General features: G+C 41.1%; 1 protein-coding gene across 2 annotated transcripts; it reads right to left on the bottom strand.

Moving 5' to 3' along the window:
- Window positions 1–14,499: 14,499 nt before the first annotated feature.
- neurl1b (neuralized E3 ubiquitin protein ligase 1B) lies at window positions 14,500–57,708 on the bottom strand. Of its 2 annotated transcripts, XM_061927743.2 has the most exons (6): window positions 57,448–57,708; window positions 41,140–41,381; window positions 40,734–41,067; window positions 27,122–27,862; window positions 18,624–18,743; window positions 14,500–15,349 (listed from the first exon to the last, which is right to left on the bottom strand). In XM_061927743.2, the coding sequence occupies exons 1-6, from the start codon at window positions 57,548–57,550 to the stop codon at window positions 15,111–15,113; spliced, it is 1,779 nt and encodes a 592-aa protein (XP_061783727.2). In that variant the 5' UTR covers window positions 57,551–57,708; the 3' UTR covers window positions 14,500–15,110. The 2 variants fall into 2 exon arrangements, with proteins under 2 accessions (XP_061783727.2, XP_072768360.1); XM_072912259.1 differs by lacking the exons at window positions 40,734–41,067; window positions 41,140–41,381; window positions 57,448–57,708 and adding an exon at window positions 30,742–30,983.
- Window positions 57,709–72,089: the final 14,381 nt, after the last annotated feature.

A 72,089-nucleotide genomic window follows, 5' to 3' on the forward strand; every position in this document is an offset into this window, starting at 1 on the left:
ACGATTCATTTTCATAAAGTTTCGTTCTCGCAACTTCGGTAAACAGCCGCCATCTTTTTTCCCGGTAGAGCAGGAAGCGCTTCTTCTTCTACGCAAGCAACCGCCAAGGTAAGCACCCGCCCCCATAGAACAGGAAGCGCTTCTTCTTGTACTGTAAGCAACCACCCGCCCCCGGAAGAAGAAGAAGCGCGCGGTGCATGCTGGGATATGTGACGTTTCATTTCCATTTGTGTGTTTATGTAAAGACCCCAAAATGGCTCCTATTAAGTGTGTTGTCTGTCTAATTATAAATAATGCAGACGAGGCGTGTTAACTGAGTTCTCAACGTTTACTCACAGCGTGCTCATAACCACATTCTAACTGCCAGCATACAACGCTTCTCAGGGCTACCGCGCATGCTCGTAACTATCGTTGCATGCTGGGTAGTGTAGTTGTTATATTTGCTAGCTCATAACATCACATTAAGAGACACGCTTACGCGCTTAATTCAATACTCGCCGTCATTCCGGGTGGATTGACAAAAGACCTCCAGCCGCTAGATATTGGTGTCAACAGGGCATTCGAAGCTAGACTGCTAACTGCGTGGGAACAATGGATGACAGAAGGCGAACACACATTCACTAAGACAGGGAGGCAGCGCCAGACGACGCCAACATCTGCCAGTGGATCGTAAATGCCTGGGCAGATATTTCGGTCACAACTGTGGTCCGAGCTTTCCGGAAGGCAGGATTCACAGAACTGCTGGATAACAGTGACACTGACTCCGATGACTTCGACGAGACGGAACCGGCCATTTTGGATCTCACATTTGCCCAACTTTTCACTTCGGACACCGAAGACGAAGGATTTACGAATGAAGAATAACTTCAGAAAGTGAGCGCTATGTTTATTTTGTGTGTTGTGACATTAACGTTCGAGCAACATTATGTTGCTATTGCTCTGCACTATTTTGAATTTTACTATGTTTGTGATTGCACATTTGCGTACATTTTGGGACAGAGTTGTTAGAACGCTGGTTTTCAATATATTATTAAAGTTTGACTGACCTATCTGACTGTTTTTTTGACATTCCCTTTAGCGCAGCGTAGGCGCGGCTTATAGTCCGGGGCGGCTTATTGGTGGACAAAGTTATGAAATATGCCATTCATTGAAGGTGCGGCTAATAATCCGGTGCGCCTTATAGTGCGGAAAATACGGTACTCTAAAAATGTTGGTCTTACTTAAAAATGTACGCATTTAGTTGTATTCACTGTTAAAAAATATTATATGACTTTCACGGAAATACATTTTAAAATATTTGGCTTTCATGGCTCTCTCAGCCAAAAAGGTTCCCGACCCCTGGTGTAGAATTTGGCTCACAGTCCATTTGGGACTGTGCATATCTACCTGAACCTCATGAGCAGTGTTGGGTTAGTTACTGAAAAACAGTAACTAGTTACAGTTACTAGTTACTTTATTTCAAAAGTAACTCAGTCACTAACTCAGTTACTTATCCTCCTTCAGAACCGCACTAAAAGAACACCTCCAGGCAACTACAACCCTAAACTAACACCCTCCCTTCCACATAATACCTCTTCGGATTGTAAATAATCAAATGTAGACACTTTTTCTTATACTTTCTGATCTCTCTCTCTGTGTCCACTACTTGCTGTACATATCCTACCAAGTCAGACCTACACTGTTTCAATGTCCATTTCTCTGATTATATTATTGTTGATGACTGAAGTGTTGATACCAACCAAACCTAACCCCCCCTCCATATCCCACACCCCGGATTGTAAATAATGTAAATAATTTAATGTATATACCCTGATGATTATCTTGTGTGATGACTGTATTATGATGTTAGTATATATATCTGATAGTATATATCTGTATCATGAATCAATTTAAGTGGACCCCGACTTAAACAAGTTAAAAAACTTATTTGGGTGTTACCATTTAGTGGTCAATTGTACGGAATCTACTAATAAAAGTTTCAATCAATCAATCAATCAACAACATAGCTGTAAAGCTGGCTTCACCTAAGGAAGGCACACGTGACATACACAGAGCCTAACCAGGCAGATTTGAATTGTTGTTTTGGGCAGTAGACGGGATCTTTGATCCAAGACACAACTTACATTGAACTAAAATGTTCTTTTCATTGTACTCGACAAAAGAAAATAAGTGAGAATATCTCTTACTTGCCAACCCTCCCGAATTTCAGTGCCTCTCCCCTGGGACAACCATTCTCCAAATTTCTCTCGATTTCCAGCTGGACTTAAGGCACACCTCCTCCAGGTCCGTGCGGATCTGAGTGAGGACAGCCTGTCGTCACGTCCGCTTGGCCAACCAAAAAGTAACCACAGAATACTATACCGTATAGTCGTATAGTGTTCTGTGGTTACTTTTTTGTTGGCCAACGGTTTACGTTGTATTGCACACCCCCCTCCCCTCCCCACACTCAGACACACACACACACACACACACACACACACACACACACACACACACACACACACACACTGAGAGCGCAGAGGAAGAATCAGAAGCACGTCTCTGCTTCGCTGGAATAAAACACACTCAGATCTTCTGTTTCTAGCCGATACTACATAAAAAATAACGTAAAATAACGCAGTAACGCATCATGTAGTAACGGTAACTGAGTTACTGAATTTAAAAAATAACGCGTTAGATTACTAGTTACCGCCGAAACTAACGGCGTTACAGTGTAACGCGTTAGTCCCAACACTGCTCATGAGTAAAACCTATTGTCTTCCTGTTCCTAATAATAGCTGACACAGACCTCATTTTGAGATCATTTGCATTTTTATTTGCTCAATTTGCATCTTTTTAGCTGCTCGTGACAAAAGAGAAAACAACTCCGAAAACTTAAATTGTATCTTTATGTTTTCATAAAATTAACGGTATATGTGCAAAATTAGTCTCTCATGTATTAGAATCCTTTCAGTGCTGCAAAAAGTGTTTATTCTGAACTGTGGGATATTAAATGTTTTCAAAGTATAATAAATATTCAGATTTTTTTATTAATACTTCTTAACTCAACTTTTTAATTTTTTCACCTTTTGTGTCATTTTCAGATTCAAAACAGTCCGTGTCTATTTCCTATTCTGAAACGGGAATCAAAAAACAAAATGAGGGCCGTTTTTAGATTTTTATTATATGTGGCAGATTTTAAAACAAACAAAAAAGGGTTGATTTTCATTAAAAATATTGCCATAAAATTGGATTTTGTGCCGTTTTCCTTTTATGAATTTTTTCCCCCCAGATTAACACAAAAATCGAATATATGTTCATCCAAAATGCAAAAATGCGTGGTTATTTATTACAAATTGAACCGGAATCAGTTTTTTTAGCTTTAGTTTTTACCACAACGGTAACATCTTTGTTCAGCAGGAGTCCTATTGTCCTTTTAAAAAAAATGTCATTAAATAGTCAGAAATGAAAATAGAAAAAATGGCCCGAAATTTGTTTTTTGATTTGCATTTAAGAATTGGAAATAGACCTAAAACAAATCACAGAAGTGTTTTTATTAAATGTATTTAACGTTTAGACATGTACTCCTACATGATCTCCTAAAATGTTAATATGATGCACAATGTTTTGATTTTAGGGGTTCAAATTTAAGCCAGTTAAAGGCTTAGGGAGTTTTTGCATTTATTATTTTGATTATGACGTGAACCAGAAGTTTGCAATATCAACGTTTTTGACTGTTTGAAAAACAACAAAAATGAAATTTTAAAATTAGGGCTTTTATTAGTTGTGATCATAATCAAAATGATAAAATAATAGTCATTATTTTTGATAGTTCTCTGTGTGTAGTGACCATAGAACAGGGGTGCCCAAAGCTTTTGCCTCCAAAGGCCAAAGTGGATGAGATCCGCCCGGAGTTCCTTAAGGCTCTGGATGTTGTGGGGCTGTCCTGGTTGACAAGACTCTGCAACATCGCGTGGACTTCGGGGGCGGTACCTCTGGATTGGCAGACCGGTGTGGTGGTTCCTCTCTTTAAGAAGGGGAACCGGAGGGTGTGTTCCAACTATCGTGGGATCACACTCCTCAGCCTTCCTGGTAAGGTCTATTCAGGTGTACTGGAGAGGAGGCTACGCCGGATAGTCAAACCTCGGATTCAGGAGGAACAGTGTGGTTTTCGTCCTGGTCGTGGAACTGTGGACCAGCTCTATACGCAGTTCGCTCCCTGTATAATCAGTGTCAGAGCTTGGTCCGCATTGCCGGCAGTAAGTCGGACACGTTTCCAGTGAGGGTTGGACTCCGCCAAGGCTGCCCTTTGTCACCGATTCTGTTCATAACCTTTATGGACAGAATTTCTAGGCGCAGTCAGGGCGTTGAGGGTATCTGGTTTGGTGGCTGCAGGATTAGGTCTCTGCTATTTGCAGATGATGTGGTCCTGATGGCTTCCTCCGGCCAAGATCTTCAGCTCTCACTGAATCGGTTCGCAGCCGAGTGTGAAGCGACTGGGATGGGAATCAGCACCTCCAAGTCCGAGTCCATGGTTCTCTCCCGGAAAAGGGTGGAGTGCCATCTCCGGGTTGGGGAGGAGATCTTGCCCCAAGTGGAGGAGTTCAAGTACCTCGGAGTCTTGTTCACGAGTGGGGGAAGAGTGGATCGTGAGATCGACAGGCGGATCGGTGCGGCGTCTTCAGTAATGCGGACGCTGTATCGATCCGTTGTGGTGAAGAAGGAGCTGAGCCGGAAGGCAAAGCTCTCGATTTACCGGTCGATCTACGTTCCCATCCTCACCTATGGTCATGAGCTTTGGGTCATGACCGAAAGGACAAGATCACGGGTACAAGCGGCCGAAATGAGTTTCCTCCGCCGAGTGGCGGGTCTCTCCCTTAGAGATAGGGTGAGAAGCTCTGTCATTCGGGGGGAGCTCAAAGTAAAGCCGCTGCTCCTCCACATCGAGAGGAGCCAGATGAGGTGGTTCGGGCATCTGGTCAGGATGCCACCCGAACGCCTCCCTAGGAAGGTGTTTCGGGCACGTCCGACCGGTAGGAGGCCACGGGGAAGACCCAGGACACGCTGGGAAGACTATGTCTCCCGGCTGGCCTGGGAACGCCTCGGGATCCCCCGGGAGGAGCTGGACGACGTGGCTGGGGAGAGGGAAGTCTGGGCTTCCCTGCTTAAGCTGCTGCCCCCGCGACCCGACCTCGGATAAGCGGAAGAAGATAGATGGATGGGCCAAAGTGAAATTGTGCCAACGGATCGCGGTCCAAACATCGTGATTTTAAGCATACATCAGCACCATAAATTGGGAGTTTTGTGCACCTCTGCTATAGAATCTAAGACTTTTTCCTTTAGAAATACTGAAAAGAGATTAAATTGTTCTAAATCTTTATTGAAATGTACCTGTATTATTTTGTTTTGATTTAATTGCACATTTTTTAATTTTGGTTATTGTTTTTAATACAGTGTTTCTTAACAATAGGGCCGGGATGCGAGCACCTCCTATTTGGCTTGCCCAAAAAAATATGTTTCTCAACTGTGGTCCGTATGAGCCGCAGCTGTACTCAGTTGTAATGCACTTTCCCACCACTTGTGGCAGTAATGACAACAGAAGAAGTCATAGAGGAGTTTCTTAAAGGCCTACTGAAATGCGATTTTCTTATTCAAACGGGGATAGCAGGTCCATTCTATGTGTCATACTTGATCATTTCGCGATATTGCCATATTTTTGCTGAAAGGATTTAGTAGAGAACATCGACGATAAAGTTCGCAATTTTTGGTCGCTGATAAAAAAGCCTTGCCTGTACCGGAAGTAGCAGACGATATGCGCGTGACGTCACAGGTTGTGGAGCTCCTCACATCTGCACATTGTTTACAATCATGGCCACCAGCAGCGAGAGCGATTCGGACCGAGAAAGCGACGATTTCCCCATTAATTTGAGCGAGGATGAAAGATTTGTGGATGAGGAAAGTGAGAGTGAAGGACTAGAGGGCAGTGGGAGCGATTCAGATAGGGAACATGCTGTGAGAGGCGGGTGGGACCTGATATTCAGCTGGGAATGACTAAAACAGTAAATAAACACAAGACATATATATACTCTATTAGCCACAACACAACCAGGCTTATATTTAATATGCCACAAAGTAATCCCGCATAACAAACACCTCCCCCCTCCCGTCCATATAACCCGCCAATACAACTCAAACACCTGCACAACACACTCAATCCCACAGCCCAAAGTACCGTTCACCTCCCCAAAGTTCATACAGCACATATATTTCCCCAAAGTCCCCAAAGTTACGTACGTGACATGCACATAGCGGCACGCACGTACGGGCAAGCGATCAAATGTTTGGAAGCCGCAGCTGCATGCGTACTCACGGTACCGCGTCTGCGCATCCAACTCAAAGTCCTCCTGGTAAGAGTCTCTGTTGTCCCAGTTCTCCACAGGCCAATGGTAAAGCTTGACTGTCATCTTCCGGGAATGTAAACAATGAAACACCGGCTGTGTTATCCGGCACAACAGTCAGGGGTTGCATTCTACGGAGGGGGTGCGTTATCCGGCACAACACCTGCCGCAATACACCGCTTCCCACCTACAGCTTTCTTCTTTGCTGTCTCCATTGTTCATTGAACAAATTGCAAAAGATTCACCAACACAGATGTCCAGAATACTGTGGAATTTTGCGATGAAAACAGACGACTTAATAGCTGGCCACCGTGCTGTCCCAAAATGTCCTCTACAATCCGTGACGTCACCCGCAGACGTCATCATACCGAGACGTTTTCAGCAGGATATTTCGCGCGGAATTTAAAATTGCACTTTAGTAAGCTAACCCGGCCGTATTGGCATGTGTTGCAATGTTAAGATTTCATCATTAATATATAAACTATCAGACTGCGTGGTCGGTAGTAGTGGGTTTCAGTAGGACTTTCAGTGCAAAAATTATGACGAAACTGGTGAAGCTATATTTCCATTTGCACTTTATTCTTATTGACAATTTAGTTAAGAAACATATTCATTGTTAATTTAGTTTATTTATTTATTTATGTCCAGTTATTTATGAGTCCTTTTTTTTTTTTTTATCAGAATCAGAATCAGAAATACTTTAATAATCCCAGAGGGGAAATTATGCAGTATATTTGGTTAGTGCTTATTTTTCTAATAAACCTGACCTAAACCTACGTTTGTAAATCATATTATTTGTGATTAACACATGGTTTCATTTGAAAAGGTTGCAAACTGTAAGTAGTAGAGATGCGCGGTTTGCGGGCACAACCGCGGAGTCCGCGGATTATCCGCGGATTATCCGCGGATCGGGCGGATGAAATTTAAAAAAATTAGATTTTATTCGCGGGTCGGGTCGGGTCGGGTCGGGTCGGGTCGGGCGGTTGAAAAAAATTAGATTTTAAATAGATTCAGGCGGGTGGCAGTTAAACCAATTGGGAAATATATATACATAGTTAAATGTTGTTACCCACATACGAAAAACGAGCAGGCACTGCTGCATATGCCACAACAGAAGAAAAAAAAAAAAAGAGATGGACACTTTTACGGAGCGGAGAAGGCCCCCGACGCCTCGCCGGGGTCCGGGACGGAGGCCCCTTCCCCCGAGAGGGCCCCACCGGGAGCCGTAGATGAGGCGATCCGCGAGAAGGGCCCGACGCACGTCCAGGGTCACCACCGCGCCCACCGCACCGACACCCCGCCTCGTCCGCCTTCGCCGCGGCCGGCGTCACGCGCAGCAGGTAAGCAGCTTACCTGCCCGCCACCCCCGTGGCCGGGGGCTCGTAACAGGGGTCACTCCGCGCGCTCCGCCCGCGCAGCTTACCTGCCCGCCACCCCTGTTGCCGGGGGCGCGTAAAAGGGGTCACTCCGCGCGCAGTGCGCTCACGAAAGGGGTGGGGCTCACCCTGGTTGATATAGACAGCAGCTAGGACGGTGGCCATGGAAGTTGGAACCCGCTAAGGAGTGTGTAACAACCCACCTGCCGAATCAACTAGCCCTGAAAATGGATGGCGCTGGAGCGTCGGGCCCATATACCTGGCCGTCGCCGGCAGCGAGACGCGCTTGGAGGTGCGCTCAGCGCGGCTCCCATATGATTGCGCACTGGTGTGCGTCTGGGCCGTGACAGCGTGGCACGCGAATGTCTGTGATGCATTGGATCAGTCTCCTTTCTTTAACAGGCAAAAGCTTTATAACCTCACTAATGCCTTGCATCGTCTATATTAGATATATAACAACGGGCGGGTGCGGGTGGATGGCGGGCGGATGCGGTTCTGATCAAATGTTACATCGGGTGGATGGCGGATGGTTGACGACTTTCTGATGCGGTTGCGGATGAAATAATTGCCTATCCGCGCATCTCTAGTAAGTAGGTTAGATATAATTATTGAATCTGATTAAAATCAAGAGAAAGATTACTCATGTGTGTGGGCCCCAAGCCCCTCTGTAGTGGAAAGGTTGGGCCCCGAGGCCAAAAAGGTTAAGAACCCTTGGTTTAAAGCAGGGGTCGGCAACCCGCGGCTCCGGAGCCGCATGCGGCTCTTTGACCACTCTGATGCGGCTCAGCTGCATTCTTGCCAACCCTTCCGATTTTTCCGGGAGACTTCCGGATTTCACTGCCTCTCCCAGGGCAAACATTCTCCGATTTTTCACCCGGACAACAAAATTGAGGGCGTGCCGTGACGGCACTGCATTTTGCGCCCTCTACAACCTGTCGTCGCGTCCGCTTTTTCACCTAAGAAACAGCGTGCCGGCCCAGTCACATTTTGTCTGCTCACACACTAAGTGACAGCAAGGCATGCTTGTTCAACAGCCATACAGATCACACTGACGGTGGCCGTATAAACGACTAGAACACTCTTACTAATATGCGCCACACTGTGAACCCACACCAAACAAGAATGACAAACACATTTCGGGAGAACATCCACAACATAAACACAACAGAACAAATACCCAGAATCCCATGCATCCCTAACTCTTCCGGGCTACATTACACACGGCGTGGCGAAGTTGGGAGAGTGGCCGTGCCAGCAATCTGAGGGTTACTGGTTCAATCCCCACCTTCTACCATCCTAGTCACGTCCGTTGTGTCCTTGAGCAAGACACTTCACCCTTGCTCCTGATGGGCCTGGTTAGCGCCTTGCATGGCAGCTCCTGCCATCAGTGTGTGTGTGTGTGTGTGTGAATGGGTGAATGTGGAAATAGTGTCAAAGCGCTTTGAGTTCCTTAAAAAAAAAAGGTAGAAAAGCGATATACAAGTACAACCCATTTACCATTTACCATTTACCCTGCTACCACCAAACCCCGCCCACCTCAATCTACGCACGGGGGGTGGGGGGGTGTTGTTGATGTGTGGGGGGGCAGGGTTGAGGTGGCGGGCTTTGGTGTTAGCGGGGGTGTATAAAGTAGCCCGGAAGAGTTAGGGATGCATGGGATTCTGGGTATTTGATCTGTTGTGTCACGGTGCGGATGTTCTCCCGAAATGTGTTTGTCATTCTTGTTTGGTGTGGGTTCACAGTGTGGCGCATATTAGTAAGAGTGTTAAAGTTGTTTATATCGCCACCCTCAGTGTGATCTGTATGGCTGTTAACCAAGTATGCGTTGCATTCACTTATGTGTGTCTGCAGAAGCCTCATATAACACGTAACTGGGCTGGCAAGCTGTTTGTTCAAGCCGTAGAGGGCGCTAAAGGTAGTGACATCACGGCACGCCCTTATTATTGTTGTTTGGGTGAAATTTTTTTTTTTTTTTTTTTTTTTTAATTATTTATTATCAGCATACATTCGAGAGAATAGTTTCCCTGAAATTCGGGAGTCTACCGGAAAAATCGGGAGGGTTGGCAAGTGTGACGCTGTGAAGTGCCCTTCATATAAAACTTGCGTGCCGCACTAACATTACATTTCCATATTAAGGTGCGGGCCGCGTGTCTGAGACCCCTGGTTTATACATAGCACAAAGCAAAAAAAAACTTTGTCCATCCATCCATCCATCCATTTTCTTCCGCTTATCCGAGGTCGGGTCGCGGGGGCAGCAGCCTAAGCAGGGAAGCCCAGACTTCCCTCTCCCCAGCCACTTCATCCAGCTCCTCCCGGGGGACCCCGAGGCGTTCCCAGGCCAGCCGGGAGACATAGTCTTCCCAACGTGTCCTGGGTCTTCCCCGCGGCCTCCTACCGGTCGGACGTCCCCTAAACACCTCCCTAGGGAGGCGTTCGGGTGGCATCCTGACCAGATGCCCGAACCACCTCATCTGGCTCCTCTCGATGTGGAGGAGCAGCGGCTTTACTTTGAGCTCCTCCCGGATGGCAGAGCTTCTCACCCTATCTCTAAGGGAGAGCCCCGCCACCCGGCGGAGGAAACTCATTTCGGCCGCTTGTACCCGTGATCTTGTCCTTTCGGTCATAACCCAAAGCTCATGACCATAGGTGAGGATGGGAACGTAGATCGACCGGTAAATTGAGAGCTTTGCCTTCCGGCTCAGCTCCTTCTTCACCACAACGGATCGATACAGCGTCCGCATTACTGAAGACGCCGCACCGATCCGCCTGTCGATCTCACGATCCACTCTTCCCTCACTCGTGAACAAGACTCCGAGGTACTTGAACTCCTCCACTTGGGGCAGGGTCTCCTCCCCAACCCGGAGATGGCACTCCACCCTTTTCCGGGCGAGAACCATGGACTCGGACTTGGAGGTGCTGATTCTCATCCCAGTCGCTTCACACTCAGCTGCGAACCGATCCAGTGAGAGCTGGAGATCCTGGCCAGATGAAGCCACCAGGACCACATCATCTGCAAAAAGCAGAGACCTAATCCTGCAGCCACCAAACCGGATCCCCTCAACGCCTTGACTGCGCCTAGAAATTCTGTCCATAAAAGTTATGAACAGAATCGGTGACAAAGGGCAGCCTTGGCGGAGTCCAACCCTCACTGGAAACGTGTCCGACTTACTGCCGGCAATGCGGACCAAGCTCTGGCACTGATCATACAGGGAGCGGACTGCCACAATCAGACAGTCCGATACCCCGTACTCTCTGAGCACTCCCCACAGGACTTCCCGAGGGACACGGTCGAATGCCTTCTCCAAGTCCACAAAACACATGTAGACTGGTTGGGCAAACTCCCATGCACCCTCAAGGACCCTGCGGAGAGTATAGAGCTGGTCCACAGTTCCACGACCAGGACGAAAACCACACTGTTCCTCCTGAATCCGAGGTTCGACTATCCGGCGTAGCCTCCTCTCCAGTACACCTGAATAGACCTTACCGGGAAGGCTGAGGAGTGTGATCCCACGATAGTTAGAACACACCCTCCGGTTCCCCTTCTTAAAGAGAGGAACCACCACCCCGGTCTGCCAATCCAGAGGTACCGCCCCCGATGTCCACGCGATGCTGCAGAGTCTTGTCAACCAAGACAGCCCCACAGCATCCAGAGCCTTAAGGAACTCCGGGCGGATCTCATCCACCCCCGGGGCCTTGCCACCGAGGAGCTTTTTAACTACCTCGGCAACCTCAGCCCCGGAAATAGGAGAACCCACCACAGACTCCCCAGGCACTGCTTCCTCATAGGAAAAAAAAAAACTTTGTATGTAGTGTTATTTCATTTTAAATTTCAAAAGAGTTTTGTGGCTCCCATTGTTTTCTTTAATTTCTGGAAACGGGTCAAAATGGCTCTTTGACTGGTAAAGGTTGCCGACCCCTGGTTTAAAGTATATTATTATCTCTTTAAACCTCTGAGAAGACTTGCTTGTTTTTAATTGCATCTGAGACAATGGCCAAAAGGGGGCGATAGACTCACATTTATGGATTATGGCTTGTGGAGGGGTGACATTTGGGGTCAAAAACAATAAGATGGGAAGAAACAACTGCTTTAATATAAATTGAATTAATATAAAATACGTAAATAATACACTACAAAAAAAACACATTTAATCACACATACAATAGACTGATTGCTTTCATAAAAAGTATGTTTAAAAACAAATAAAAATAATGAACAATTGACACTTTTAATAGAAAATACAGTCGTATACCTGAAATGACTTGCACTCATTCCATTTAACGCACTTTTATTTTTCTCTTCATGTGCAAAACCGGCATACTTGCCAACCCTCCCGAATTTTCCGGGAGACTCCCGAAATTCAGCCTCTCCCGAAAACCTCCCGGGACAAATATTTTCCCGAAAATCTCCCGATTTTCAGCCGGACCTGAGTGAGGACAGCCTTTTTTTTATGACAGGAGGACAACAGGGTGACAAGAACTAAATCATCCAGACTAGAGATGAATTCTATTATGTTTATCTTACCTAAAAATAAATATATTTATAAATTAAAAAAAAAAAAACGAAATATATTTTTACTATATTTTGCTAAAAACATCAAAATTAATTGTATTTTTATTTGTATTTTTTCTGACTCCTTATTACATCCAGCCATAGAATTATACATTAAAATAAACATATTGGAAATAATTAATTTTAAATGATCATAATAATTCATTTAAAATGACCATATTTAATTACTAAAAATAATTGCTTGTTTATCAACAACTTTAGCATTTTATTCATGACATTTTGAAGCTCTCAGAAGCCAAGTTATGGTTAAGATTTATTTATGCAAGTTTGAAGTATCAATTATCTAAACACAGTTTTGTTTGCATATTTTCAGGATATTTATATATATATATATATATATATATATATATATATATATATATATATATATATATATATATATATATATATATATATATACGTGTGTGTGTATGTATGTTTTTGTATATATATATGTATATGTATGTATATATATACAGGTAAAAGCCAGTAAATTAGAATATTTTGAAAAACTTGATTTATTTCAGTAATTGCATTCAAAAGGTGTAACTTGTACATTATATTTATTCATTGCACACAGACTGATGCATTCAAATGTTTATTTCATTTAATTTTGATGATTTGAAGTGGCAACAAATGAAAATCCAAAATTCCGTGTCACAAAATTAGAATATTACTTAAGGCTAATACAAAAAAGGGATTTTTAGAAATGTTGGCCAACTGAAAAGTATGAAAATGAAAAATATGAGCATGTACAATACTCAATACTTGGTTGGAGCTCCTTTTGCCTCAATTACTGCGTTAATGCGGCGTGGCATGGAGTCGATGAGTTTCTGGCACTGCTCAGGTGTTATGAGAGCCCAGGTTGCTCTGATAGTGGCCTTCAACTCTTCTGCGTTTTTGGGTCTGGCATTCTGCATCTTCCTTTTCACAATACCCCACAGATTTTCTATGGGGCTAAGGTCAGGGGAGTTGGCGGGCCAATTTAGAACAGAAATACCATGGTCCGTAAACCAGGCACGGGTAGATTTTGCGCTGTGTGCAGGCGCCAAGTCCTGTTGGAACTTGAAATCTCCATCTCCATAGAGCAGGTCAGCAGCAGGAAGCATGAAGTGCTCTAAAACTTGCTGGTAGACGGCTGCGTTGACCCTGGATCTCAGGAAACAGAGTGGACCGACATCATCTGGACTGCTGCTGAGTGGTCCAAAGTCATGTTTTCTGACTAAAGCAAATTTTGCATTTCCTTTGGAAATCGAGGTCCCAGAGTCTGGAGGAAGACAGGAGAGGCACAGGATCCACATTGCCTGAAGTCTAGTGTAAAGTTTCCACCATCACTGATGGTTTGGGGTGCCATGTCATCTGCTGGTGTCGGTCCACTCTGTTTCCTGAGATCCAGGGTCAACGCAGCCGTCTACCAGCAAGTTTTAGAGCACTTCATGCTTCCTGCTGCTGACCTGCTCTATGGAGATGGAGATTTCAAGTTCCAACAGGACTTGGCGCCTGCACACAGCGCAAAATCTACCCGTGCCTGGTTTACGGACCATGGTATTTCTGTTCTAAATTGGCCCGCCAACTCCCCTGACCTTAGCCCCATAGAAAATCTGTGGGGTATTGTGAAAAGGAAGATGCAGAATGCCAGACCCAAAAACGCAGAAGAGTTGAAGGCCACTATCAGAGCAACCTGGGCTCTCATAACACCTGAGCAGTGCCAGAAACTCATCGACTCCATGCCACGCCGCATTAACGCAGTAATTGAGGCAAAAGGAGCTCCAACCAAGTATTGAGTATTGTACATGCTCATATTTTTCATTTTCATACTTTTCAGTTGGCCAACATTTCTAAAAATCCCTTTTTTGTATTAGCCTTAAGTAATATTCTAATTTTGTGACACACGGAATTTTGGATTTTCATTTGTTGCCACTTCAAATCATCAAAATTAAATGAAATAAACATTTGAATGCATCAGTCTGTGTGCAATGAATAAATATAATGTACAAGTTACACCTTTTGAATGCAATTACTGAAATAAATCAAGTTTTTCAAAATATTCTAATTTACTGGCTTTTACCTGTATATATGTATGAAATACTTGACTTGGTGAATTCTAGCTGTCAATATACTCCTCCCCTCTTAACCACGCCCCCGCCCTAAACCACGCCCCCGTCCCACCCCCCGACCACGCCCCCCACGCCCCCACCTCCCGAAATCGGAGGTCTCAAGGTTGGCAAGTATGAAAACCGGAGTCTTCAACATCCTTTCCAAACCCATGTACGGTACACATACTGCTCCCACTTTCTATGGTACCTTTTTATTGCTTAATTTCCTCGTTTTTTTTCCACCACAAACCTTTGATGAAATAAAATGAAATAAAAAATATGGCAGGATTGTCAGCTAATGAATTAAACACTCGTCACAATCAAAGGCACTAGAAGTTATATTGTTTTCCTGCTCAAGCTTAACATATTTTTGCATCAATGCATTGAATTATGTTTACGTCGAACAAACATTTGGTAACATAAGCAAGGTATTGACAAGAATTTACAAAAGAACAGTGTCAGGGAACACTGTAGCAAAAATACTGTATAGAAGCTATTTACAGTATTAGGTTGAGCGCCGTTGCGGTTCTGATAGTGAAGCCGTGTCTTTATCGAGAGATTCCATCCATTTTCTACCGCTTGTCCCTTTCGGGGTCGCGGGTATCGAGGGATTATTTACCAATAAAAAAATCCTATAGGCACATTCTGTCCTTGTTTGGCGAATCTGCTTTGGGCGTCCAACCAAGCCCGAGAAAGGAGAAACAGCCATTAATCACGGCCGATACGTTTTGATGACATCCTTGATGGGCCTCCTGCATATCGGGCAACATGGGTTGATCTGCCGCTTGAGTTTCAGTCCGCAATCGTTGCACAGACACATGTGGCCGCACGTGTAAATGACAGTGTCCACTTCCTGGTCGAAGCAAATGGTGCATTCCCCGTTTTTGTCAGAAGGAGGCAACTCTGAGCTGGGAGAGACCGGAGGGCTGAGAGGGGAGCTGGGAGCAGTCACTGCATGGGAGGAGAACAAAAGATATCTTTTTGTCATTTTTTGGAAAGGGTACAGTATGAGTCAGACGTAAGTCGCTACTACAGTGAAAAAAACATGTACAAACCCCGTTTCCATATGAGTTGGGAAATTGTGTTAGATGTAAATATAAACGATTTGTAAATCATTTTCAACCCATATTCAGTTGAATATGCTACAAACACAACATATTTGATGTTCAAACTTTTTTTTGCAAATAATCCATACCTGCCAACTACTCCGGTTTTCCCGTAATTAGTACGGTTTTCATCAACCTATTCCGGGTTACGGTTGCAGTGATAAAAAATACGGTTTTTCATTAATTAAAAAAAATTTTTTTTTTTAAAGTTTTATTCACGAAATCGCGTAACAACAATGACAATCGACACTGCTTCCCGTAACTTCCTATCGAGCCATTCCGAATGCCATGCGCGAGGCTATTTATAGCACCGCTGGCAAGCACGAGGCACCAGTTGCTATTGTTTACAAACGAGCGAACGATCATGGAATCAGCCGGAGAAAAATCGCAAACGAGTCTTAAACCGAAAAGAAAACTGCAGTCATTCCGTGAAGAATATTCAAAAGCCTATCCGGGAATAATTATCCGAAAACTACGCGAATTGCACCTTGTGCAGACAAGATTTTTCGATCGGACACGGAGGAATTAGCGATGTAAAAGACCACGTTGGGACAAAAAAAACACAAGTCTAATGCCGTTGCTAGCGATACAAGTGGAAAACTTTCAACGTTTTTCGTCGCCCGAACAGATTCTTTGGATGTGATAAATGCCGAAGTTTTATTTACGGAGGCAATAATTGAGCATGGACTTCCAGTCGCACTGGCTGATCACATGGGACAGTTATTTCGGAAAATGTTTCCCGACTCGAAAATCGCCAAAAAATATGGATGTGGTCGAACCAAAACAAACATTATTCAGTGTCTTGGAACAGAATCCTCAAAAAGTATCGCCGATGTCATGAAGACGGAACCATTTAGCATGTCGACTGACAGCAGCACCGATTATGACCATGTAAAACTGTACCCCATTTGTGTTCAATATTTCGATGACGACATTGGAAAAGTATTGTCAGTACTTGACGGCGTGGCGCAGTGGAAGAATGGCCGTGCGCGACCCGAGGGTCCCTGGTTCAATCCCCACCTAGTACCAACCTCGTCATGTTCGTTGTGTCCTGAGCAAGACACTTCACCCTTGCTCCTGATGGGTGCTGGTTAGCGCCTTGCATGGCAGCTCCCTCCATCAGTGTGTGAATGTGTGTGTGAATGGGTAAATGTGGAAGTATTGTCAAAGCGCTTTGAGTACCTTGAAGGTAGAAAAGCGCTATACAAGTACAACCCATTTATCATTTATTTACTTCTGTCTTTGAGGGAATGCAATACGGCTTCCACAGGCGAAAACATTTACAAAATACTCGCGGAAGAAATAGACTCAAACGAAATTCCTTGGCAGAATTTGGTTTGCTTTGCTGCCGATAATGCTGCAGTGATGATGGGATCTAAAAAGGGTGTTGCAGCTTTCATTACGGAAATGTCTCCTTCGGTTTACATCGCCGGTAAGTACAGTTCGTAGCATAAAAAAACTCACAAAACATCAAATCTGTGACTGATAGAAAAGTGATGGTTTTAGCAACATTTTAACCTGTCTGAATGCTAATAATCATTTTGCGTCGGAACCCCGCACCAGGACTTTGTCCTGGACCTACCGGGGCCTGCGGCCCCTGGACCCTGGCTACTAGGTTTTTCTGATTTCAAAAGTTGGCAGGTATGATAATGATTAACTTTAGAATTTGATGCCAGCAACACGTGACAAAGAAGTTGGGAAAGGTGGCAATAAATACTGATAAAGTTGAGGAATGCTCATCAAACACTTATTTGGAACATCCCACAGGTGTGCAGGCTAATTGGGAACAGGTGGGTGCCACGATTGGGTATAAAAACAGCTTCCCAAAAAATGCTCAGTCTTTCACAAGAAAGGATGGGGCGAGGTACACCCCTTTGTCCACAACTGCGTGAGCAAAATAGTCAAACAGTTTAAGAACAATGTTTCTCAAAGTGCAATTGCAAGAAATTTAGGGATTTCAACATCTACGGTCCATAATATCATCAAAAGGTTCAGAGAATCTGGAGAAATCACTCCACGTAAGCGGCATGGCCAGAAACCAACATTGAATGACCGTATCAAAAACCGACATCAATCTCTAAAGGATATCACCACATGGGCTCAGGAACGCTTCAGAAAACCACTGTCACTAAATACAGTTTGTCGCTACATCTGTAAGTGCAAGTTAAAGCTCTACTACGCAAAGCGAAAGCCATTTATCAACAACATCCAGAAACGCCGCCGGCTTCTCTGGGCCCAAGATCATCTAAGATGGACTCATGAAAAGTGGAAAAGTGTTCTGTGGTCTGACGAGTCCACATTTCAAATTGTTTTTGGAAATATTCGACATCTTGTCATCCGGACCAAAGGGGAAGCGAACCATCCAGACTGTTTGCGACGCAAAGTTCAAAAGGGAGTGCATTAGTGCCCAAGGCATGGGTAACTTACACATCTGTGAAGGCACCATTAATGCTGAAAGGTACATACAGGTTTTGGAACAACATATGCTGCCATCTAAGCCGCCATGGACGCCCCTGCTTATTTCAACAAGACAATGCCAAGCCACATTCAGCACGTATTACAACAGTGTGGCTTCATAAAAAAAAGAGTGCGGGTACTTTCCTGGCCCGCCTGCAGTCCAGACCTGTCTCTCATCGAAAATGTGTGGCGCATTATGAAGCATAAAATACGACAGCGGAGACCCCGGACTGTTGAACGACTGAAGCTCTACATAAAACAAGAATGGGAAAGAATTCCACTTTCAAAGCTTCAACAATTAGTTTCCTCAGTTCCCAATCGTTTATTGAATGTTGTTAAAAGAAAAGGTGATGTAACACAGTGGTGAACATGCCCTTTCCCAACTACTTTGGCATGTTTGCAGCCATGAAATTCTAAGTTAATTATTATTTGCAAAAAAAAAAAAAAGTTTATGAGTTTGAACATCAAATATCTTGTCTTTGTAGTGCATTCAATTGAATATGGGTTGAAAAGGATTTGCAAATCATTGTATTCTGTTTATATTTACATCTAATTTCCCAACTCATATGGAAACGGGGTTTGTAACATTGCCCTTGTGGGTTCAGACATCTTCTACTCGACATAGCATTAGACAAGAACAGATGCCGATTTGTTGTTCTCACCCAGTGAGGATTCAGAAGAGGATCTGTTGACGCTGAGGGCCAGGTCGGAATCACTGTCTTCTGGACTGTTGCTCTGAGAAGTTCCCGGAGAAGTGGAGGGAGGACTGGGCTGCTGTGTTCCTGCGTCAAAAAGATAAAGAGACACTAATGAGGAGGTGCATATTTTACCCAGTCTAATTGATGCACTGCGGCCTTGAACTGTTCCCCCGTGCTCATGCTGGTTATGTCTTAACGTTTGAGGGAGGGCCTTTTATATTTTTCTTTCAGGCAAATTATGTTGGGAGTTGAGGGAATGAGATGGAAAGATAGTTCCAGACTGTGTAGTTAACAGTACTTCTGCCAAGCACCAAGTAGGAGGATGTGTTTTGGATCGCATTTTGTGGACTGCCGGATTAATTTTCAAGAGCAAAAAATACACAGAGAACTTGCTATTAAAATTTCAGTCGACTATGGGTCATTTAAGGTCTACGTCACATTTGTCAAACTCAAGGCCCGAGGTCCAGATCTGGCCCACCACGTCATTTTATGTGGGCCGTGACGTTACTCAATGTAGTGCATCACTTCATTTACGTCATTGACATTATTTGTTGTGGTCCACCACGTCATTCAATGTGGTCTCCCACAGCATTTGAAGTAGTCCACCACGTCATTCAATGTGGTCTCCCACAGCATTTGAAGTAGTCCACCACGTCATTCAATGTGGTCTCCCACAGCATTTGAAGTAGTCCACATCATTCAATGTGGTCTCCCACAGCATTTGAAGTAGTCCACATCATTCAATGTGGTCTCCCACATCATTTGAAGTAGTCCACATCATTCAATGTGGTCTCCCACATCATTTGAAGTAGTCCACATCATTCAATGTGGTCTCCCACATCATTTCAAGTAGTCCACATCATTCAATGTGGTCTCCCACATCATTTCAAGTAGTCCACATCATTCAATGTGGTCTCCCACATCATTTCAAGTAGTCCACCATATCATTCAATGTGGTCTCCCACATCATTTGAAGTAGTCCACCACGTCATTCAGTGTGGTCTCCCACATCATTTCAAGTAGTCCACCACGTCATTCAATGTGGTCTCCCACATCATTTCAAGTAGTCCACCACGTCATTCAATGTGGTCTCCCACATCATTTGAAGTAGTCCACCACGTCATTCAATGTGGTCTCCCACATCATTTCAAGTAGTCCACCACGTCATTCAATGTGGTCTCCCACATCATTTCAAGTAGTCCACCACGTCATTCAATGTGGTCTCCCACATCATTTGAAGTAGTCCACCACATCATTCAATGTGGTCTCCCACATCATTTGAAGTAGTCCACCACATCATTCAATGTGGTCTCCCACATCATTTCAAGTAGTCCACCATATCATTCAATGTGGTCTCCCACATCATTTGAAGTAGTCCACCACGTCATTCAGTGTGGTCTCCCACATCATTTGAAGTAGTCCACCACGTCATTCAATGTGGTCTCCCACATCATTTGAAGTAGTCCACCACGTCATTCAATGTGGTCTCCCACATCATTTCAAGTAGTCCACCACGTCATTCAATGTGGTCTCCCACATCATTTGAAGTAGTCCACCACGTCATTCAGTGTGGTCTCCCACATCATTTGAAGTAGTCCACCACGTCATTCAATGTGGTCTCCCACATCATTTCAAGTAGTCCACCACGTCATTCAATGTGGTCTCCCACATCATTTGAAGTAGTCCACCACGTCATTCAATGTGGTCTCCCACATCATTTGAAGTAGTCCACCACGTCATTCAATGTGGTCTCCCACATCATTTGAAGTAGTCCACCACGTCATTCAATGTGGTCTCCCACATCATTTCAAGTAGTCCACCACGTCATTCAATGTGGTCTCCCACATCATTTCAAGTAGTCCACCACGTCATTCAATGTGGTCTCCCACATCATTTGAAGTAGTCCACCACATCATTCAATGTGGTCTCCCACATCATTTCAAGTAGTCCACCATATCATTCAATGTGGTCTCCCACATCATTTCAAGTAGTCCACCACGTCATTCAGTGTGGTCTCCCACATCATTTCAAGTAGTCCACCACGTCATTCAATGTGGTCTCCCACATCATTTCAAGTAGTCCACCACGTCATTCAATGTGGTCTCCCACATCATTTGAAGTAGTCCACCACGTCATTCAATGTGGTCTCCCACATCATTTGAAGTAGTCCACCACGTCATTCAGTGTGGTCTCCCACATCATTTGAAGTAGTCCACCACGTCATTCAATGTGGTCTCCCACATCATTTCAAGTAGTCCACCACGTCATTCAATGTGGTCTCCCACATCATTTGAAGTAGTCCACCACGTCATTCAATGTGGTCTCCCACATCATTTGAAGTAGTCCACCACGTCATTCAGTGTGGTCTCCCACATCATTTCAAGTAGTCCACCACGTCATTCAATGTGGTCTCCCACATCATTTCAAGTAGTCCACCACGTCATTCAATGTGGTCTCCCACATCATTTGAAGTAGTCCACCACGTCATTCAGTGTGGTCTCCCACATCATTTGAAGTAGTCCACCACGTCATTCAATGTGGTCTCCCACATCATTTCAAGTAGTCCACCACGTCATTCAATGTGGTCTCCCACATCATTTCAAGTAGTCCACCACGTCATTCAATGTGGTCTCCCACATCATTTGAAGTAGTCCACCACGTCATTCAATGTGGTCTCCCACATCATTTCAAGTAGTCCACCACGTCATTCAATGTGGTCTCCCACATCATTTCAAGTAGTCCACCACGTCATTCAATGTGGTCTCCCACATCATTTCAAGTAGTCCACCACGTCATTCAATGTGGTCTCCCACATCATTTCAAGTAGTCCACCACGTCATTCAATGTGGTCTCCCACATCATTTCAAGTAGTCCACCACGTCATTCAATGTGGTCTCCCACATCATTTCAAGTAGTCCACCACGTCATTCAATGTGGTCTCCCACATCATTTGAAGTAGTCCAACACGTCATTCAATGTGGTCTCCCACATCATTTCAAGTACCCTATTTTTCGGACTATAAGTCGCAGTTTTTTTCATAGTTTGGCCGGGGGTGCGACTTATACTCAGGAGCGACTTATGTGTGAAATTATTAACCGTAACATATCAAATAATATTATTTAGCTCATTCACGTAAGAGACTAGTCCAGGGGTCGGCAACCCAAAATGTTGAAAGAGCCATATTGGACCAAAAATACAAAAACAAATCTGTCTGGAGCCGCAAACAAATAAAAGCCATATTACATACAGATAAGTGTGTCATGAGATATAAATTGAATTAAGAGGACTTAAAGGAAACTAAATGAGCTCAAATATAGCTACAAATGAGGCATAATGATGCAATATGTACATATAGCTAGACCAGGGGTCGGCAACCTTTACGAGTCAAAGAGCCATTTTGACCAGTTTCACAAATTATAGAAAACAATTTTTTTTTTGAAATTTTAAATGAAATAACACTGTATATACCATTTTTTTTTTTGCTTTGTGCTATGTATGCTATTTTAGCGTCCCTTCACTGGCTCCCTGTGCGTTACCGAATACATTTTAAACTCCTTTTATTTGTTTTTAAATGTCTAAACAACCTCGCGCCAACCTATCTCTCCGACCTCCTTCAGCCTTACTGCCCCACCCGATCCTTAAGATCAGCCGATCAGCTGCTGTTGACGGTCCCTGACACAAGGCTGAAGCTTAGAGGTGACAGAGCTTTCGCCGTTGCTGCTCCCAAGCTCTGGAACGACCTACCCCTGAGTGTTAGACAAGCCTCCTCTCTTCCTCTTTTTAAATCTCTCTTAAAAACATACTTTTATTCCATGGCTTTTAACACTGAGTGATATCCATCCTGCAATGGCGCCCCATAATACACCTGCTGTGATCCTGTTTTTATGTTTTTATGTTTTTATTAATTCTATTTTAATTATTTATTTTTTATCGTGATCTGTTTGTGTTGTGTTGTGTTTGCTCGGTACTCGTTTTATCTTTTAACCTGCTCATTGTACAGCACTTTGGCTACCCCTGTGGTAAATTTTAAATGTGCTCTATAAATAAAGTTGATTTGATTTGATTTGATGTATAAACCAGGGGTCTCAGACACGCTGCCCACACCTTTAAATGGATTTTTTAAGCTGGTGCGGCACGCGGGCTTTGAATGAATAGCGCTTGTCAGCGTCATGCGTGCCGTGATTGTACAGCATATAGCGCCAACTACAACCAGCGTGCCTGATCTGCCACATGTTGTATGGTGCTTCCGCTTGCTCACGTAGGTGACAGCAACGCATACTTGGTCAACAACCACACAGGTTACACTGACGGTGGCGGTATAAAAAAAACTTTAACACTCTTACTAATAATGCGCCACACTGTGAACCCACACCAAACAAGAATGACAAACACATTTCGGGAGAACATCTGCACCTTAACACAACATAAACACAACAGGACAAATACCCAGAATCCCATGCAGCCCTAACTCTTCCGGGATACATTATACAGCCCCGCTACCAAACCCCGCCCACCTCAACCGACGCACGGGGGGGGGGGGGAGCAGGCTTGGGGTGGGGGCGGGGTTTGGTGGTAGCAGGGGTGTATAATGTAGCCCGGAAGAGTCAGGCCTGCATGGGATTCTGGGTGTTTGTTCTGTTGTGTTAAGGTGCAGATGTTCTCCCGAAATGTGTTTGTCATTCTTGTTTGGTTTTGGTTCAAAGTGTGGCGCATTATTAGTAAGAGTGTTAAAGTTGTTTTATATGATCACCGTCAGTGTAACCTGTGTGGCTGTTGAACAAGTATGCCTTGCTGTCTCTTACGTGTGCAAGCAGAAGATGTATATTGTACAACAAGTGTTGGGCTGGCACGCTGTCAATACAGATTGTTGAGGGCGCCAAATGTTGTACCATCACGGCACGCCCTTAATATAGCTTTAAGGGTGAAAATCGGTGAATATTAATCCCGGGAGTTTAATGCGAGAGGCACTGAAATCCGGAAGTCTCACGGGACAATTGGGGGGTTCAGCAAACAAGCTGCTGAGCCGCATCAGAGTGATCAAAGAGCCGCACGCGGCTCCGGAGCCGCGGGTTGTCGACCCCTGAGCTAGCCTAAATGGCATGTTAGCATCGATTAGCTTGCAGTCATGCAGTGACCAAATATGTCTGATTAGCACTCCACACAAGTCAATAACATCAACAAAACTCACCTTTGTGGATTCATGCACAACGTTAAAAGTGTGGTGGACAAAATGAGACAGAAAAAGAAGTGACATAAAACACGTCCTAGAAAGTCGGAGAAAGTTATACATGTAAACAAACTGCGGTGAGTTCAAGAACCGCCAAAATTAGTAGGACAAAACGGCGCTCGCCAAATACTGGAATCAGTGAAGCAAGTTGAATATAAACAGTGTGCTTTATAACAATTAGGGAGGTTTGTGTCATGTTTGTCCTCCTACAGAAACCATATTAAAATAACACAAACAATATTTTCCCCTCAACTTTTTCCATTTTTCATACATTTTTGAAAAAGCTCCAGAGAGCCACTAGGGCGGCGCTAAAGAGCCGCGGGTTGCCGACCCCTGGACTAGACGTATAAGATTTCATGGGATTTAGCGATTATGAGTGACAGATTGTTTGGTAAACGTATAGCATGTTCTATATGTTATAGTTATTTGAATGACTCTTACCATAATATGTTACGTTAACATACCAGGCACGTTCTCAGTTGGTTATTTATGCCTCATATAACGTACACTTATTCAGCCTGTTGTTCACTATTCTTTATTTATTTTAAATTGCCTTTCAAATGTCTATTCTTGGTGTTGGGTTTTATCAAATAAATTTCCCCAAAAAATGCGACTTATACTCAGTGCGACTTATATATGTGTTTTTCCTTCTTTATTATGCATTTTCGGCCGGTGCGACTTATACTCCGGAGCGACCTATACTCCGAAAAATACAGTAGTCCACCACGTCATTCAATGTGGTCTTCCACATCATATAAAGTGGTTCCCCCATGTTATTTAATGAGGACCGCCATATCATTTAAAGTGGCTCATCATGTAATTCAATGTGGAGTCTGCCACATACCGTATTTTTCAGAGTATAAGTCGCTCCGGAGTATAAATCGCACCTGCCGAAAATGCTTAATAAAGAAGGAAAAAACATATATAAGTCACACTGGAGTATAAGTCGCATTTTTTGGGGAAATTTATTTGATAAAACCCAACACCAAGAATAGACATTTGAAAGGCAATTTAAAATAAATAAAGAATAGTGAACAACAGGCTGAATAAGTGTACGTTATATGAGGCATAAATAACCAACTGAGAACGTGCCTGGTATGTTAACGTAACATATTATGGTAAGAGTCATTCATCCATCCATCCATCCATCTTCTTCCGCTTATCCGAGGTCGGGTCGCGGGGGCAGCAGCCTAAGCAGGGAAGCCCAGACTTCCCTCTCCCCAGCCACTTCGTCCAGCTCCGCGTTCCCAGGCCAGCCGGGAGACATAGTCTTCCCAACGTGTCCTGGGTCTTCCCCGCGGCCTCCTACCGGTCGGACGTGCCCTAAACACCTCCCTAGGGAGGCGTTCAGGTGGCACCCTGACCAGATGCCCGAACCACCTCATCTGGCTCCTCTCGATGTGGAGGAGCAGCGGCTTTACTTTGAGCTCCCCCCGGATGACAGAGCTTCTCACCCTATCTCTAAGGGAGAGCCCCGCCACCCGGCGGAGGAAACTCCTTTCGGCCGCTTGTACCCGTGATCTTGTCCTTTCGGTCACAACCCAAAGCTCATGACCATAGGTGAGGATGGGAACGTAGATCGACCGGTAAATCGAGAGCTTTGCCTTCCGGCTCAGCTCCTTCTTCACCACAACGGATCGATACAGCGTCCGCATTACTGAAGACGCCGCACCGATCCGCCTGTCAATCTCACGATCCACTCTTCCCTCACTCGTGAACAAGACTCGATAACTATAATATATAGAACATGCTATACGTTTACCAAACAATCTGTCACTCCTAATCGCTAAATCCCATGAAATCTTATACGTCTAGTCTCTTACGTGAATGAGCTAAATAATATTATTTGATATTTTACGGTAATGTGTTAATAATTTCACACATAAGTCGCCCCTGAGTATAAGTCGCACCCCCGGCCAAACTATGAAAAAAACTGCGACTTATAGTCCGAAAAATACGGTAATTCAATTTGGCCTTACACATAATTTGGTCTTCAACATCATTTAATGTGGTTTTCCACCTCTTTTAAAGTGGTCCGCCTTGTTATTTAATGAGTTCCGCCACATCATTAATGTGGCCTGTCAAGTTATTTAATGTGGCCTTCTGAGGGCAGCTATAACTGCGACGTGGCTCTCGATTAAAATTGTTCGTCATCCCTGGTCTACATTGTTATCATGAAGAAATTCAACTCTATAGAACCATTTCCCGCACACTCAAAATAAAAAAATGGTACAGTCTCACATCGTAAACTTATCTAACGTATGGACAATCTTTCAAGTCGTCCGAAAACATTTTGATGGATTTTTGAGCGCCGTGTGTAATGTTCTATATTTTCAATGGAACATTTAAAATGTTTTGTGTTGTTTACTTGAGACATATTGCCATCACAGTGGCAATATACACTTATCTCTTATGTTTGACTGCCATCTACTGGTCACACTTATTATTACACCATGTACCAAATAAAATAGCTTTGAGGTGGGTAAGCGCAACCAAAGTTATTCCTTACATTAGGCGCACCGAGCTATAAGGCACACTGTCGAGTTTTGAGAAAAAATAAGGATTATACCGTAATTTCCGGACTATAAGGCGCACCCGACTATAAGCCGCACCAGCTAAATTTAGGGGAAAATACAGATTGCTCCATATATAAGCCGCACCCGACTATAAGCCGCAGGCGTTTTGATGTGTAATTACCGTAGTATATAGGGGTTCCTGCTAGATTGTCGGGACAGAGATGACTGTTTGGGAACGCAAAGCGTCCCATTTATTAACAATAAATCTTTCAATCATTCAATCAAACTTTCACATCTTTGACATGGAGAACATGATTCATTGATGTCAAGGGTACGTGCAGCAGCTCTATTTCCTTCTTTGACAGCCAGATCGATTGCCTTTAACTTAAAAGCAGCATCATATGCACTTCTCCGTTTGTTTTCCATATTGAGGGTGTTTGCATGAACACTTTCCTTCGCGCAAACTGTCGCTGACGCTCTCCTACTCTTTGTTTTGCTCTCGTTACCTGGCGCCAGATGTCTGCCTCGGTCTCGCGCATCCTCGGTAGTGCGCGCCCCTGGTTACCGTAAGCCGTAGAAAAGCCGCAGGGACCAGAACGAGGGGAAAAAGTAGCGGCTTATAGTCCGGAAATTACGGTAAGTGCACCTTATAGTCCGGAAAATACGGTACATTTTATGGCCAACAGATGACCTTTTGGTTGCTTATATGCTCAACTTACCAAGTATCCTGAGTCGGTTGAGAGCCCCATGCAGGGCGAAGAAGGCCCACAGCACCTGAGAGGAGTCCACGCACAGAAGCCTGCCTCGTCCAACTCCGTTCACGCCGTGGTGCACCTCACCACTGGGTAGCAGGCTGAAGCTGAGCACGTCTCCGGCACACAGCATGGGGAAGCCACGGTGCACCACCCAGTACTCCTTTCGGTCTAGGAGAATCTCAGGGTCGGCCGGCAGGTCACCGGCATGAAGACTCGCTGGGTCACATGATGTCAACCCAAACAAAAGTGCCCCAAAGTAAGGCAGACCCAGATGTCCAACCTCTACGTACAAAGTCTCTCCCGTGCGCAGCGGCCGATCACTGAACACAAGAGTCCGACTGCTGTCCAGAAAATGGATGCAAGCAGCCAAACGGTCTGCAGACAGTATGACGTCGGAGCCACGGATGGGGTGAAAGTGCAAGTCGCTGTCCAGCGGCGAAGGAAGGCTACGGACCACCCGGGGGAGGCTGGGTCCGGTGGAGGAAGAAGAGGATGGCGTTGTGGAGGAAGCGGTGGAAGAGCAACAAGGGATAAGCTGGGTGTAGTTATTGAGCTGGATGTTGGCCATTTTGGCAGCAGCCGCCTGGTTGTTCTCCAGCTGATTGTTACTGTAATTGGCAGAGTCGTGGCTGCTCTGGGGCAGATAGGCACTCAGGCGGGCCGCGCTCAGGCAGCTGGATCCAACGCTCTCAGCAAACGTGCTTTCTGCAATGGTTGAAAAAGCGTGTGACTTGGTTATATAGCATAAAGTCTCATCTTATGTAAACTCTCTTGGTCTTAGCCCAAATATCTGATCTACAATACATCTGTCATTGAGGCCTCTTTACATATTCTGCAGTCTACTTTTGTTTATGTTAACGCATTAGGAGCTTTAAGTGCAGTGGAACCTTCAAGGCCAAACACAATCCATTTGAATGTGTCTGGAAAAGTTGTACGATTCAGATTTCAACCAGTAAAACTCGGACTTCAAACCATATGTCATACCATGTTATTTTTTTTACCTGAAGTTATCGGGACATGGAAAATTGTCAAATAGTATTGTATCTTACCATGCAGAGGCCTTGTTAAAGGGGAACATTATCACCAGACCTATGTAAGCGTCAATATATATCTTGATGTTGCAGAAAAAAGACCATATATTTTTTTAACCGATTTCCGAACTCTAAATGGGTGAATTTTGGCCATTTAAACGCCTTTCTATTATTCGCCATTTTCTCAAACACCGAGTCAAATCGGCTCTGTTATATTCCGTTTTTTCGACTGTTTTCCGTACCTTGGAGACATCATGCCTCGTCGGTGTGTTGTCGGAGGGTGTAACAACACGAACAGGGACGGATTCAAGTTGCACCAGTGGCCCAAAGATGCGAAAGTGGCAAGAAATTGGACGTTTGTTCCGCACACTTTACCGACGAAAGCTATGCTACGACAGAGATGGCAAGAATGTGTGGATATCCTGCGACACTCAAAGCAGATGCATTTCCAACGATAAAGTCAAAGGAATCTGCCGCCAGACCCCCATTGACACTGCCGGAGTGTGTGAGCAATTCAGGGACAAAGGACCTCGGTAGCACGGCAAGCAATGGCGGCAGTTTGTTCCCGCAGACGAGCGAGCTAAACCCCCTGGATGCCTTGGCTCACACCGTCCCTTATGCCACCGAAGATCGACCCTAGCTTCCTGCTGACATCAACTCCAAAACTGGACAGATCAGCTTTCAGGAAAAGAGCGCGGATGAGGGTATGTCTACAGAATATATTAATTGATGAAAATTGGGCTGTCTGCACTCTCAAAGTGCATGTTGTTGCCAAATGTATTTCATATGCTGTAAACCTAGTTCATAGTTGTTAGTTTCCTTTAATGCCAAACAAACACATACCAATCGTTGGTTAGAAGGCGATCGCCAAATTCGTCCTCGCTTTCTCCCGTGTCGCTGGCTGTCGTGTTGTTTTTGTCGGTTTCGCTTGCTTACGGTTCAAACCGATATGGCTCAGTAGCTTCAGTTTCTTCTTCAATTTCGTTTTCGCTACCTGCCTCCACACTACAACCATCCGTTTCAATACATGCGTAATCTGTTGAATCGCTTAAGCCGCTGAAATCCGAGTCTGAATCCGAGCTAATGTCGCTATACCTTGCTGTTCTATGCGCCATGTTTGTTTGTGTTGGCATCACTATGTGACGTCACAGGAAAATGGACGGGTGTATATAACGATGGTTAAAATCAGGCACTTTGAAGCTTTTTTTAGGGATATTGCGTGATGGGTAAAATTCTGAAAAAAACTTCGAAAAATAAAATAAGTCACTGGGAACTGATTTTTAATGGTTTTAACCCTTCTGATAATGTTCCTCTTTAAATGACAGAATTGCTGATACAGATGAAACGACTACCAAGCTCAAGACAGTTTGTTTGGCAGACATGAAAACATCCAGGAAAATGAAACCTATAAAAAGCCGTTAGGTGACCCTATCAATCTGCAAACAAATTCCTTTCTACTATTTGTCTGCTAGGCGTCTCTAAAGGTTGTGTAGTTTTACTTGATTTTAGTTTCATTTTACAGAACTGACATTGTCTTTATACTTCAATGACAGTTAAGCATGCTACCATATTGCCTTGCCAGTTAAGGTTTTTGAATATGCAACCATTTGCGCTTGGGAAAAAATTCACTTCACATTACTTCCTATGAGGTGTACCCCGCCTTACGCCCGAATGCAGCTGGGATAGGCTCTAGCACCCCCCTAAAGGGACAAGCGGTAGAAAATGGATGGATGGATGGAAATTAGTTTTGGTTAAGGTTATGGTTTATTGGTTTCAGACATGTTTAACGAGTAACATTAAAGATTTGCATAATTCAACATATATGAAAATTCATTCACATCTTAACTTAAAATTACATCTCAATAAGTAGATACAAAAAATGGTCTGAAAATGTTTACCTATTTGTACACTTCATAATTAATTCTTAAAGTAATAACTTATTGGATGTGGTCAATGAATGTTATGTATTACACACAATCTATCAGTTTTTTCAGTTGAATCAACTTGTTATGAGTCTTTTATTTTCTTGTAGTGGATATGATAACATCTTCAGTCTTTGTCCAGTTCCTTGATGTCTTTAACAACATTGACTTTGGCTTCTTCCTGTCCTCCATTTAACTTGATGTACATTTTACAGCGGGCGCTCCAAGTGCCCTGAATTTTTCCCTGCTTCCTCAACTTCCGTGCTTTCTTTGCCATGTCAGCGCTTCGTTTTGTCAGACGCTCACTGATGTACACGTTTGTTCCTTTCAGTTTGTGGGATCTGAGCCGAGGATGTCGTTGTGGCTTGTGCAGCCCTTTGAGACACTCGTGATTTTTGCTACGTAAAAACACTTTGATTGATTGACTCTGCCTTAGTGGTGAACTATTATGTTGATGACAGGTGTGGTCTTATTCCTGCTAGACATTGGAATGCATGTTTCGATGTTGTTGACATCCACATTCACCCCCTTCGAATGCAGAAAGTTGACCACCTGTTGCTCTGCTGAAGCAGCAGCATTTTGTCCTCCTCTGTTATCATGAGTGTTATCAGAAGCCCAGTCATAATCATACCATTCATACAGAAATACTCTTGCACTTCCTGGATCTGACACATCATTTGAGATATAATGTCATCCTCTTCATCGTTTTTCTTCTGTAAAACGTTCACTTTTTCTTATAGCCCAACAACATTTCCTTGGATTCTCTCCATTTGTTTAAAGAAGTGTTGCAGTATTCATCCTCACTTCCTTAAAGGGGAACATTATCACCAGACCTATGTAAGCGTCAATATATACCTTGATGTTGCAGAAAAAAGACCATATATTTTTTTAACCGATTTCCGAACTCTAAATGGGTGAATTTTGGCGAATTAAACGCCTTTCTATTATTCGCTCTCGGAGCGATGACGTCACAATGTGACGTCGCATCGGGAAGCAATTCGCCATTTTCTCAAACACAGAGTCAAATCGGCTCTGTTATTTTCCGTTTTTTCGACTGTTTTCCGTACCTTGGAGACATCATGCTTCGTCGGTGTGTTGTCGGAGGGTGTAACAACACGAACAGGGACGGATTCAAGTTGCACCAGTGGCCCAAAGATGCGAAAGTGGCAAGAAATTGGACGTTTGTTCCGCACACTTTACCGACTAAAGCTATGCTACGACAGAGATGGCAAGAATGTGTGGATATCCTGCGCCACTCAAAGCAGATGCATTTCCAACGATAAAGTCAAAGAAATCTGCCGCCAGACCCCCATTGAATCTGCCGGAGTGTGTGAGCACTTCAGGGACAAAGGACCTCGGTAGCACGGCAAGCAATGGCGGCAGTTTGTTCCCCGCCGACGAGCGAGCTAAACCCCCTGGATGTCTTGGCTCACACCGTCCCTTATGCCACCGAAGATGATCAAGAGAAGAATATCGACCCTAGCTTCCCTGGCCTGCTGACATCAACTCCAAAACTGGACAGATCAGCTTTCAGGAAAAGATAGTGGATGAGGGTATGTCTACAGAATATATTAATTGATGAAAATTGGGCTGTCTGCACTCTCAAAGTGCATGTTGTTGCCAAATGTATTTCATATGCTGTAAACCTAGTTCATAGTTGTTAGTTTCCTTTAATGCCAAACAAACACATACCAATCGTTGGTTAGAAGGCGATCGCCGAATTCGTCCTCGCTTTCTCCCGTGTCGCTGGCTGTCGTGTCGTTTTCGTCGGTTTTGCTTGCATACGGTTCAAACCGATATGACTCAATAGCTTCAGTTTCTACTTCAATTTTGTTTTCGCTACCTGCCTCCACACTACAACCATCCGTCTCAATACATGCGTAATCTGTTGAATCGCTTAAGCCGCTGAAATCCGAGTCTGAATCCGAGCTAATGTCGCTATAGCTTGCTGTTCTATGCGCCATGTTTGTTTGTGTTGGCATCACTATGTGACGTCACAGGAAAATGGACGGGTGTATATAACGACGGTTAAAATCAGGCACTTTGAAGCTTTTTTTAGGGATATTGCGTGATGGGTAAAATTTTGAAAAAAACTTCGAAAAATATAATAAGCCACTGGGAACTGATTTTTAATGGTTTTAACCCTTCTGAAATTGTGATAATGTTCCCCTTTAATCCTTGTCCCGCCATCAGTGTGTGAATGTGTGTGTGAATGGGTAAATGTGGAAGTACTGTCAAAGCGCTTTGAGTACCTTGAAGGTAGAAAAGTGCTATACAAGTATAACCCATTTATCATTTATCATTTATCATTTGTGTTGTTGATCCACCCGAGCAAACACTTTCTTCAGCCTGGCTTCAATATGATCAAACTTTGCTATTACTTCTAGGTTACTACCTGATTCTTGACTCCTTTCCACATCTTCCTGCTCTTGTTGCGGTAAAAGCCTTTTTTTATGCAAATGTTGCGGTTCGAAGGCTTTGAAGCTCAGAAGTTAGCGATGGTTAGCTTGTCTTGCTAGCAATCGTCTGCAGTTGTAAGTCGTCTTATTCGAGGAGTTATGGTGTGTTCCATTTGTTATGCAAAGTCTTCCCAGTCAAAAATTTAAACTGGAACGCCTCTGGAGGTCAGATTTCCTATACTGAAAGTCAGATAGTCCTCAGCACCCCAGAGTTGGCTTCAAAGATTGCTGCGCTAAGTGTAGACAATACACTCAGAGCTGTAATGTCCGTTATTAGCAATTTTTTGTCGCAATAAATCAACCGTATACAATGTATTGTTGGACATAGTGTAAATACAAAAATACTTTACTTAGCTAGCAATAGGGTCTGTGTTTCCTCTTATATACCGTGTTTGAAGATTGGAGATGGCCCACATATTTTTCCATATGTTGTTTATACTCTAATAAGGCAAACGCAAGAATAGCTTTCGTTTATGTGGCCATCTTGATTTCTGACTTCGTAATTGGAACGCACTTAACTGTGACTTCAAACTTCCAAGGTTAATGGTAAGATTAGTTTCTCCAATTCTGGAATTTTGGTCAAGCTCTGTGGTCAGGGAAATTGCTAAAATACTCCCAAAACTTTTAATCAATGCAGAGCTCTTCTCATTCTGTCCTTCTTCAAAAGAAGTGACATAAGAACTGTTTTGGTGTTAGAAATCCTTGATGTCAACCAGCCTCCTTCAACAGATTCTTAGCCACCCTTTGTTTACTGTCCAGGCAATTGTTTAAGTCACAGTTTAACATTACCTGTCACACTAGTGTAAAATTGCATACATTACTAATGTCAAAGGTGTAATGTAAAGGCAAATATGTATCTCTAATTTCCATGCAAGGGTAAAAATATATGTTAACCGTTGTTAAACAACAAACCCCATTCGTACATTCATTCATACATACATACGCACACATATAGGTACTTACGCACATACATCGGTCACACGCTCCCACATACATAAACGAATACAGTACATACATACATACATCCACATGCACATTCACTGTACAGACATACATATACACATACTGTGCAGACACAAGCACATATGCATACATACTCTCATGCATATAATCACGTTTCATCAAACATACTGTATATTAACATTCCCCCTAGGGCAGGGGTCGGCAACCTTCAGCATACAAAGAGCCAATGGAGCCCATTTCCCCCCAAATAAAACCCACCTAGAGCCGCGAACTCTGTTAGATTCCTAAAATGACGATAACACCACTTATAGTTGCCTTACACTTGTGCTATAGGACTTATGAAAATAAACACTTATTTGATGTATTTCTGGGTATAACGAAGCAAATCATCAAATTATTTTGAACATTAGAAAAAAATACACTGTTCCTTCCCTTATTAATGAATAAAAAAAATAAAAATCAACTCATTCCAATGTTCTGAAGGCATACGACTGCGAAATATTAATTTGACGAAAAATTTAAAACAACTACCTAGTCATCAATAAAAACAGCAAATTAATAAAAATATAAATAAATAAAATGTTTCTCTTTTTTGATCCGTCCATTGCTAGGGGTTGACCGCTAAAAACAATACAATTGCATGGCAGCAAGAGATGTCGCATAAGGGCTGTGACATACATTTCCATCGACAATATATTAAAATGTGTTTTATTTTCATATGACAAGATCCCAGAACTCTCCAAAATAACAACTGTTAAATTAAAATACCGTATTTTTCGGAGTATAAGTCGCACCGGCCGAAAATGCATAATAAAGAAGGAAAAAAACATATATAAGTCGCACTGGAGTATAAGTCGCATTTTTTGGGGAAATGTATTTGATAAAAGCCAACACCAAGAATAGACATTTGAAAGGCAATTTGAAATAAATAAAGAATAGTGAACAACAGGCTGAATAAGTGTACGTTATATGAGGCATAAATAACCAACTGAGAACGTGCCTGGTATGTTAACGTAACATATTATGGTAAGAGTCATTCAAATAACTATAACATATAGAACATGCTATACGTTTACCAAACAATCTGTCACTCCTAATCGCTAAATCCCATGAAATCTTATACGTCTAGTCTCTTACGTGAATGAGCTAAATAATATTATTTCATATTTTACGGTAATGTGTTAATCATTTCACACATAAGTCGCTCCTGAGTATAAGTCGCACCCTACGCAAACTATGAAAAAAACTGCGACTTATAGTCCGAAAAATACGGTAAACTATCCATCCATCCATTTTCTACCGCTTATTCCCTTTTGGGGTCGCGGGGGGCGCTGGAGCCTATCTCAGCTACAATCGGGCGGTAGGCGGGGTACACCCTGGACAAGTCGCCACCTCATCGCAGGTACGGTAAACTAAATAAAATGAAATATAATAAATCAAGTAACCATTATTTGTTGACATTCGGTTTCAAAGCCAAAGGGAGCCACGGCGGAGGCATGAAAGAGCCGCATGCGGCTCCAGAGCCGCGGGTTGCAGACCACTGCCCTAGGTGAAACTGGGTAAAACACGTACAATGCACAAGGTTTATATAGTTTGCTTCTCTTTCTTTCCCTCCATTTATCTGCTTTCTTTTGTAATTCAGGTTTTCATTACATATATTTATTGTTGCATTTGAAACCATTGTATTGTTGATAATAAGAGGTAATTATTATTATTAGTCATTATTAATAGTGCTATTTATATTAGTATTTTCATTGCTCCATGTGTAGTGTAATAATGTTCATTGTATTTTTTGTGTTATTACTATTTACTTCACTGACTGTTTCTTTGCTAAAATGTTCATATAATATTTGTACATATCATATTTGCTGATGTTGTTGTTGCTCTGTCTTATCCCCCTTTTGTCCCCGCAATTTTTCCCCTTTGTTCTCTTTTTTTCTTCTGGTCCGGCAGCCCCAAACATTAAAGGGGAACATTATCACAATTTCAGAATTGTTAGAACTATTAAAAATCAGTTCCCAGTGGCTTATTATATTTTTCGAAGTTTTTTTCAAAATTGTACCCATCACGCAATATCCCTAAAAAAAGCTTCAAAGTGCCTGATTTTAACCACCCGTCCATTTTCCTGTGACGTCACATAGTGAAGCCAACACAAACAAACATGGCGGAAAGAACAGCAAGCTATAGCGACATTAGCTCGGATTCAGACTCGGATTTCAGCGGCTTAAGCGATTCAACAGATTACGAATGTATTGAAACGGATGGTTGTAGTGTGGAGGCAGGTAGCGAAAACGAAATTGAAGAAGAAACTGAAGCTATTGAGCCATATCGGTTTGAACCGTATGCAATCGACAGCCAGCGACACGGGAGAAAGCGAGGACGAATTCGGCGATCGCCTTCTAACCAACGATTGGTATGTGTTTGTTTGGCATTAAAGGAAACTAACAACTATGAACTAGGTTTACAGCAGATGAAATACATTTGGCAACAACATGCACTTTGAGAGTGCAGACAGCCCAATTTTCATCAATTAATATATTCTGTAGACATACCCTCATGTCAGCAGGCCAGGGAAGCTAGGGTCGATATTCTTCTCTTGATCATCTTCGGGACGGTGTGAGCCAAGACATCCAGGGGGTTTAGCTCGCTCGTCTGCGGGAACAATCTGCCGCCATTGCTTGCCGTGCTACCGAGGGCCTTTGTCCCTGAATTGCTCACACACTCCGGCAGATTCAATGGGGGTCTGGCGGCAGATTTCTTTGACTTTATCGTTGGAAATGCATCTGCTTTGAGTGTCGCAGGATATCCACACATTCTTGCCATCTCTGTCGTAGCATAGCTGTCGTCGGTAAAGTGTGCGGAACAAACGTCCAATCTCTTGCCACTTTCGCATCTTTGGGCCACTGGTGCAACTTGAATCCGTCCCTGTTCGTGTTGTTACACCCTCTGACAACACACCGACAAGGCATGATGTCTACAAGGTACGGAAAACAGTCGGAAAAACGGAAAATAACAGAGCTGATTTGACTCGGTGTTTGAGAAAATGGCGGATTGCTTCCCGATGTGACGTCATCGCTCCGAGAGCGAATATTAGAAAGGCGTTTAATTCGCCAAAATTCACCCATTTAGTGTTCGGAAATCGGTTAAAAAAATATATGGTCTTTTTTCTGCAACATCAAGGTATATATTGACGCTTACATAGGTCTGGTGATAATGTACCCCTTTAAATAAATCCATTTAATAAAGTCAAATACAAATAAGGCAACAAGAGAAGTATCCCACACTTCTCTTGTGTAAAGTAAATCTGTATAGCAGATATGGGCATCTACAGGACAGGACACAGAAAACTCCAACAAAACCCTCTTTCTTAACTTATAATACCAAGGAAGATAACTTTAAGTATTGTATTACATCACAAAGTCTAATCAAAGAATAAAAGACAGTTGATTAACACTCACATGACTTTCTTCCTTATGATCTCAACTCGCTACACTGCAGTATTATAAAAAGGTTTCATAACAACACAAGTGCTGTAAACATATCTGTCTCCCTTTAACTTATGGTCCATTCCTTTACGACTATTTCTAGTGATGGCGTAGCAGACAAGAGCACTGGCCCCTCACCAAAGCTCTTGGGATCTGCCGTCTTGACCAAACATGGTCATAGCTCCTGTCAGACTGAATATAAACACAAGTAAGGGATGGAACTACAGGGCAGGCGCTGATGGAAATAAAAGGAGACCTAGAAGAGGTCCAACAAAGCCAGGGAAAGAAATGTGTAGAAAGAGTAATTAGGAGTGAAGGGAGGACACTTTTTATGTTTGTTGTTGTTGTCTAGTCTGTGATGCTGCTACTATACATGCAACGTTGACATTGAAACTGTGGTTGGCTCAGCTGCTCTCTGACCTCTTAGGAAGCGGCTTAAATTAGCTCCATATTTATTGACACTATGTAAATAAGTTATTGAGGTGCCATGCTTAAAATGCTACAGCTGACCTCAAAGGTTTATTCTAGGGCTGCAACAACTAATCGATTAAATTGATTAAAATCGATTATAAAAATAGTTGGCGAATAATTTAGTCATCGATTCGTTGGATCTAGGCTCTGCGCATACGCAGAGGGTACGTTTTTTGGTTTTTTTTTTAAAACCTTTATAAACTGCAACATTTACAAACAGCTGAGAAACAATAATCAAAATAATAGGGGTGTAACGATACGTGTATTTGTATCGAACCGTTTCGATACGGGGGTTTCGTTTTGGTGTTTCGAGTTTCCACACGGACATATTAAGTAGCGTACTGCACGTTGTGTAAACAATACTCAAAATGCCGGACATTTGAGGCATTTATGAAACTCCGCCCTGATAGCTCCGCAAAAGAGGACATGTCGATGGCTGCTAGCAGCTAACGGGCTAGGATAGACTGACCATACGTCCTCTTTTCACCGGACAAGACCTCTTTTGCGGAGCTGTCAGGGCGGGGTTTCTTAAATGCCTCAAATGTCCGGCATTTTGAGTTAGGGTTGCGTGTATTTTCAATATACGTTCAGGGTTAAGAAGGTTAAAAACACAACAAATTGTACTTGCAGCAGCATTCGTGAGGGAGGGGCAGAGACAGAGAGAGCGAGAGAGTTGTGATAAACGTGCATGCGTCGTCAGGCTCTGCTTTTTATCCATAGATTTATCAGATTTAATTTTTTATTATCTAGAGCAGGGGTGTCAAAAGTGTGCATTTTTGTAACATTTTCCTTGTTTTATTTGGCAAGTTGAAAGAACATGGCGCCAGTATGCTGTTTTTTTTCCCAGTAAAATACTGGAAAGGATAGAAATGTAGTTTGTCTCTTGTATCCGATTATTAATCGATTAATCGAAGTAATAATCGACAGATGAATCGATTATCAAATTAATCGTTAGTTGCAGCCCTAGTTTATTCCAATAAAAAGATTCCCTTTATACAACTTAATATAACTTGTTTTATAAAGATTGTATGGTCTTTGATCTTCCTTTGAAATTTGGTGGGCTTTCGAATTGATTTTTGCCTTGAAATGAGTTTGAGTTTGAGTTTATTTCGAACATGCAATCATACAACATGATACATCACAATCTCCAGTTTCTCTTTTCAACATGTTCCGCATTATTAGTCACGATTGGTAGAAATGCAGTAAACTCGAACCAGAAGCAATCCATAAACACGCTTGATTTTATTTTACTCAATGTGGTTAAGAGAGGTATTATTCTATGTGTAAATAAAATGGATATCATTGTTGTTTGTAGCGGTTAACATCCTGAGAGATGTATTGGAGATTTTACCCCTCTCGTGTTGCATAAGATAAAATATCAGGAACTTATGATTAGTAAGCCTAATGTAAAGAAATAATTACTGGTAATATTAATTCAACATTTTGACCCCAGAAAATTATTATTAATTTATTGATAACATATCCATAAATCAATCAATCAATCAAAGTGTACTTATATCACTAGGCTTTTTGGCGATATCCGATATTTCGATATTGTCCAACTCTTTAATTACCGATACCGATATCAACCGATACCGATATATACAGTCTTGGAATTAACACATTATTATGCCTAATTTGGACAACCAGGTATGGTGAAGATAAGGTCCTTTTTAAAAAAAAAATAAATAAAATAAAATAAGATAAATACATTAAAAACATTTTCTTCAATATAAAAACAGTTACATAGAAACTAGTAATTAATGAAAATGAGTCAAATTAACTCTTAAAGGTTAGTACTATTAGTGGACCAGCAGCACGCACAATCATGTGTGCTTACGGACTGTATCCCTTGCAGACTGTATTGATATATATTGATATATAATGTAGGAACCAGAAATATTAATAACAGAAAGAAACAACCCTTTTGTGTGAATGAGTGTGAATGAGTGTAAATGGGGGAGGGAGGTTTTTTTGGGTTGGTGCACTAATTGTAAGTGTATCTTGTGTTTTTATGTTGATTTAAAAAACAAAACAAAACAAAAAAACGATACCGACAATAAAAAAAAAAACGATACCGATATTTTCCGGTATTACATTTTAAAGCATTTATCGACATCTCTATATATCACCCTTAATTCCAAATGTCTCAAAGGGCTGCACAAGCCACAATGACATCCTCGGCTCAGATCCCACATTAGGCAAGAAAAAACTCAACCCAATGGGAACAACGAGAAACCTTGGAATGGGACAAAACTGAACATCATACTTGCCAACCCTCCCGGATTTTCCGGGAGACTCCCGAAATTCAGCGCCTCTCCCGAAAACCTCCCGGGACAAATTTTCTCCCGAAAATCTCCCGAAATTCAGGCGGAGCTGGAAGCCACGCCCCCTCCAGCTCCATGCGGACCTGAGTGACGTCAGGTGCGCAACACCACGTAAATCGTTGGCCAACCAAAAAGTAACCCCAGTACGCTATAGCCAACATTCACCAGGAGATGGCAACAGACAAACATAGATCACTATTACATTCCTCCCCTTTTAGAAATGTATAGAAGTTACTCAAAATAAATAAACAACCCAACCAAAAAATGCAGCAGCTCAATTAAAAAACTGCACTTAAGCCACATTCTTTTCTTTTTTTTTAGTACTGAACTCTTAACCCTCATTTGAAAAAAATAATATGCTTATTATACAAACAGTATTTGTACACCTTTAACACAGATTTTTATACTGTCTTCAGAGATTCAGTTTTTTTGGTGGTACTCGAAACCTTTCTGGGTACCTGCGAAAGGGTGTTCAGCATGGTTAGAAAAATAGTGACAGAGAATAGAACAAGGATGGACAATGCAACCCTTAACTCAACAATGAGTAGATGAGTGTTATGTGTGTGCATATGTGTAAATAAATGAACACTGAAATTCAAGTATTTCTTTTATATATATATATATATATATATATATATATATATATATATATATATATATATATATATATGAAATACTTGACTTGGTGAATTCTAGCTGTAAATATACTCCTCCCCTCTTAGCCCCGCCCCCAACCACGCCCCCACCCCACCCCGACCACGCCCCCCACCTCCCGAAATCGGAGGTCTCAAGGTTGGCAAGTATGCTGAACATCCTTATTTTTCTCTCTGATACAACTCTTGTATTAGATCTCATTGTGTAAATTATTACTGTACAGTATCCCGACTGCCGAAGTTAGCAGACAAAAGTGATATTTACCGAGCAGTGTGACCTCCTGGGTGATGCCGTAGATATCGATGATGGCCCAGAGGGGGCAGCCGATGCTCAGCCCACAGTGGAAGAGGATTGGCTCTCCGTCATTGATACTGTAGAACACCCTTCCGTGGCGATCTGCCCAGAACGCCAGCACGTTGTCTTTCAGGGCAAGTCGCTCAGGCAGTGCCTTGGCCCAGTATCCCGGCCGTGTCACCAGATCTGGGCAGGCGTACTTGGGGATGTCTGTTGCCATCAACTCGTTGGGATCCAGACTGGTGAAACCGAAGCGTAAAGCTCCGCTCCAGCCCGTGTGCACACCACTGAGACGAAGTCGCACCTGAAATCATGACGATAGTCAAGTAACTTATTTCGACTGTTCCAAAATGGTGACTGTTAGAGGAAAACAAACCTTCTCGTAGAGATGGACGGGCCTATGGCTGAAGGTGATGCCATTGCAGAAGCTGTTTTTGCGGATGGCGCGGCGAAGCTGCCCATCCAGCCTGATATTTTTGCCCTTAGCGTTGGGGTGAAAGCGGGGCGACTCCATACCGATGCTAACGGAAGGTGCGGACCTTCTCTCGACTCCAGAGCTATTGTTGGGCAAGGTGTAGTACTGCCTGCTTGCCACATGGCGGGGTTGCAGAGTCGCATCTGTACACGGAAAGCAAACACCCAAGAAAAACATAACTTTTACATTTTCTTGCTTTAACAAACACATTTTAATGCAACATGTGTGAGTTTGAGGTTAACATAGCGATCCAAGCGATAACAGCTGATGGAACAAGGAGCAAACATATCAGCACCCAATAATAACTTGTATGCAAGCGGTCCATGGCAGTTGGTTGAGAGGGCAAAGGCCAGTTATGCAAAAGAGCCTTCAGTCTTAGACGCTTCCTTTCCCACACTGACACTACAGACCTCGGAGCTCCTCTCAACAACCTTGTTGTTTTATAGCAACCACATGACACATTTATTCAGCAGAAACCAACAACATTAAGCATCCAAGTCAACGAAATGTGCTTTTGTGTAACAAAGACTAGCAAATGAGAAATCGACATTGATCATTACAATTAATACATTGTAATGATTTCATATACATGCAACATTTGAGTGTATAATCTATATTTTTATGAATATTTACTAATATGTTATGTATAATGATTTGTGTTTAATTTGAACATGCACATTATATCACATATTCATATTATATTTAATATGAATAAATAGATTTTAATATCATTTAATTTTGTTCTATTGTTGAATATGTATTTGCAGATTATCTTTAATTGTACTTTATTTTTGTATTGGTTTGTACAGTACAAATAATTTGAAAAAATAAGCGATAACATATGTGCTGTGTATTTGTAAAACAGTGCTGAAGGATAAGAATTTGGTAAACAACTTATCATCGATTTACCTCAGGTCATTTACTTAAGATCAAATCTAGGGATGCACCTAAATAAAAGCGATTGTCCGAAACCGAAATAAATTATAATTTTTATTACCATTGTATTTATGACTGTGAGTATGTACTAATCTCACTAAAATCAAGCCATTGAATAGAATAGAACAGAATAGAAAGTACTTTATTGATCCCTGGGGGAAATTCAGCACCACAAAGTACCGTATTTTTCGGACTATAAGTCGCAGTTTTTTTCATAGTTTGGCCGGGGGTGCGACTTATGTGTGAAATGATTAACACATTACCGTAAAATATCAAATAATATTATTTAGCTCATTCACGTAAGAGACTAGACGTATAAGATTTCATGGGATTTAGCGATTAGGAGTGACAGATTGTTTGGTAAACGTATAGCATGTTCTATATGTTATAGTTATTTGAATGACTCTTACCATAATATGTTATGTTAACATACCAGGCACGTTCTCAGTTGGTTATTTATGCGTCATGTAACGTACACTTATTCAGCCTGTTGTTCACTATTCTTTGTTTATTTGGTGTTGGGTTTTATCAAATACATTTCCCCCCAAAAATGCGACTTATACTCCAGTAAGACTTATATATGTTTTTTTCCTTCTTTATGATGTGTTTTCGGCCGGTGCGACTTATACTCCGGAGCGACTTATACTCCGGGAAATACGGAAATTGTTCCCAATTTTATAAAAAAAAAAAAAAAAAGTCAACACATTGTGAGAAAAAGACTGCTTTTACTTAATTTATTTTAATTTGTAATTGGTTTTTAATCTTCATTATTTACTTCGTTATTACAGTATGTCTCTGTATACATATTTATTTTATTTGCTTGATTAATTTTGGCCAAAGGGGGCGCATTTCAATTTCTTACACAAACTTGTTATTTCATATGTTGACCAGAGGGGGAGCATTTTTAAAACCGACACACAGTCAATTTGAAAAATCCCTTCTTTTTGGGACCACCCTAATTTTGATAGATTTCACCACCAGGGGTGCAAATGAGACATTCTCTATTAGATGCAATGGTTTTACGTATTGGGACCATGATTTGGGTCCTAACTTGTCGGTCCTTATATGGAAGGTACTTTTCCTTGTTCCTTAATAGTTATTTGAATGACTCTTACCATAATATGTTACGTTAACATACCAGGCACGTTCTCAGTTGGTTATTTATGCCTCATATAACGTACACTTATTCAGCCTGTGGTTCACTATTCTTTATTTATTTTAAATTGCCTTTCAAATGTCTATTCTTGGTGTTGGGTTTTATCAAATAAATTTCCCCCAAAAATGCGACTTATACTCCAGTGCGACTTATATATGTTTTTTTCCTTCTTTATTATGCATTTTCGGTCGGTGCGACTTATACTCCGAACAATACGGTACTTTCTATTCTATTCTATTCAATGGCTTGATTTTTGTGAGATTGCTGTTCCACAAATTAGTATTTATCATTCAAAGATTAAAACAAACACAAAATTATGAAAAACAATATTCAACATTAGTATTACAACAGTAATAATTAAAACAAAATATGTATAGGCCAGATACTGAATGGCACCAAAGGCAGTACTTTCCTTTTCTGCCGTGTTGTTCACATAATCAGAAATTTTGACACGTTGCCTCATCTTCAAACAAGCGTGTGCTTTGTGCTTCCGTCATCACAACATCCTGTTTCGGCAGTATTGCTCGGAGGGTAAAAGTATTTCACCAAAGATTTTCGCCCGAAAATGCAACTTTGGGCCATTTTCTACCAAATCTTTATTGGCCATCTCTAGTCAAAATGTCCTTTTGTATCCTCCTTACTATCAAACAATATATTCCTTATATGCTGTGTTTTGAATTTTGAAGAACTTAATGTTCCCAATAAATGAACTGAAATGAAAAATGTGCAGTAACATAATGTGAGGTCCAAATATTAGTTGGAATGAACACCCTTTGGAGTCACGCTCATAATGCTAATTAAGTCACACGAGATGGAAACTAGATAGTTCAGCTTCCACGTGCTGGTGTTGATGTTATTTATATGCAATGGGGTGGAGGCCTCCTTGGCCAGCAGCATCAACAAACACTCAATGGAACAATTCTTGTCTTCCCCACAGTCCAGTGAAGATGCCCACTATTCAAGGGCTGAATCCCAATGGGCGTTAAATGAAATTAACAAGCGTTAGAACGCAAACAAGCAAGAAGTGTGTCATGTGATATGGTATCAAACATAGCTGAAGAGGTTAGTTGAGCATTATTTATGAGTCCAACATTTAAACAAGACTCAAGATACAATAACTAGGCATTAAATCAAGCAAATAAGACGTTGCTACAAATTGTATTTGAAAGTCTCATGCCATCATTCACAAAATAGGCATAAAGTTGAGTGTTTATCTGCTGGCTTGACATTATATTTAAAACCGCTTTGAGGAATGTTTGCCTCTGCCAAGTGTGTAAGACAAAACACCTTTTCATCGCAACATTGGAGCATCAACGGACCCTGAATGTATTCGTCTGTGCATTTCATACAGACATACTTGCCAACCTTGAGACCTCCGATTTCGGGAGGTGGGGGGAGGGGGGTGGGGGTGGGCGTGGTCGGGGTGGGAGGAGTATATTTACAGCTAGAATTCACCAAGTCAAGTATTTCATATATATATATATATATATATATATATATATATATATATAACAAATACTTGACGTTCAGTGAATTCTAGCTATATATATATATATATATATATATATATATTTATTTTATTATATGTATATATATATATATATATATATACACGTATATATATATATTAATTTTATTATATATATATATATATATATATATATATAATAAAATTAATATATATATATACGTATATATATATATATATATACAGTAGATGAGTGTTATGTGTGTGTATATGTGTCAATAAATGAACACTGAAATTCAAGTATTTATTTTATATATATATATATATATGTATATATATATATATATATATAAAATAAATACTTGAATTAGATGAGTGTTATGTGTGTGTATATGTGTCAATAAATGAACACTGAAATTCAAGTATTTATTTTATATATATATATATATATATATATATATAAAATAAATACTAAATAAATAAATACTAATAATAAGTATTTATTTTATATATATATATATATATATATATATATATATATATATATATATATATATATATATATATATATATATATATATATATATATAAAATAAATACTTGAATTTCAGTGTTCATTTATTGACACATATACACACACATAACACTAATCTACTCATTGTTGAGTTAAGGGTTGAATTGTCCATCCTTGTTCTATTCTCTGTCACTATTTTTCTAACCATGCTGAACACCCTCTCTGATGATGCATTGCTGTGTGGCACGCACAAAAGTGCTTTCATCAAATCCACTAGATGGCAGTATTGTCCTGTTTAGGAGTGTCACAACATTGCTGTTTACGGCAGACGAACTGCTTTACGGTAGACAAAAGCGTCACTGCTGTTGTTGTGTGTTGTTGCCGCGCTGGGAGGACGTTAATGAAACTGCCTAACAATAAACCCACATAAGAAACCAAGAACTCGCCCTCCATCATTCTACAGTTATAACGTGATTGGGAAGGTATGCTGGTTATATTGTGGGTTAGCGGACTCAGGTCCGCCTGAATTTCGGGAGATTTTCGGGAGAAAATTTGTCCCGGGAGGTTTTCGGGAGAGGCGCTGAATTTCGGGAGTCTCCCGGAAAAATCCGGGAGGGTTGGCAAGTATGCATACAGAGCCCAGCAAGGCAGGACATTGCAATAACCGCGCCTGTTCACACAGCTGCACATAATCCAGGATTAAACGTATGAAATATTTGCGACATAGGCTTTCAAGTTTCAACAATAACAGTCAATCTAAACCTGAACCTTACATTGTGATCTCAACATTTTTAATCACAGATGGGTGAGAGGCGTGGCTCAGGTGGTAGAGCATCTGGTTTGAACCCACCTTGTGCCATCCTAGACCAGGTCTGGGTAGGGATGATGTTTGATAAGAAATTATCGAGTTCGAGCCCATTATCGAATCCTCTTATCGGACCGATTCCTTATCGATTCTCTTATCGGATCCAGATAGGTTGTTGTATATGGAAAACAACACAATATTTGGTTTTATTTTATAAGAAAAAATAAAATAAAATAAAATAAATAAATATTGACTGTTACCCACCTAAAAAAATTAAAAAAATAAATATTGACTGTTGTTACCCAAAGTATATTAAGTGGGATTTATCAGAAAAACTAATATAAACAGTAACACAAAAACAACCTGTCTCTGTGATCACTATAGGTGAATAGCCATGCCTTGAGGCGTTTTTTACGGTTCATTATTCACCTGTGGGATGTTCCAAATAAGTGTTTGATGAGCATTCCTCAACTTTATCAGTATTTATTGCCACCTTTCCCAACTTCTTTGTCACGTGTTGCTGGCATCAAATTCTAAAGTTAATGATTATTTGCACACAAAAAAAAATGTTGATCAGTTTGAACATCAAATATGTTGTCTTTGTAGCATATTCAACTGAATATGGGTTGAAAATGATTTGCAAATCATTTTATTCCGTTTATATTTACATCTAACACAATTTCCCAACTCATATGGAAACGGGGTTTGTATTTTAAATTGCCTTTCAAATGTCTATTCTTGGTGTTGGGTTTTATCAAATAAATTTCCCCCAAAAATGCGACTTATACTCCAGTGCGACTAATTTATGTTTTTTTCCTTCTTTATTATGCATTTTCGGCAGGTGCGACTTATACTCCGGTGCGACTTATACTCCGAAAAATACGGTAAGTGCTTATTGTTTATTGTGAGCGAACTGTGGTGCTGAATTTCCACTAGGGATCAATAAAGCATACTTGCCAACCTTGAGACCTCTGATTTCGGGGGGTGGGGGCGTGGTCGGAGGTGGGGGTGGGGCGGGGGAGGTTAAGAGGGGAGGAGTATATTGACAGCTATATACTGTGTATATATATATATATATACATATATATCTACATCCTGATAATATGCAAACAAAACTGTGTTTAGATCATTGATACTTCAAACTTGCATAAATAAATCTTAAGGAATATAACATAACTTGGCTTCTGAGAGCTTCAAAATGTAATGAATAAAATGCTAAAGTTGTTGATAAACAAGCAATTATTATAATAATTAAATATGGTCATTTTAAATGAATTATTATGATAATTTAAAATTAATTATTTCAAATATGTTTATTTTAATGTATAATTCTATGGCTGGATGTGATAAGGAGTCAGAAAAAATACAAATAAAAATACAATTAATTTTGATGTTTTTAGCAAAATATAGTAAAAATGTATTTAGTTTTTTTTTTTTTAATTAATAAATATATTTATTTTTAGGTAAGATAAACATAATAATACAATTGATCTCTAGTCTGGATGATTTAGTTATTGTCACCCTGTTGTCCTCCCGTCGGGAAAAAAGGCTGTCCTCACTCAGGTCCGCATGGAACTGGAGGAGGTGTGGCTTCTAGCTCCAGCTGAAAATTGGGAGATTTTCGGGAGAGGCGCTGAATTTCGGGAGTCTCCCGGAAAATTCGGGAGGGTTGGCAAGTATGCAATAAAGTACTTTCTATTCTATTCTAAAAACCTCTTCCAGAGCACCTCAAACTTGAAGAGCGAGTTGATTTATTCAAGGCAAAACCAGGACAGGCCACTCTAGGTGTGGGTCTCATTGACAAGAGAGCAGAAATAGATCATCATAAGACATGAGCACAAGACACTTCACGCAAGATGGCTTAAGCACAAGCATCAAGACAGACAGAGCAGAGACATTATTCTCTATTACCTCTAGGCATGTCATACACTAAGTCATTTTCTGCTAGATCAAGGAGCTTTGATGGTTTTAAAAGACTATTTCTTAGTGTTACTTATACTGCATCTTTGATGAAAGTCCACTTTTCATCACATGCTCCGATTTGGGAAATTGAACATGAACATAAATCGAAATGCCGTGCAGTCGCTTTCATAAGTACAGATAGTCCGTTCCATCGGAGCAACGGATGCCGAGTGCTCCCCCCCAGCCCCCCACAATTCACACGCGTCGGCGGGCCCTGGTTGCAGTGACTACATCATATCTAGCCAGAGTGGGGGCGTGGGAGTGGGACAGGCAGTGAATCAAAAGCGGACATGGGGAACTGATTATAAAGTATTGTGCTTTAGGTGTCGGGACAAAATAGTGACATTGTGAAGATTTATAATGACAACACGACTAATGTGCACAATCAGGAGTCATTGCCTGGCAATCACTTGAGATTGTACTCCAGGAATAATGTGTCTGACACAAAACAGGCTGATGTGTCACTGCTATCAGGAATAAAAGACACATTTACCCCAATAGGGTGGAGCTCATGAGAAAAAGCATTCAGCCGAGAGACGACACAGTGGATGGATGAAAAGGTGTTCAAATGTATACAGTGCAATGTAACTTAACGTGAATCTACTTAAATTATGGTGAAATGATGATATAATATGTCATTGACTCAATCAAAAAGTGCCCCTGAGCAGTAGGGATGGGTGGTTTGGCCCAATATCTATACTGCAATATATATTGCAGCCTCCAGCGATAACGATAAAAATATATCATGATTAGAGATGTCCTATAATATAATATTTTATAATATATATATAAATGTAATATCGGACATTATCGGTATCGTTTTTTTTATTATCGGTATCGTTTTTTAATTGTTTTTAATTTTTTTTTATTTTATTAAATCAACATAAAAAACACAAGATACACTTACAATTAGTGCACCAACCCAAAAAACCTCCCTCCCCCATTTACACTCATTCACACAAAAGTGTTGTTTTCTTTCTGTTATTAATATTCTGGTTCCTACATTATATATCAATATATATCAATACAGTCTGCAAGGCATTGGCGTTGTTAGGCCTATTTTAGGGGGGCTCAAGCCCACCTAAAATATTCTTAAGCCCCCCTAAATAATTTGGTGTTATTTATTTTATTTTTTTTTTACAAATACATATTCATTATAAAGAGGCCCGAATATGAGTTTAAATAAATAATCATATAACCTGTTATTATTCACTCAGTTTCCCCTCACTTCGTAGCGTAAGGTAGAGAGCCCCTTTAGTGCGTCGGTATCCAATCCATTTGACTTGTTCATATAGAAAATGCCCACATCACTCAAATTCCAGTCCGCATTTTCTCTGCGACCTTGCTTGCGGTCCTGCAGGTGTACGAAGCACATTATCTTCCTTTACAATGAGTGAAGCTGCACGAAACCTTGTGTGTGCTATTGTAATTAATTCAGTTTTTAAGTTTTGTGTTTCTTGTAGAATCTATATAAAGTAATATACATTAGCCTATTGTTAAAATAATGAAAAAAACATCATTAAATATATTTGTCTTATTGTATTGTTACATTAATAGCTGTTGTATTATTATAAGATGGCTTGTTAAACATTTCATAGGATTTTCAGAGGGAGGAAAAACCAAGACATTTAATATAAAATGTAAAATGAATAAATACATAAAAAGAAAAAGAAAAAAAAATGGTTAAAAGCCATCGTCCCGGGGAGCATTTCATTTCGTCCCGTGCATTTTTTTTTAATAATAATAATAACAATGAATAATTTCTAAGTCTTTGTTAGCCGTTTGTGAAGTTTTGTGCTCGTGCGTAACGTTCGCTCGCATCCTGTGCATCTCCTGGGGGCTAAGCCCCCCCTGTCCTTAAAAGCTAGTGACGCCCCTGCTGCAAGGGATACAGTCTGTAAGCACACATGATTGTGCGGGCTGCTGGTCCACTAATAGTACTAACCTTTAACAGTTAATTTTACTCATTTTCATTAATTACTATTTTCTATGTAACTGTTTTTATATTGTTTTACTTTATTTTTTATTCAAGAAAATGTTTTTAATTTATTTATCTTATTTTTTTTTTTTTTTTTTTTTTAAAGGACCTTATCTTCACCATTCCTGGTTGTCCAAATTAGGCATAATAATGTGTTAATTCCACGACTGTATACATCAGTATCGGTTGATATCGGTATCGGTTGATATCGGTATCGGTAATTAAGGGTTTGGTCAATATCGGAATATCGGATATCGGCAAAAAGCCATTATCGGACATCCCTAATCACGGTATATTATTTGGTATATATAATAGGGTTAGGGTTAGAGGATTAGGGCCAGGCTTAGAGGGTTAGGGTTATAATAAGGCCATGCCGAATAAGGCATTAATAAGTACTTAATAAGGACTAGTTAAGAGCCAATATGTTACTAATTTGCATGTTAATAAGCAACTAATTAATGGTGAATATGTTCCCCATACTAAAGTGTTACCATGTTTTTTTACTGGTGCACAAAATGAACCGTGCATGAACATCACCTTGTTCAAAGAACAAAACCAACACAGTGCATAAACTCACAACAAATTACACACCTGCAAATCAGTCTGACTTCTGCTGTTGCCGTATCGGTAATACGCCGATAGGGAAAAGTTTTTATTTACACGATGAGTCGGGTGTGTCTTGACCTCCGCCGAACCCCTGAGCCCGACTCACCGAACCACTAGGGTTCGATCGAACCCAGGTTAAGAACCACTGCTCTAGTGCAGGGGTCGGCAACCTTTACCAGTCAAAGAGCCACTTTGATCAGTTTCACAAATTATAGAAAACAATGGGAGCCGCAAACATTTTTTGAAATTTAAAATGAAATAACACTGCATACAAAGTTTTTTTTTTGCTATGTATAAACCAGGGGTCTCAGACACGCTGCCCACACCTTAATATGGAATTTGAATGCTGGTGCGGCACCCGGGTTTTAGATGAATGGCGATTGTCAGCGTCATGCGTGCCGAGATGGTACAGCATATAGCACCCACTGCAACCAGCGTGCCTGATCAGCCACACGTTGTGTGGGCTTCCGCTTGCTCACGCAAGTGACAGCAAGGCATACTTGGTCAACAACCACACAGGTTACACTGACGGTGGCGGTATAAAAAAAACTTTAACACTCTTACTAATAATGCGCCACACTGTGAACCCACACCAAACAAGAATGACAAACACATTTCGGGAGAACATCTGCACCGTAACACAACATAAACACAACAGAACACATACCCAGAATCCCATGCAGCCCTAACTCTTCCGGGATACATTATACACCCCCCGCTACCAAACCCCGCCCACCTCAACCGACGCACAGAGAGGGGGGGGGGGGTTGATGTGTGAGGGAGCAGGGTTGGGGTGGGGGCAGGGTTTGGTGGTAGCAGGGGTGAATAGTGTAGCCCGGAAGAGTGAGGGCTGCATGGGATTCTGGGTATTTGTCCTGTTGTGTTTATGTTGTGTTACGGTGCAGATGTTCTCCCGAAATGTGTTTGTAGCTCTTGTTTGGTGTGGGTTCACAGTGTGGCGCATTATTAGTAAGAGTGTTAAATTTGTTTTATATGGTCACCGTCAGTGTAACCTGTGTGGCTGTTGACCAAGTATGCATTGCTGTCACGTACGTGTGCAAGCAGAAGATGCATACTGTATAACAAGTGGTTGGGCTGGCACACTATTAATACAGATTGTAGAGGGCGTCAAATGTTGTACCATCATGGCACCCCCTTATTATAGATGTAAGGGTGAAAATCGGTGAATATTAATTTTCTGCGAGAGTCACTGAATTCCGAAAGTCTCACGGGAAAATTGGGGGGTTCGGCAAGTAAGCTGCTGAGCCGCATCAGAGTGATCAAAGAGCCGCATGCGGCTCCAGAGCCGCGGGTTGCCGACCCCTGCTCTAGTGATACTAGTAAGAACAGTCATCAAGGAAAAAGGAACCCCCAAATTACTCAGACAAATCATTTTTCGAGATTAAGCGATGTCTCTTACGAGCTTACATCTTTGACTGTCAATTCAGTCTTCCTCAGAGCAGTCACTACTTATAGTGTAATATTTGGCTGGCCATGTTTTGGCCTCCCTAATCTCTTACTTTCTCTTTCTCTCTCTCTAATTTTGTCTGCACAATGTTTTTAGTAAACATGTTGGCAGCGTGTTTTTACATGGGACACACCACTGTAAGACACAGCCACACCGTGCCTTGAACCCGAGGCAGATCCCACCGTTTGCATCGGTGGAACTCGTCGGAAGTTGGACGCGGCGCACTTCCTGGAGGTGTAGCTCTCCTCAGGCGCAGGAAATGATCCTTCCGTGTGTTCACTATTTTGTTATGACTTTTACTTCCTCTAGTTCAGGGGTGTCCAGAGGTCGGCCCACGGGCCACTCGAGTTTTGTTAGCCCCCAGTATATTGTCGGTAAAGAAAAACAAAAACAAAACCTGTAAGAATGTAAGAAAAAAGACGCCAAAAGCAGAAATTTTGACAGCGATATATAATAATAATAATACTCGTTGTCACCTACAAAACAAAACGGACGCAAATTGTTGTCTTTGAATATACAGTATATGTCTGTTTAGAAAAAATGAAAAAAATTAAAACATAAAAGTGGAAAAAGTTTGTCCAGCCCTGTCAATTACCGTATTTTTCAGAGTATAAGTCGCACCTGCCGAAAATGCATAATAAAGAAGGAAAAAAACATATATAAATCGTACTGGAGCCCGGCCAAACTGTGAAAAAAACTGCGACTTATAGTCCGAAAAATACGGTAGTCAATATTGATGTTTTCTTGGCTCTGCGCCAGACTCAAGGATTTTAACTAGAGATGTCCGATGATATCGGACTGCCGATATTATCGGCCGATAAATTCTTTCAAATGTAATATCGGAAATGATCGGTATCGGTTTCAAAAAGTAAAATTTATGACTTTTTTAAAACGCCGCTATACGGACGTAGGGAGAAGTACAGAGCGCCAATAAACCTTAAAGGCACTGCCTTTGCGTGCCGGCCCAATCACATAATATCTACAGTTTTTCACACACACAAGTGAATGCAATCCATACTTGGTCAACAGCCATACAGGTCACACTGAGGGTGGCCGTATAAACAATTTTAACACCGTTACAAATATGCGCCACACTGTGAACCCACACCAAACAAGAATGACAAACACATATCGGGAGAACATCCGCACCGTAACACAACATAAACACAACAGAACAAATACCCAGAACCCCTTGCAGCACTAACTCTTCCGGGACGCTACAATACATAAGAACCCTTCCCCCCCAACACCACCCACCTCAACCTCCTCATGCTTGTCCCAAATTCCAAATCCCCAAGTGCACGCGACCCAGCACGTCGAAGGACTACAGGCCGGTGGCTCTAACCACCCATATCATGAAGACCATGGAGAGGTTGGTCCTGGAACAACTCCGCCCTACAGTCAAGCCCCACCTGAACCCACTCCTATTCGCCTACCAGCCCCGACTGGGAGTGGAGGACGCAGTCATCTTACCTGCTGAACCGAGCCCACACCCACCTAGACAAGCCTGCGAGCAGTGTGAGGGTCATGTTTTTTTACTTCTCCAGTGCTTTCGATACCTGGACTACTGGGTGTGAAGTTGGAGACGATGCAGGTGGAGGCCCCCTTGGTGTCCTGGGTTGTTGATTACCTGACTGACAGACCACAGTACATGCGACTGCAGGACTGTGTGTCTGACAGGCTGGTCAGCAACACCTCTTCACCATCTACACCACCGATTTCCACTATCACTCAGAGTCCTGCCACCTTCAGAAGTTTTCTGATGACTCTGCGATAGTGGGGTGTACTGAGGATGGTGATGATGAGGAATACAGGTGGAGGACTTTGTCACATGGTGTGGAAAGAACCACCTCCAGCTTAATGTGACGAAGACCAAGGAGCTGGTTGTGGACCTGGGAAGGAGGAGGAGTACTCCGGCGACTCCTGTTTCCATCAGGGGGGTCGATGTGGACATGGTTGAGGATTATAAATACCTCGGTGTACACATGGACAACAAGCTGAATGAGGCACTCTACAAGAAGGGACTACTTCCTCGGGAGGCTAGGATCCTTCAACGTCTGCACAAAGATGTTGAAGATGTTCTACGAGTCGGTGGTGGCGGGCGCCTTCTTGTACGCCGTGGCCTGCTGGGGCAGCGGGCTGAGAGCCAGGGACGCAAACAAACTGGACAAGTTGGTAGAGAAGGCCAGTAACGTGGTGGGAGTGGAGCTATGCTCGACTCTCTGGCGGTGGTGTCAGAGAGGAGAAGTCTAGCAAAACTCCTAGCCATGATGGACAACACCTCCCACCCACTACACTCGGACTTTGCAGGGAGAATGAGCACGTTCAGTGGAAGGCACAGACTCCCAAATTGCAACACGGAACAACAGAGGAGGTCCTTCATACCGACAGCCATCAGACTGTATAATGCATATGTTCCTTGACTGCACTTAAATGTAGAGTATATGTAGAATACATTTATATTATTTATATATTATATGTTATATATATATTATATTATATTATTTATAATTATTATTGTCTATTGCAGTGGTTTTTAACCTGGGTTCGATCGAACCCTAGTGGTTCGGTGAGTCGGGCTCAGGGGTTCGGCGGAGGTCAAGACACACCCGACTCATCGTGTAAATAAAAACTTCTCCCTATCGGCGTATTACGGATACGGCAACAGCAGAAGTCAGACTGATTTGCAGGTGTGTCATTTGTTGTGAGTTTATGCACTGTGTTGGTTTTGTTCTTTGAACAAGGTGATGTTCATGCACGGTTCATTTTGTGCACCAGTAAAAAAAACATGGTAACACTTTAGTATGGGGAACATATTCACCATTAATTAGTTGCTTATTAACATGCAAATTAGTAACATATTGGCTCTTAACTAGTCCTTATTAAGTACTTATTAATGCCTTATTCGGCATGGCCTTATTATAACCCTAACCCTCTAAGCCTGGCCCTAATCCTCTAACCCTAACCCTAACCAAATAACTCTAAATGAAGTCTTTGTTACTTAGAATATGTTCCCCATACTAAAGTGTTACCAAAAACATATAATTTTGTCTTGAATTTGAAAAAAAACAACATTTTATTTTTCACTAAAGTGTTCGGTGAATGCGCATATGAAACTGGTGGGGTTCGGTACCTCCAACAAGGTTAAGAACCACTGATCTATTGTGAGCGAACTGTGGTGCTGAATTTCCCCCAGGGATCAATAAAGTACTTTCTATTCTATTCTATTCTATTCTATATATGTAAAACATTGTGTCTTGATGTCCAAGACAAATTTCTCCTCTGAGACTGTCATGTCTGTGTAATCATGTTTTGTCTTAGTCATGTTTTGTTTAGTTATTGGACTCTTTAGTTTCTGGCTTTTCACTCCCTTGTCTTGTTTCCATGATTACCCATTAGTTTCACCTGTTCCACGTTTGGACTCATTGTGCACTCTTGTTTATCACCATAGCAACCCATTAGTTTTCACCTGTCACGTCACGCACCTGTTTCACGTTTTGAGTCACGCACCTGTTTTCGTTAATCATGTCTGTAGTATTTAAGTTCAGTGTTTTCAGTTTGTCTTTCTGGTGACATCCCCACATTTATGCTTCTGCACATTTCTGACTCTTTTTTCATGCCCATCGTTCACGCTGCTCCTTTTTGTCCGTGCCAAGTAAGTTTTGTTTATTATTGCCACAGTTAGGGTTTTTTGTTGTTCATAGTTTTTGCCTTTGTGCAAGTGTTTGGTTTCATAGTTTGTTCTCCGCCGTTGTGCGCGCCTTTTGTTTACTTCCTTGTTTTGTATTGGTAGTGTTTAAATAAAAATGTACCTTCATTCCCGTCTCGCCCGAGCCAACTTTCCGTTGCCTTCGAGAAAAACTAAACCCCAGGACCAAGTCATGACAGAGACAAAAAAGGTCATTATTATTATTATTACATCCATCCATTTCCTACCGCTTGTCCCTTTTGGGGTTATTATTATTATTATTATTATTATTATTATATGGCTCTTTACAGCCAGGTGGGGGCGCTGTTCTCCCTGTATCATTTTTTTTTAGATTATTTCATGCAAGTACAAAAAAAAACTGGCAACACTGATCAACATCTTATACAAACAGCATTGCCAAAACAAAAAATTAAATAGTGGCTGCAATGACTTTTTTTTAATTACTAGTAATACAAAATATAATGTTGTATCTGTGAAAAATAATATATGGGTATAAATGGTATAGACCAGGGGTCGGCAACCCAAAATGTTGAAAGAGCCATATTGGACCAAAAATACAAAAACACATTTGTCTGGAGCCGCAAAAAAATAAAAGCCATATTACATACAAATATAAATTGAATTAAGATGACTTAAAGGAAACTAAATGAGCTCAATTATACCTACAAATGAGGTATAATGATGCAATATGTACATATAGCTAGCCTAAATAGCATGTTAGCATTGATTAGCTTGCAGTCATGCAGTGACCAAATATGTCTGATTAGCACTCCACACAAGTCAATAACATCGACAAAACTCACCTTTGCGGATTCACGCACAACGTTAAAAGTTTGGTGGACAAAATGAGACAGAAAAAGGATAAAACACGTCCTAGGAAGTCGGAGAAAGTTATACATGTAAACAAACTAAGGTGAGTTCAAGGACCGCCAAAATTAGTAGGACAAAACGGCGCTCGCCAAATACTCGAATCAGTGAAGCATGTTTAATATAAACAGTGTGATTTATAACAATTGGGGAGGTTTGTGTCATGTGTGTCCTCCTACAGAAAACATACTAAAACAAAAAATATTTTTTTTCCCCCCTCATCTTTTTCCATTTTTCATACATTTTTGAAAAAGCTCCAGAGAGCCACTAGGGCGGCGCTAAAGAGCCGCCCTAGAGCCAAGCCCTGTTTTAGGCTTGGAAACGGTTAAAAACTCAATGATTGGATGTCACCTGATAATAACCCGGTGGGGTACATTGTGGTCGTCTACAACAACACCTTTGTAGACATTTTGATGCAATCAGGTGCATTTCTGCTTATCTTTGTGAGTACATTATTCACACGCTGATTGACCTGTTCCCTAATGAGTGGTGCAGGTGACCTATGGTTCAATTCACGCACACCGATGTAGAATTATCGCATCGTTTTATCAACGAGAAATCGATAATCGGACATATCGCTGCGGAGCTCCCCCCCGTGATGCGCAGCTTTTGTCTCCACAGCCGGAGCGAGAACAAAGTCAAAGAAATACAGGACAATAAGAAACGCGCTCACGCATCGTGAGCGTCCTCCGTGTGTGTGTGTGTGTGTGTGTGTGTGTGTGAAATCACGGAAAGCTCACCTATTAACGGTTTGGGTGTCGTGTTCCCCATTATGTCCGCAAATTCCACGCACCGGCTGCCGAATTCATCCAGATCGCAGCGTCCCCTCTCCGTCCATCCCATGCGTGCGTCTCCCTCGCTCTCGTCCTTTATGTCTCCACGCTGGTGAGGAGAATCTGCGTGGATCCGGATCAAACCGGGACTCCTGCGCGGTGGCTGTGCACAGACACAGCCGCTCCGAGGCAACCTTCGAGCCCCCTCCTCTATTTAGGAGGCGCCCGGCGCACTTTAAAGACACACAGGAAGCAGAGATGAATGCTTCATAGGCTGTGTGATCATGCTTGATGACTTCTTCCTGGAGGTACTATAGGTCATATATTTACATACTGTATATTAATATCAGAGGTGGGTAGAGTAGCCAGAAATTGTACTCAAGTAAGAGTACTGTTACTTTAGAGATGTATTACTCAAGTAAAAGTAAGGAGTAGTCACCCAAATATTTACTTGAGTAAAAGTAAAAAGTATGTTGTGAAAAAACTACTCAAGTACTGAGTAACTGATGAGTAACATACACACACATATCATATATATATATATATATATATATATATATATATATATACACACATTTATATATATATATATATATATATATATATATATATATATACACACATTTATATATATATATATATATATACCGTGATGACGGACTGGCAGTGTGTCGCGCCTCGCCAAGGAGCAGCGAGAATACCAAGAAGCGCATATGCCAAATTTTCAAAGAGAACGGCCTACGGATCACGATTGAAGCCAACAAGCAAACCGTCAACTTTCTTGACGTCACTTTCAACCTGAGAAATAACAGCTACCAACCATTCACGAAACCCAACACAACACTCCAATACGTGCACCATGACAGCAACCATCCACCCACCACCACGAAAAGAATACCTACCGGAATCAATAAAAGGCTATCGATGCTGTCATCTAGCAAAGCTGAATTTGACCAAGCAACCCCCCCGTACCAAAAAGCCCTTGATGAAAGCGGATACAATTTCACCCTCACCTATGAACCCACGCCAGGAAACCAGCCAAAAAAGAACAGAAAACGAAACGGCATCATCTGGTACAACCCCCCATACAGCAAAAACGTCTCAACGAACATTGGACACAAATTCCTCAACCTGATTGACAAACACTTTCCCAAAGACAACAACCTAAGAAAAGTATTCAACAAGAACAACATCAAATTGAGCTACAGCTGCATGAACAATATACGACAAATCATCTCAAACCACAACAAAACAATTGCAAATGAGCCGTCGACCCCCAGTCAGAACGACTCCAAAACCAACAAAGCATGTAACTGTCGAAAGAAACCTGATTGCCCCCTCAACGGGGAATGCTTACAAACATCAGTTGTCTACCAATCTAAGGTAATACGCAAGGACATTAACACATCCGACACATATGTAGGATTAACCGAGGGTGAATTCAAAACCAGATGGAACAACCACAAGGCTTCTTTCAGGAACAAAAACCTGCGAAATACCACAGAACTCAGCAAACACATTTGGGACCTCAAAGACAATAATGTTGAATATTCAATAACATGGCAAATTCTTGCATCCAGCACACCTTACAATAGTGGTAATAAAAGATGCAACCTATGCTTGAAAGAGAAACTGTTTATTATCTACCGTCCAGACCTGTCATCCCTCAACAAGCGCAGCGAAATTGTAACAACATGCCGCCATAGACGGAAACACCTCCTAGGTAACACATGAACCAATCACCACGCCCCTAGGCCAGCCTGTACCCACCCACTCTGTGCCCTATATAAACCATGGTATGCGAATGCTCCCATTAAAATCTCCTGACGATTGAGGGTACCCCCTCATGAAACAGGCCTGTAGAGATGAAATAGTCTTGTGATTTTTTTCCCCACACATACATATATATATATATATATATATATATATATATATATATATATATATATATATATATATATATATATATATATATATATATATATATGTCTTAATAAGGTTATCCAAAAAATAGTGCTCGATACCGTAGTAGAGCGCAATATATGTATGTGTGGGAAAAAAAATCACAAGACTATTTCATCTCTACAGGCCTGTTTCATGATGGGGGGTACCCTCAATCATCAGGAGATTTTAATGGGAGCATTCGCATACCATGGTTTATATAGGGCACAGAGTGGGTGGGTACAGGCTGGCCTAGGGGCGTGGTGATTGGCTCATGTGTTACCTAGGAGGTGATTCCCTTCTATGGCGGCATGTTGTTACAATTTCGCTGCGCTTGTTGAGGGATGACAGGTCTGGACGGTAAATAATAAACAGTTTCTCTTTCAAGCATAGGTTGCATCTTTTATTACCACTATTGTAAGGTGTGCTGGGGGTACCCCCCCTCATGAAACAGGCCTGTAGAGATGAAATAGTCTTGTGATTTTTTTCCCACACATACATATATATATATATATATATATATATATATATATATATATATATATATATACACACACACATTTATATATATATATATATATATATATATATATATACAGTATATAATTTATATTTATTTATTTTGCCGTTTTTGTTTACACGTTAAAGGTGTTTTAATGAATATACATGCATGTTTAACACATATAGATTCCTTTCTTTCATGAAGACAAGAATATAAGTTGGTGTATTACCTGATTCTGATGACTTGCATTGATTGGAATCAGACAGTAGTGCTGATAGCGTCCACGTTTTCAAATGGAGGAGAAAAAAGTTCCTCCTTTCTGTCTAATACCACATGAAAGTGGTTGATTTTTGGCATCTTATTTGTCCAGCTTCCATATTCGTTTTTATATACTTTACAAGAAATACATTGGCGGCAAACTCCGTAGCTTGCTAGCTTGTTTGCGCTGGCTTTCGGAGACTCTTGTTTTGAAAGCGCAGGCGCGATGGAGCGGCACTTTTATTGTGAAGACAGGAACTGGGCAGTCAGTCTTTAGGCTTTTGACGGGATGTACAGTTGAAATAAAAAATTGTCTTTTTTCCTTCACACTTTTGATTGATTGATTGAAACTTTTATTAGTAGATTGCACAGTACAGTATATATTCCGTACAATTGACCACTAAATGGTAACACCCCAATAAGTTTTTCAACTTGTTTAAGTCAGGTCATGTGACCGCCTGGCTCTGTTTGATTGGTCCAACGTCACCAGTGACTGCATCTGATTGGTGGAACGGAGTGAACGTCACCAGTGACTGTATTTGTTGAAACGCAGGCACTATGAAGGTCTGTCTGACAGACCAAAACAAACAAAGCGTGCATTAACAGATCGATAAAAAATAGTAGCGAGCTGAATGTAGATAAAAGTAGCGGAGTAAAAGTAGCGTTTCTTCTCTATAAATATACTCAAGTAAAAGTAAAAGTATGTTGCAATAAAACTATTCTTAGAAGTACAATTTATCCCAAAAGTTACTCAAGTAGATGTAACGGAGTAAATGTAGCGCGTTACTACCCACCTCTGATTAATATACACATATATAAGTAAAGTATAGTCACACATGACACACACACACTAGGTGTGGGGAAATTACCCTCTGCATTGGACCCCTTGTTCACCCCCTGGGAGGTGAGGGGAGCAGTGAGCAGCAGCGGTGGCCACGCTCAGGAATCATTTTGGTGATTTAACCCCCAATTCCAACCCTTGATGCTGAGTGCCAAGCAGGGAGGTAATGGGTCCCATTTTTAAAGTCTTTGGTATGACCTACCGATCTTAGGGCGGGTGTCAAACTCAAATACAGAGTGGGCCAAAATTTAAAACTGAACAAAGCCGCGGGCCAAGGTTGAACAAATTAACCTTTTTGATAGGGACCCAAACAAGTTTTGCAAAATTTTCTGTTTTTTTGTTTGTTTGGTTTTTTTTTTTTTTTTTCTCAGTGTACATGAATGAAGGTGTGTGTTGCTGGACCCGACTTGGACATTATCTGGACTGGACCTGGTTTAAAAAAAAACTAAAAAAAAAACCTTTAAACGAAGCTAATTTCATTTACAACCAGGTCTGGTGAAGATAAGGTCCTTTCTTTCCTTTTTTTTTTTTTTATTTATTTATTTTTTTTAATTTTTTTATAGATAAGATAAATAAATATTTTCTTGGATAAAAAGGAAAGTAAACAATATAAAAATAATTACATAAGGGAGAAAAAAGAAAAAGTAATTAAATGAACATGTTAGTGGACCAGCAGCACAAACAATCAAGTGTGCTTCAGGGACTGTGTTGTGTCTAACCAATCTGGCGCCCTAGGCAAGATTTTAGGTGGCGCCCCCCCCACATCGGCAGTGAAGTGTATATACTCACAAGAAACCGCATAGCTTTGTCTTTGACCTTTTTTTTTTTTACTTACAACTATACCTAATATATAAAGGGGTGGAAAAGTGACTATTACCTGCAGGGCAAACATTAGCTAACCAGAAGGCAATAACAATGTAAACAAAAAACACCTGCTTAAAATATCTAATACAAATGTCCCTGAGGAATGTAAGGTGAGTACTGTAATTACCTAACGTTACATTATTATTTTCCTTAACAATTTAGCCCCCTCCACAATATTAACCCGACGTTAAAACAGAACTAGCTATTTATTGATTAGCAATTGCCGAATCATGTAACATTAGCTTAATGCTAAAAAGCCAGGTTACTATCACATTCTGTAACAGACAAATAATTTCATGTAGGCTAACGTTACCTACCTGCTAACTCTGTCTTTTCTCGTTTCTACTCCTCTTCTTTTCTCTTTTTTCTTCCCTGGGCACCTGACAGTTTTGACCGTTTTGACATCTTGTGTTGATTTTTTGATGTGGTGACGTCCAAAAAGAGTCATGATACGGGAAGGGAGGGGGCGCACCGTGCGGGGGGGGAGGGGGGGGGGGGGGGGGGCGTAATGTTGTAACAAATAATATTTCTATTAAATAGGCTTTACTTTGCATTTTAATTAACGTGGGATTATTTTTTGTATTTAGAAATAATAATACCAACTTTTTTTTTTTTTTTTCTTTTTCTCCAACATTTGTGGCACTGGCGTGGCGCCCCCTGATGGACGGCGCCCTTAGCATTTGCCTATACGGCCTATGCCACGGGCCGGCCCTGGTTGTGTCCCTTGCAGAAGTGTTGTCCATGTTGTGGAAACCAGAGTATTGATGGCAGAAAGAAGCAACCCCTTTTGTGTGAGTGGGTGTGTGTGGGTGTGAATGGGGGAGGGAGGGTTTTTTTGGGGGGTTGATGCACTAGTTGAAAGTGTATCGTGTGTTTTTTTTCTGTTGATTTAATTTAAAAAAAATAAAAATAAAAAAAAATAAAGTTTTGCATTGAATATTGACCAAGCAAGGCTTATATAACTTTATAGTGACATGCAAAATGGAGTTTCAAATAATAATAATAATAATTAAAACATATCAATGGCATATCAAATACAATTTAAATAAACATGTAATGCCTCTTTTCTATTTGCAGCCTTCTGAGGTAAATATCATCATGAACTTTTTCCACAGGCTAGTAAATTAGAAAATAAAATAACAATGAATAAACCAACCATTCAGGACTTTAAACTGCTCAGTTTGCAACACACCGATCTAATCTGATGTGCCCAAGCCAGATACCTGCCATCTTTTCTTGGATGCTAGTTCATTAATGTCGGGGCTCAGGCTTTGAGCTGAGGCAACCTTCATTATCGAACGAAGTTGTTCATCAGTCATTATATCTCATAGTCCCACAGTCTTGGGGGCGTGCTTTAAAGGCACTGCGTTTATCGTCCTCCACGAGCTGTTGTCACGTCTGCTTTTCATCCCTTTCAACAACGTGCCCGCCCAGTCACATAATATGTGCTGCTTCGGCACGCACACACATGTAAATGCAATGCATACTTGGCCAAGAGCGATACAGGTTACACTGACGGTGCCTGTATAAACAACTTTAACACTGTTAGAAATATGCGTCACACTGTGAATCCACACCAAACAAGAATGACAAACACATTTCGGGAGAACATCCGCACCGTAACACAACATAAACACAACAAAACAAATACCCAGAATCGCATGCAGCCCTAACTCTTCCGGGCTGCAACATACACCCCCGCTACCACCAAATCCCCCACCACCCTCCGTGCGTCGGTTGTTTGTAAAAAAATATATTTTTATTAATATTTATTTAACAGCTAACTAACTAACAGCATTTCATGATTAATATTTATAAATTAAGATTCCTAATAAATGACACTAGAATAAGCACACATTTGATTGATAAATCATAGTGTAACGACCTGGAATTACACTTTATGTGTGGTGTTGGAGTTGTCCGACTTTTTGTGTGTCTGTAAACGCATCACTGGCTAAGTGTCATATGTGCCTGTGTTGGCGCAAGTGAGAAAGAGCGAGCGGCTGCTGTTGATATAACAAAGTTGCTTTTGGTCTGGTTTGTACTGCAGAAAATGACCAGTTTTGCTAGATATCATTTTTTTTACTAATGTTTTGGTGATGTGTTTATGGCCGACAGTAAAGAGTTTTGCTCAGTAAAGTGATGGATGGAATTCATGTCCTCAAAGCGTCTCGACAGACGTTACAATATTTGAACAATGATGACGAAAACGGTTTTCTCTGTCGTGTCCGTGTCGTGTCGAAAATTGTTATGCGCTTATTTTTTTATTTGATTTTGTGCATGGCATAGATTTGCCGTGCGCAGAGGACGCTTGAGCAGTGCGCAATTGCACATGCGCGCTCCTGAGAGGGAACGTTGCTGTCAATTCTCTTATATACTCTTTCATTCTAGACTTCTAGAGTGTTTGATTATCACATCACTCTAAATGTATAGACTATAAAGTTCACAAACATAAAGAGGGATCCTAGTGGGCCAGGCCAATATTTCCTTATCTCTAAACTAAAACTGGGGAAATGTGTAGAGTGTTCTGGGCTTCAGACATGATTTTGTATCAGAATTACTTGAGGAAGAAAATGCCTGACTTTGTGTATGTAGTGTGTGCCTTTCTTGCTTTACAGCTATGCTGTTATTATGCTGTTTGTTACTTATGTATGTTATGTTGCAGCTATTTAAAATAGTTTTGTCAATTTGTTCTGGCCAGAAACAAATTGGCCTTTGTAACATATCTTTGTCTTTGTGTGTTGTATGTAGACCACATGGCTTAGCAGAGTTGAGTGATGCAAATGCATGTCAAGTTGATCAACAGATTGTATTATTCTCCAGTGCAATAACAGTACTGAAATTAAGGCTAAAAGGGCATTAATTGGAGCTTTAAAAAAAAAAGAAAAAAGAAGTAACTAAATAGTTACTTTTCACAGTAACGCATTACTTTTTGGTGTAAGTAACTGAGTTAGTAGCTGAGTTACTTTTGAAATGAAGTAACTAGTAACTGTAACTAGTTACTGCTTTTCAGTAACTAACCCAACACTGTTCATATTAATGCTCTTGTACGCCCGATTTTATTTCCTATGTTGTTGTCTTTTATGTTGCACACGTGTTAAACTCAAGGCCCCAGGACCAGATTTGGCCCACCAGATCATTTAAGTGGCCCTCGTAAGCCTTGAAATAATGTGCCTCAATAAAATATTTATATTTTCTTACTACATGTATTCTTACCATTTTGACAGAAAAAAATACATGCATTGCATATCTTTTAAACTTTAATATTATATAATAATGCAAACAAATATAATGCTATCATACAATTTCAACTTTTTTTTTTTAATAAAATAAAAGTAGTAATAGTATCTGCTTGATTTGTGATTTCAAAGCAAGTTATCCATCACATTTTGCACTGTAGATCTTGTAATAGATTTTGTGTTAAAAAACAAAAAACAAACTGGCAGCTCAGTTGCCAGAATTTTACTGTAAAAAAATAATTGTACCGTTTTTCCATTTACAGTAATATGGCTGTAAAAAAACATTGACAATTTTATGGTGAATTTGTGCCAGTTTTTAATTGCAAAATCAAAAAAAAAATTAGTTAGTTTTTCTACAGCCAAAAAAATAATATCAAATGCGTTGGCCAGTGGTTCTCAAACTTTTTGCACCAAGTACCACCTCTGAAAAACTTTGCTCTCCAAGTACTATCATTACAACAGATATTAAAATACAGTAGCGTTTTAGGCCCAAATAGTCATTAAAAACAAGACAGAGGTTTTATCTTACAAGTAGGGATGTCCGATAATGGCTTTTTGACGATATCCGATATTCCGATATTGTCCAACTCTTTAATTACCGATACCGATATCAACCGATACCGATATATACAGTCGTGGAATTAGCACATTATTATGCCTAATTTGGACAACCAGGTATGGTGAAGATAAGGTTCTTTTTTTTTTTAATTATTAAAATAAGATAAATAAATTAAAAACATTTTCTTGAATAAAAAAAGAAAGTAAAACAATACAAAAACAGTTACATTGAAACTAGTAAATAATGAAAATGAGTGCAATTAACTGTTAAAGGTTAGTACTATTAGTGGACCAGCAGCCCGCACAATCATGTGTGCTTACGGACTGTATCCCTTGCAGACTGTATTGATATATATTGATATATAATGTAGGAACCAGAATATTAATAACAGAAAGAAACAACCCTTTTGTGTGAATGAGTGTGATTGAGTGTAAATGGGGGAGGAAGGTTTTTTGGGTTGATGCACTAATTGTAAGTATATCTTGTGTTTTTTATGTTGATTTAATAAAAAATAAAAAATAAATAATAATAATAATAATAATATAATAATAAAAACCGATACCGATAATTTCCGATATTACATTTTAACGCATTTATCGGACATATCTACTTACAAGTGTATTTAATATTTTGGGCCACTGTAACATTATACACAGTTTAACAGTAACACTGTGTTTAAATATAGGATAATAAAACACTGTACTTTTAATTAAGTGATTCTTTGGTGTACCACTAGATCAGGGGTCTGCAACCCGCGGCTCCGGAGCCGCATGCGGCTCTTTGACCACTCTGATGCGGCTCAGCTGCATACTTGCCGACCCTCCCGATTTTCCCGGACGGATTTCAGTGTCTCTCCCGGAAATCTCCCGGGGCAAATGTTCTCCGATTTTCACCCGGACAACAATATTGAGGTTTTTAGCGTCCTCTACAACCTGTCGTCGCGTCCGCTTTTTCATCATACTGTCTGCGTGCCAGCCCAGTCACATGTTGTATGCGGCCTTCGCTTACACACGTAAGTGACTGCAAGCATACTTGGGCAACAGCCATACAGGTCACACTGAGGGCGGTCGTATAAACAACTTTAACACTACTACAAATATGCGCCACACTGTGAATCCACACCAAACAAGAATGACAAACACATTTCGGGAGAACATCCACCTGCCCCAAGTGGAGGAGTTCAAGTACCTCAGAGTCTTGTTCACGAGTGAGGGAAGAGTGGATTGTGAGATCGACAGGCGGATTGGTGCGGCATCTTCAGTAATGCGGACGCTGTATCGATCCGTTGTGGTGAAGAAGGAGCTGAGCCGGAAGGCAAAGCTCTCAATTTACCGGTCGATCTACGTTCCCATCCTCACCTATGGTCATGAGCTTTGGGTTATGACCGAAAGGACAAGATCACGGGTACAAGCGGCCGAAATGAGTTTCCTCCGCCGGGTGGCAGGGCTCTCCCTTAGAGATAGGGTGAGAAGCTCTGTCATCCGGGGGGAACTCAAAGTAAAGCCGCTGCTCCTCCACATCGAGAGGAGCTAGATGAGGTGGTTCGGGCATCTGGTCAGGATGCCACCCGATCGCCTCCCTCGGGAGGTGTTTAGGGCACGTCCGACCGGTAGGAGGCCACGGGGAAGACCCAGGACACGTTGGGAAGACTATGTCTCCCGGCTGGCCTGGGAACGCCTCGGGATCCCCCGGTAGGAGCTGGACGAAGTGGCTGGGGAGAGGGAAGTCTGGGCTTCCCTGCTTAGGCTGCTGCCCCCGCGACCCGACCTCGGATAAGCGGAAGAAGATGGATGGATGGATGATGGATCCACACCGTAACACAACATAAACACAACAGAACAAATACCCAGAATCCCATGCAGCACTAACTCTTCCGGGCTACATTATACACCCCCGCTACCACCAAAAGCCCCCCGTTCCCCCTCCGTGCGTCGGTTGAGGTGGCCGGGGTTGATGTGTGGGGGGGGGGCAGGGTTTTTTTACAAAAAAAAACATTCTATGCAGTGTTATTTCATTTTAAATTTCAAAAGAGTTTTGTGGCTCCCATTGTTTTCTTTCATTTGTGAAACGGGTCGAAATGGCTCTTTGAGTGGTAAAGGTTGCCGACCCCTGCACTAGATGAAACCCGCGTACCACTAATGGTACATGTACCACAGTTTGGAAATAACTGGAATATGGAATTGTCTAATTTCATGGGGATAATCCCTTTACATTTACAGTCATAAATGATTAACGGTTACAAACGGCCTTCTGGGTTATGGTTATCGTGACCAAAATTATCACGGTTATCATTATTATTGCAGCATTGTTGAATGTGCTCCAAAAGTACTTATACACACACTGATATCTTTTGACAAAGTATTTTTTAATAACGAAAATAAAGAGAGACAGTTAGAAAATCCACTATTTTATTATTATTTTAGCTTTGTAAAAAAATAAACAAGCCGTTTTGTGTAAACGTGCATGGCAGCGGCGTGTGCACTTAAAGAGATCTTCAAGTATGAAATGATCGAAACAGCCTACCTATCTGTTGTGACATACAACAGCTTTAAATGACTTTACATGAAAATATAGTTTATTTTTATTCTTCCACATGTCCTGCACATATTTGAATAAATTGACCGTACAAATCTTTCATCAATTTTTCTGTAAGATCTGTGTGGAATGCCGTGAACAAAATAATTCGATTTGATTGCTTTGTTTATTTCCAGCAAGTGTGGCCGTACGACAATACGTTATTTAAACCTTACTCCGTGACGCCGTAAAAGTTGCACTAAACAAGTGTCAAGACTTGATCCTGGGTGTTTGCTTTTCCGGGATGCAACGGAAAGTTGGCTCGGGCGAGACGGGAATGTGAGTACATTTTTATTTAAACTACAAAAAAAGGAAGTAAACAAAAGGCGCGCACAATGGCGGAGAACAAACTATGAAACCAAAAGACTATAGCAAAAAAAGTACAAACGAAAAGCGCGCACAATGGCGGAGAACAAACTATGAAACCAAACACTTGCACAAAGGCAAAAACTATGAACAACAAAAAAATCACTAACTGTGGCTTAATAAACAAAAACTTACTTGGCATGGAACCGGCATGAAAAAAGAGCAGCAAGGATCATAAGGGTGTGGAGAGTGTGCAGAAGCATAAATATGGGGATGTCACCAGAACGACAAACTGAAAACAATGAACTTAAATACTGTAGACATGATTAACGAAAACAGGTGCGCGACTCAAAATGTGAAACAGGTGCGTGACGTGACAGGTGAAAACTAATGGTTGCTATGGTGACAAAACAAAAGTGCACAAAAAGTCCAAAAACCAAAACGAACATGACCAAAACAAAAACATGATCACACAGACATGACAACAAGGAGTTGACAGCCAGTGTTTTTGTTTAGCTCATCGGCTCGCGCTGCTTGATTTAACCCTCAATCATGGGTTTTTGTGGTTGCTAATTTGAGCCCAGCATTTATAGGCTGGACTTCTGGATTGACCATTGTTACACATGATTGTGTAATGGGTCACCTAAACATAGGTCTGGCAGGTGGCAACTAGATTCCAATGGGCTTTACTGCCCCCTATGGGACTAGAATGGAACATAACATCCATTTTCTACCGCTTGACCCTCTCAACGTCGCAGAGGTGGCTGGATACCCACCTTTTTGATTTGTCTTTTACCTTATATTAATTAATTCAACTTGTATTTTATTCTATATCTCTACTCATAGTTCTTATTATTTTACAAGTTTTATTATTTTTTATTTTCCAACGTTCCTCAGATGAGCCATCTGCCTCAGGGGTTATCGGCCGTGTTTGTGGGGGCGCTTTTGTGTCAGCGTCCTGTTGGCCATGGTCTGATGACCTCCTGGTGCAGATGGCTCCTGTGATAGTGTTTACTCACATGTCTCCTCTGTACTCAGCCATGCAATCATTGGTCCATATAGTTGCAGATGTGTCTGTGTTGCGTTTGGTGTGTGTGTCCGTGCATAAGAATGTGATAATGGGGGATATGGGTCATCGGGGTATTGTTTTTAACCTTGTAAAGCACTTTGCGTTGCATTTCTTTTATGTATGTAACAGTGACGTGCAGTCATGGAAAGAAAAAAAATGTAAAAAGAAAAAAAATTAATTAAATTGTTATATGTATCCAGTGATTATACTATAAAGTTATTTTCCATTTAACTTCACCAGTTTTAGATTATTTTCATTCAAAATCGCTGAATTTTCACATTTGCCGTTCATATACTGAGAAGAGACGGTGCGGTGAACAGCAGCCAGTTGAGGCACGTCACTCAGTGCCTCAACATGGATTCCGGACTCGGCTAACTGCTGGCCTGCTGTGCAGTGAGACCGTATTGCTATATGAATTATATTATACATTTCCAGAGGTGGGTAGTAACGCGCTACATTTACTCCGTTACATCTACTTGAGTAACTTTTGGGATAAATTGTACTTCTAAGAGTAGTTTTATTGCAACATACTTTTACTTTTACTTGAGTATATTTATAGAGAAGAAACGCTACTTTTACTCCGCTACTTTTATCTACATTCAGCTCGCTACTCGCTACTATTTTTTATCGATCTGTTAATGCACGCTTTGTTTGTTTTGGTCTGTCAGACAGACCTTCATAGTGCCTGCGTTTCAACAAATACAGTCACTGGTGACGTTCACTCCGTTCCACCAATCAGATGCAGTCACTGGTGACGTTGGACCAATCAAACAGAGCCAGGTGGTCACATGACCTGACTTAAACAAGTTGAAAAACGTATTGGGGTGTTACCATTTAGTGGTCAATTGTACGGAATATATACTGTACTGTGCAATCTACTAATACAAGTTTCAATCAATCAATCAAAAGTGTGAAGGAAAAAAGACCCTTTTTTATTTCAACCGTACATCCCGTCAAAAGCCTAAAGACTGACTGCACAGTTCCTGTCTTCACAATAAAAGTGCCGCTCCATCGCGCCTGCGCTTTCAAAACAAGAGTCTCCGAAAGCCAGCGCAAACAAGCTAGCAAGCTACGGAGTTTGCCGCCAATGTATTTCTTGTAAAGTGTATAAAAACAAATATGGAAGCTGGACAAATAAAATGCCAAAAATCAACCACTTTCATGTGGTATTAGACAGAAAGGAGGAACTTTTTTCTCCTCCATTTGAAAACGTGGACGCTATCATCACTACTGTCTGATTCCAATCAATGCAAGTCATCAGAATCAGGTAATACACCAACTTATATTCTTGTCTTCATGAAAGAAAGGAATCTATATGTGTTAAACATGCATGTATATTCATTAAAACACCTTTAACATGTAAACAAAAACGGCAAAATAAATAAATATAAATTTATTTTATATATATATATATATATATATATATATATATATATATATATATATATATATATACATATATATATATATATATATATATATATATATATATATATATATATATATATATATATATATATGTATATATATATATGTATATATATATATGATATGTGTGTGTATGTTACTCATCAGTTACTCAGTACTTGAGTAGTTTTTTCACAACATACTTTTTACTTTTACTCAAGTAAATATTTGGGTGACTACTCCTTACTTTTACTTGAGTAATAAATCTCTAAAGTAACAGTACTCTTACTTGAGTACAATTTCTGGCTACTCTACCCACCTCTGTACATTTCCATAGTTTAGTTAGCTGAGGTATATAATGTACAGTGTATTTATATATTTATATATATATCCGATATTACGGACCGTAGATGGTGAAATCCCTAAATTCCTTGCAATAGCTGCTTGAGAAAGGTTTTTCTTAAACGGTTCAACAATTTGCTCACGCATTTGTTGACAAAGTGGTGACCCTCGCCCCATCCTTGTTTGTGAATGACTGAGCATTTCATGGAATCTACTTTTATACCCAATCATGGCACCCACCTGTTCCCAATTTGCCTGTTCACCTGTGGGATGTTCCAAATAAGTGTTTGATGAGCATTCCTCAACTTTATCAGTATTTATTGCCACCTTTCCCAACTTCTTTGTCACGTGTTGCTGGCATCAAAATCTAAAGTTAATGATTATTTGCAAAAAAAAAAAATGTTTATCAGTTTGAACATCAAATATGTTGTCTTTGTAGTGCATTCAACTGAATATGGGTTGAAAATGATTTGCAAATCATTGTATTCCGTTTATATTTACATCAGACACAATTTCCCAACTCATATGGAAACGGGGTTTGTATAATTAAAAAAAAAAAGAAAAAATCGAAAACGGGTCCCTCAGACCCGAACACCACACAAGGGTTAAAGTAAAGTGACAAACCATATACAATGATTAATGGACCCCATAAAATTACATGGCAGGCCACCTTAAATACCACATTTTATGACCACATAAAATAATGT

Source organism: Nerophis lumbriciformis, linkage group LG35, assembly GCF_033978685.3.
Source record: "Nerophis lumbriciformis linkage group LG35, RoL_Nlum_v2.1, whole genome shotgun sequence".
NCBI lineage: Eukaryota > Metazoa > Chordata > Actinopteri > Syngnathiformes > Syngnathidae > Nerophis > Nerophis lumbriciformis.

Excerpts from the sequence above, each read along its gene's own strand:
- neurl1b (XM_061927743.2), bottom strand. The coding sequence starts at position 57,550 with ATGGGATGGACGGAGAGGGGACGCTGCGATCTGGATGAATTCGGCAGC. Across the intron at positions 41,068-41,139 it reads CCGTCCATCTCTACGAGAAG|GTGCGACTTCGTCTCAGTGG; the intron begins GTTTGTTTTCCT and ends TCATGATTTCAG. Across the intron at positions 18,744-27,121 it reads CAACCGACTCAGGATACTTG|GAACACAGCAGCCCAGTCCT; the intron begins GTAAGTTGAGCA and ends TTTTTGACGCAG.